Source organism: Poromitra crassiceps, assembly GCF_964638095.1.
Source record: "Poromitra crassiceps genome assembly, chromosome: 3".
Classification (NCBI taxonomy): Eukaryota; Metazoa; Chordata; class Actinopteri; order Beryciformes; family Melamphaidae; genus Poromitra; species Poromitra crassiceps.
Genome location: NC_139625.1, coordinates 55,299,414 through 55,371,502, shown reverse-complemented (window position 1 = coordinate 55,371,502; position 72,089 = coordinate 55,299,414). Strand labels below are relative to the sequence as shown.

General features: G+C 44.2%; 3 protein-coding genes across 4 annotated transcripts; 2 read left to right on the top strand and 1 right to left on the bottom strand.

Annotated features, from left to right (window-relative positions):
- Positions 1-3,074: 3,074 nt before the first annotated feature.
- LOC310773168 (voltage-gated potassium channel regulatory subunit KCNF1-like) lies at positions 3,075-29,521 on the top strand (the record flags this gene model as incomplete). Its single annotated transcript, XM_083633078.1, has 4 exons — positions 3,075-3,686; positions 4,439-5,187; positions 5,391-5,496; positions 29,453-29,521. The coding sequence occupies 4 exons, from the start codon at positions 3,075-3,077 to the stop codon at positions 29,519-29,521; spliced, it is 1,536 nt and encodes a 511-aa protein (XP_083489204.1).
- Positions 29,522-50,137: 20,616 nt separating this feature from the next.
- LOC310773167 (2-oxoglutarate receptor 1-like) lies at positions 50,138-51,145 on the top strand (the record flags this gene model as incomplete). The annotated part of the gene is made up of 1 exon (XM_083633077.1): positions 50,138-51,145. One exon carries the CDS (start codon positions 50,138-50,140, stop codon positions 51,143-51,145), a length of 1,008 nt encoding a protein of 335 aa, XP_083489203.1.
- A 3,277-nt stretch (positions 51,146-54,422) lies between these two features.
- LOC310772611 (integral membrane protein 2B-like) lies at positions 54,423-68,872 on the bottom strand. Of its 2 annotated transcripts, XM_083632454.1 has the most exons (7): positions 68,736-68,863; positions 66,792-66,830; positions 64,107-64,271; positions 59,063-59,356; positions 58,436-58,546; positions 56,304-56,451; positions 54,423-55,917 (listed from the first exon to the last, which is right to left on the bottom strand). In XM_083632454.1, exons 1-7 carry the CDS (start codon positions 68,820-68,822, stop codon positions 55,829-55,831), a joined length of 933 nt encoding a protein of 310 aa, XP_083488580.1. In that variant the 5' UTR covers positions 68,823-68,863; the 3' UTR covers positions 54,423-55,828. The 2 variants fall into 2 exon arrangements, with proteins under 2 accessions (XP_083488580.1, XP_083488581.1); XM_083632455.1 differs by lacking the exon at positions 66,792-66,830 and having other exon boundaries at positions 68,736-68,872.
- Between the last annotated feature and the right edge of the window lie 3,217 nt (positions 68,873-72,089).

Here is a 72,089-nt window from a genome sequence, read left to right as displayed (position 1 = left end):
ATATAGTGCTTGCTTTACAATGTGCCTACATTCACCCACACACATTCATACACCGAAGGTGGCAAGCTGCCACGCAGGGTGCTGGCACGGCCATCGGGAGCAATTTGGGGTTCAGTATCTTTGCCCAAGGACACTTCGACATGAGGAGCCGGGGATCGAACCACCGACCTTCTGATTAGTGTGGATGACCCGCTCTACCTCCTGAGCCACAGCCGTTCCAATTTCACTGTTGTTTTATCACAAAGTCATTATCTGGTACCTGAGCAAATAGTCATTTTGTATATTATTACTAGGCATCTCGCGCGCTAATACACACACTCGATTCCTAGGCCCTGCAGCTCGCCAAGCTGGTCCTGCAGCTTGCTTATGCAGCTCAGGCGCTGCGCGGCCTTGAGCGCCATGCAGCTCGACCGCTGTGTGGGCTCACCCGCTCTTATGACATCACTGATGATGTCACAACTTTGCATCACTGATGACATCCCAATTGTTCCTATGACATCACATCACTGATGACATCACTTATGACATCTTCAGTGATTTATGACATCACTGATGACATCAGCTCATGGTGTATGCATGGCATTCATTTAATAACTGACTGACTAGCAGTGTTGGGCAAGTTACTTACATTACTTTTACCAAAACAACAGCAGCAGCAGAATGATATCGCCTCCCCGGAACCATCCCGAAAAATAATTTAAACTGCCTAGAAGTCAGTGTAAACAATCCAAAATTCTAAATGTTATTCTTTTCGTTTGTTATTGTCTGGTTATTTGCATAAAAACACACAGTTTGATTAGGAAATGATTGTATCTTTTTGTGCTTTGATTTATTTTTTGTATTTTCTTTTTACTCAATTTGTAACTTGAGTTACTTGACAAAGTAACTGGTATAATATTAGGCTGCTGAAATGCAGTAACCAATAAATTCGTTATTTTCGCCTTCTAGTTGAATATTTCTGCATACTGGCGTCCCTAAAAAGTCTTGGAATTACATCAATTGGACATGACTGGAAAGCTGAGACTCTTGTGAATTCAATGAGCCCAATTGTATTCATGTGTGATTATGTTAGTAGCCATTTCATTGTAGTGAGACCATTTTTCGAAACTTGACCTCACTGTATAAAATTTCATTTTTTAGATATTACATTGTGTCTTACATATTTCTGTAGTGTGCTTTGAGCCTGTACCTACTTTAGCAATAAGTTCATGCAAATCTGTGGTATTTATTCCCATAGTATTTTTATTTTTACATGTAAATTGGAAGGAGGTGGACACTTTAAGTGTGGTCACCCAGGGACACCACACTGTATTTTTTTTAAATAAATAATTATGAGAGGGGTGCCCTTTTTTTCACTTGAGCACCTGCCCCCCAAAATGTCTGTGCACGCCACTGCTTTTGGGACTCAGGGGGAAGGTTTTCTTTCCAAATGCAGCTTGAATACAATAATGAGCTTGGAAAGACGGCATGTGCTTAATTAATTTGTATGTGATCTGTGTAAGTAGACTCATCATCATATGCTCTGCCATCATCATATGCTCTGCCAGGTACGGTTTACCGGTCAGTTATGAGGCTGTCCTGCTGCAGCCGGACAGAAAGCGTACAAAGAGACTGAGGGAGGAGCTCGCCTCGCTGTTTAATCATCTGGACCCCACCGCCGCTGCCAGCAAGACAGATGTAAGAGGACATCTCATGTTGGTGTGATTGTGACTGAAAAATTAGAACATCCTGTATTCATTTTTTATCTGAAACGCAAAAAACTGCAAATATGTTGCTTACTTGTGCAGTGTGTGATATTTGCAAATTAAGTCGATTTTGCAAAAGTGCTTACCATAATTGCCTTGCAAACAGATTTCAAGTAGTTTTTTTTCACATATAAGTGTGCTTCATAACATACCGTAAATACCACCACATGTAGCAATCTTAGCTCCATTCTAGAAAGAAGTCATTTTACTGGCCCGCTTATACTAAAATTGAGCTGTCAATGCTTTTATACAGCGTGACACACTGCTCTCTCTGTCGCCCCCTCTGCTAAGCAGGTGACCTGTGACATCGCAGGAATTAGCCTCTGTCAGCAGGAGTACTTTTCCTACATCTGCTTCCAAATCAGCATCAACCTGTCGGAGAGCAGCAGCGAGCGCCTTGAGCCTTGAGGCCTCACAACTTTGCATCACTGATGACATCCCAATTGTTCCTATGACATCACATCACTGATGACATCACTTATGACATCTTCAGTGATTTATGACATCACTGATGACATCAGCTCATGGTGTATGCATGGCATTCATTTAATAACTGACTGACTAGCAGTGTTGGGCAAGTTACTTACATTACTTTTACCAAAACAACAGCAGCAGCAGAATGATATCGCCTCCCCGGAACCATCCCGAAAAATAATTTAAACTGCCTAGAAGTCAGTGTAAACAATCCAAAATTCTAAATGTTATTCTTTTCGTTTGTTATTGTCTGGTTATTTGCATAAAAACACACAGTTTGATTAGGAAATGATTGTATCTTTTTGTGCTTTGATTTATTTTTTGTATTTTCTTTTTACTCAATTTGTAACTTGAGTTACTTGACAAAGTAACTGGTATAATATTAGGCTGCTGAAATGCTATAAGTAATCAGTTATATTACTGAGTTACTCCTAAAAGTAATATATTACATTTTTTTGTAATGAGTTACCGCCAACACTGCTGACTAGTAAACAAAACGAATTGTACCTTGCAGACCAGACATGGTCAGCAACAGCAAGACGCACAACACAGGTGTGTGTGTGTGTGTGTGTGTGTGTGTGTGTGTGTGTGTGTGTGTGTGTGAGAGAGTGAGAGAGAGAGAGAGAGAGAGAGAGAGAGAGAGAGATTGAGGAGAGAGGGAGAGGGAGGGAGGCTGCTATGAGCTTGCCACTCAAGCTGTACCATTTCATTTCATGGAGAGTGCGCCGTGGAGAGGATACATTTTACGCACCGCAATCATGGGCTCTTGTTTACAAACTGCTCTCTCCTATACGCCCTAGAATAAATGCATCTCGTTCCTTTAGTGTTCCTGACCACTGTGAAACATAAAGGAAAATGTGGTCGATCCCGAAGCCGAGATACAGAAGGGGTTTGTGCGCCGAGGGAGAGGCTGAGATTGCTGTGAACATTGGCGGCGTGAGAGTGGTGCTTTTCGGGGATATTTTGAACCGCTACCCGGAGAGCCGCCTGGCGGAGTTGGTAAACTGCTCAACCCAAAACGATGAAGTGTTCTCGTCGCTTTGTGACGACTTCGACCCAGGCAGAAAAGAGTTTTACTTTGACCGAGATCCGGACGCCTTCAAATGCATCATTGACGGTTACTACTTTGGCGAGATCCACATGAAACGCGGCATTTGCCCTATCTGTTTCGTCAAGGAGATGGAGTTCTGGAAAATAGACCAAAGCGTTTTAGACGAATGCTGTAAAAGTTCCCTGACCGAGAAGGAGGGCGAGCTGAAAGAGATCGCCAACAAGGTGCAGCTGATCCTGGAGGACCTCGAGGTGGAACCGTGCGTCACGCGCTCGGAGAGGGTCCAGAGGTTCCTCTGGAGGCTGATGGAGAAGCCGGGTTCCTCGCTGCCGGCGCGCGTCGTCGCCATCGCCTCCTTCCTCTCCATCCTCGTCTCCTCGGTGGTGATGTGCGTGGGCACCATCCCGGAGGTCCAGGTGAATTATTATGCATTAATTGTTGTAGTCAATTCAGTTTAGTTTCAATTAGCCTAGTTTCCAGTGTGTTTGCTCGTTTCATTTTTTTACGTTTAGTTTTAGTTTAGTTTTTATGTTTGAGTAGGGCCTATTCGTTTGTAGAAAAATAGCAGCCCGCTCCTCCCTCCTTAGTTAGCTTAGCCTTAGCACAATGAATGGTAGTCAATAGTACTGGCTAGCCTACCCCTGTTAACATGAGCAAAAAAAAACAGGCTTCCATAGTGCTCACCTAGGATAATCCAAGTCTCCATAAACCCTGAGATGCCAAGTTGACTTAACACCCTGTTTTTTTTAGCTGAAATCTTCAGTCTAGCCAGATGCAGAAGTGGCCGGTGGATATAGTAGCCTGCTACAGTGAAGATTTAAGCTAAAAACAAGGTGTAAATGATGTCTTTTCAAGTCAACTTGGCATCTCAAGGCTTGTGGAGACTTGGATTATGACAGTGAACAGTATCTATAGGGAAGCATTTATGCTTTTCTCTATTATTTTCTTTTTACGTTTTTGCTTGTATTAACAGGGGTAGGCTGCCAGTACCATTGACTACCATTCACTGTGCTAACCTAACTCGTGGGAGGGGCGGGTCACTATTTTGTCTACTACACGCGCAGAGAAGAGAAGGGCATCTATTCTCGTCTTACTATCGGGAAGATGGCAAATAGGCGAATCACCCAAAATGTTGGCGTGTTGCTTTAACTATAATAACTTGGTCCAGGTGGCGGATGACGAGGGGAAGCTGGTGGAACACCCGACCCTGGAGGCCATTGAGACGGCTTGCATCCTGTGGTTCACCACGGAGTACCTGCTGCGCCTCGCCGCCTCTCCGCACAAGCTGCGATTTGCCTTCTCCTTCATGAACATGGTGGACTTCATGGCCATCATGCCCTTCTATGTGGTCCTGACCCTCACCTACCTGGACACCAGCGCTATGATGGACCTAGGAAACGTGCAGCAGGCAGTGCAGGCTCTCCGCATCATGCGTATCGCTCGCATCTTCAAGCTGGCGCGCCACTCCTCTGGCCTGCAGACTCTGACGCATGCGCTGAAGAGGAGCCTCGAGGAGCTGGGGATGCTGCTCATGTACATGGGCGTGGGCATCTTCGTGTTCTCGGCACTGGCCTACACCATGGAGCAGAACCACCCGGAGACCCTGTTCAGCAGTATCCCACAGTCCTTCTGGTGGGCCATCATCACCATGACCACGGTGGGCTACGGAGACATCTACCCCAAAACCACACTGGGCAAGTGCAACGCCGCCGTGAGCTTCCTGTGTGGGGTGATAGCCATCGCATTGCCCATCCACCCCATCATCAACAACTTTGTGGTGTTCTACAACAAGCAGAAGGAGCTGGAGATGGCAGCCAAGCATGAGGTGGAGCTGATGGAGCTGAAGTCGGGCGAGGAGGACACGCACAGGAAAGGCAGCAGCCAAGGGGAGGCTGTGGGCACGCAGACGGAAAGACGGTGTTTACAAAGTTCACAGAGTTAAATCCAAGACTTTTCAAGACCTTTATTACCCTTAGAATGAGACGAATTTCACACGTGAAACAAATGTGAAAATGAAAACGGTCAACATGGTCTCACAAAAGTTAATGTTAGCAGTCACAAAAATGTAATCTAATGATTTGTGGACATGGACACGTTTTGTTCTTTTTGTTTCGTGACAGTCAGCACGAATTATGCAGGAAGCGACACCGGCTCTTCCTTGTTACCTCCCCTGAGCAGGGCTCTCTAAAGAGCGACCAGGAAGAGCTGCTCATCTGGTCCAGTCCTGTGACACCATTTCCTGGGAAACTGTGCCGTGTTTTCTTGTTATGTTTAGGCAAGCAAAACAACTTGGTTAAAGGGATAGTTCGGTTTGTTTGAAGTGGGGTCCTATCAGCTAGTTCGATACACTAACTGAAGTAGGTACAGTGGTCTGCAGGCTGGGCGCATTGTGGAACGAGACCCGGCACTCAGAGCAGCACCCAAACCAGCCTTTTCTCTGTAAGTACGGGGGGTCAACAAGTAAAACGTAATTTAGCCACCTAAAACACCTAAAACAACGCCCACCTAAACAAATCGATATCCGTGTACATGCACGCTCTATTTTGACAATTTTCAGCGCTTTACTTTTCCGCAAAACAGCAGTTTCATTCGGCACTGCTTTTTCTCCCAACCGTACAACTACCGTATTCCTCCGCTAAAAGCCTGCACAGAGCCGCAGCACTGGATTACTCCGCAGTTATTTGGGCGTATTTTATTTCTCTCGGTTTGTTAGTGAAGACACAACAAATAGAATACACGAACGAAAATATGAGTGATTTTGATAGTGAGGATGATATGCCATTCACCTTGGTGACAAGAGGATACAATTATGAACCAGAGAGAATACAGAAGAGGAACTTTTGCAGAGAGTGAACATGTAGAGAGATGCGCCTGCTGTCTAAATGCCTGGGTGCCCTGGCTGCAGACCTTTTTCACCATTCCCAGGATAAATTGTGGAAAACGTCCCAGACCAGAGAGGCCAGGTGACTTGTTGTCTCTAAAGTAAGTCAGTGTTTTATCTCTCTTCTAAGCCTTCCTGTTTTGTAAACCGCGGCTCTGTGCTCTGTGCTGGCTTTTAGCGGAGGAATACGGTAGTTGTACGGTTGGGAAAAAAAGCAGTGCCGAATGAAACTGCTGTTTTGCGGAAAAGTAAAGTGCGGAAAATTGTCAAAATAGAGCGTGCATGTACACGGATATCGATTTGTTTAGGTGGGCGTTGTTTTAGGTGTTTTAGGTGGCTAAATTACGTTTTAGTTGTTGACCCCCCGTACTTACAGAGAAAAGGCTGGTTTGGGTGCTGCTCTGAGTGCCGGGTCTCGTTCCACAATGCGCCCAGCCTGCAGACCACTGTACCTACTTCAGTTAGTGTATCGAACTAGCTGATAGGACCCCACTTCAAACAAACCGAACTATCCCTTTAAGGTTAGGGTTATGGTTTGGGTAGGGGTTAAAAACAGGACATGCTGGGAAAAACATGACAAACACCAGGACACGCCACGGTGAGGCAAAAATCGGCTCCCTCATGACGAGCAAGTTGCAACGACGCTACCGCACGCCCCCTACTTCAATGTAACACATGTGATGTCACTTGCAGTTGAATTACGTGGTCGTTCTGAATGACACGAAAAACATGAAATGCGTGACCGACAAAATAGAACTAAAAAACTTGTCCATGTACACAAATCAAGAGATTAAATTTTTTGTGACTGCCAAAATGAACTTTTGTGAGACCGGCTTGAAACTGTAGATCTATCAGGATATGGGTCTGGGAAGCCCTGGGTGTGTTTCTCACCCTAAAAAACAAAGCACCAAGAAACCACAACGTTTTAAGGCCTCTAAAGCTGAAGGTTGGGAATTTTGATAAAATGATTAAAGACATTTTGGTAACACTTTATTTGAAGGGGTTTGCATAAGACTGACATGACACTGTCATATGAACATGAAGGAGGCGTTATGAATGTTTATGACTGTTGTCATTAAGTGTCATTCGGTAAATTATGTCATTGTTAATGCAAAGTTGACATTGTTTGATATGTCTTTGTTATGACAACTTGGCATTATCCAAGACAGTGTAATTACACTTAATGACATCTTAATGCAAAGTTAAAATTGTACCACTGTAGTTGAGGTCAAGGAAGATAAAACAACACTTGTAAACATATTTTACAGTGTAATTGCACTTAATGACATCACAATGCCTGCTGTGTTTATTTGTTTGATATTTGTTTATTAAAAAGGATCCCCATTAGCTGCCAACTAGACGACAGCTAGTCTTCCTCGGGTCCAAGACAAAATACACATTACATGACACGCAACAATTAAAATACAACAACACAAAGTAAAAGAACAGAAGAAAGAATAAAAAGCAAATCTAAGCTAAGACAGACAATAGCATGGTCAGCTACTGTAGCCCTCTAGCTGGCCAATAATCCAAATATTAATATACTAGGCATCTCTGGATTCCTAGGCTTGCCCGCTGCATGGCCTTGCCCACCCTGCACCTCGCCGAGCTGGCCCTGCAGCTCGCATACGCAGCTTGGCCGCTGGGCGGCCTCGCCCACCCTGCAGCTTGACCGCTGTGCAGGCTCACTTGCTCCCTTGCCTGCCCTGCAGCTTGCCCGCTGAGCAGGCTCACTTGCTCTTATCACATCACTTGTAATGTCACAATTTCGCATCAGTGATGGCATCACAGTGCTCTTATGACATCACTGATGATGTCACAAGGCCTATGACATCATCAGTGCCAATTGCTCAAGTGAGATCACTGATGACATCACTTCCAGTGGAGTGACATCACTTCTGGGACAAAAATCGCAGAGCCCACTTGCTCCCTTTTAGTTATGATGATGATGATGATGATGGTCTATATTATTATATGTCGTATTTATGACATAGTATGTTTATGACAGCATGGTTATGTTGTCTTGGTTAATGCCTAGTTGGCATAACGAAGACATCTCAAACAATGTCAACTTGAATTAATTTACCCAGTGACACTTAATGACAACTGTCATAAACATTCATTCATAAAGCCTCCTTCATGCTCATGACAGGTGTCATGTCAGGGTTATGACAGTGTCATGTCAGTCTTATGCACACCCCTTCAAAGAAAGTGTTACAGACATGGTCAAACTTTTTCAGGACCTTCAGTCACCCTAAGAGAGCTTCATGCACACAGAACAGAGAGACTTGGCTACAACTGTTACCTTAACTTGGTAAAACATTGATTTGCCTCAACTTGTCAACTATCTTGTCCATGTTTGCCATTTATTGTAAAGGCTGTTATCATTATCCAATTAAAATGTGTGCATGCCATGTCTCAATTATATGATGACCTGTAGCCTAATCTGGTGACTTGTGTCTAATAATTCATCACACTGGCCAAATAATCATATCTTTTCACTCATCGCTTCACTTTGTCCGCATCAATTTACTTGATATACTTTGGTGGCAAAATTATGACTGCCATATTACCTTCATAGGGTTTAGTGAATTGACGCTGTTGTAGAGATTTAGAGCTTTGTTGATGCTGTACAATTGTTGTATAAAAGCAATATCACATGAGAGGGAGTGCTGTTGTTTTCTAATGTCATCACGGCTGTGATTATCTTCGGCACTCGGCCTGCGGCCTCGTGCCTACGACCGAATCAGAGCCGTGATGATATTAGCCAACAACAGCACTCCCTCTCATGTGATATTCCTTAATTGTCTGCATGTGTGTATGCAGCACTGTATATAACTGTTTGTCTGCATGTGTGTATGCAGCAGTGTATATAGCTGTTTGTCTACATGTGTGTATGCAGCAGTGTATATAGCTGTTTGTCTACATGTGTGTATGCAGCAGTGTATATAGCTGTTTGTCTACATGTGTGTATGCAGCAGTGTATATAGCTGTTTGTCTGCATGTGTGTATGCAGCAGTGTATATAGCTGTCTGCATGTGTGTATGCAGCAGTGTATATAGCTGTTTGTCTTCATGTGTGTATGCAGCAGTGTATATAGCTGTCTGCATGTGTGTATGCAGCAGTGTATATAACTGTTTGTCTACATGTGTGTATGCAGCAGTGTATATAGCTGTATGTCTGCATGTGTGTATGCAGCAGTGTATATAGCTGTCTGCATGTGTGTATGCAGCAGTGTATATAGCTGTTTGTCTGCATGTGTGTATGCAGCAGTGTATATAGCTGTCTGCATGTGTGTATGCAGCAGTGTATATAACTGTTTGTCTGCATGTGTGTATGCAGCAGTGTATATAGCTGTTTGTCTGCATGTGTGTATGCAGCAGTGTATATAGCTGTTTGTCTGCATGTGTGTATGCAGCAGTGTATATAGCTGTTTGTCTGCATGTGTGTATGCAGCAGTGTATATAGCTGTCTGCATGTGTGTATGCAGCAGTGTATATAGCTGTTTGTCTGCATGTGTGTATGCAGCAGTGTATATAGCTGTTTGTCTACATGTGTGTATGCAGCAGTGTATATAACTGTTTGTCTACATGTGTGTATGCAGCAGTGTATATAGCTGTTTGTCTACATGTGTGTATGCAGCAGTGTATATAACTGTTTGTCTACATGTGTGTATGCAGCAGTGTATATAGCTGTTTGTCTACATGTGTGTATGCAGCAGTGTATATAGCTGTTTGTCTACATGTGTGTATGCAGCAGTGTATATAACTGTTTGTCTGCATATGTGTATGCAGCAGTGTATATACTGTAGCTGTCTGCATGTGTGTATGCAGCAGTGTATATAGCTGTTTGTCTGCATGTGTGTATGCAGCAGTGTATATAACTGTTTGTCTGCACGTGTGTATGCAGCAGTGTATATAACTGTTTGTCTACATGTGTGTATGCAGCAGTGTATATAGCTGTGTTTCTATGTTTAACCATGCGCTCACATTGCGTGTCACACAATCTCAGGCAGTGGTCTGTGAGAAAATGGCATCCCCAGCGGGAAAACACTTCAAAGTATGGCTACACACCCACACACACACACACACACACACACACACACACACACACACACACACACACACACTGAACACTCACTCCCCTCTCCTCCTTCTCATCCCTTCATCCTGCCTCCACCTCATCCTCCATCTCGAATGAATGATACAAAAAAGATCAACTCAGTTACATAGCTGGGTAAAAGGGGAAATAACTTCAGTTTTATCCATTTGAAGATTCATTCACATTACCTGAGGAATGACGAATGGTTTGGCTGTAGTATTTTGGGGTATTAATAGCTTTAAATGTATAGCTTTAAACATACATAAAATACAGTATATTGAATTCTGAATGAATGAATGAACAGGACTAACATGGTACAAAGAATTGTGTGTGAGGACGAAAGGAAGTTTTAGACGGACATTAACTTCAACCAAATATAGAGCTTACCATATCTTATGCATCACCAAACTTTACAAATGACTCAGTCACACACCTACAGTATGTCACACACACACACACACACACACACACACACACACACACACACACACACACACACACACACACACACACACACACACACACACACACACACAGAAGATCGAAATTATACAAGTCAAGTCAGTTATATTTACTGTATAGCACCAAATCATAACAAAAGTACATAAATCTTTAGACCCGACAATTGAAACAATTCTCACACAAGCAAAAGCACATGCCGACTTTCATGGCACTTACTGGCAGGTCATGTGGCAATTCAGAAAAAAGGGAACCGGGAAGAATCGTTGAGCAGACCTGGCCATATTCCCCTTATGTAGCCCCGCCCACTTGACCCAGTTGTGTTATGACTTCCTGTTCAAAACACCATCTGTTTTACCTGGTCACTAGTACTGTACTGTCACAGGAAGTGTAAACACAATAGGAAGTAACTGGCTGACCCCTATGTAGAAACATAAGGTGAATAGGTGGGCGTTCATTTGCCACATGTGGAAAAACATGTTGCTATACAACATGTGGCAAAACATGTTATCACATGTTATAACATGTTTTCCACATGTGAAAATGTTCCAAAACCACACGCTTCCCATGGGTTTCACATGTGTTCCATATGTTTTCACATGTGCAATTTAACGTGTCCACATGTTCACCACATGTGGACACGTGGTGAAACATGTGAACCTCATGTGTTTTTTCTGTAAGGGTGGAGGTGCTCTTCCCGCTGGTCTCATGAATAATCTCCCCAATGCCACAGGGCAGAGAGAGGGACTCTGTAGTGTGAGTGAGCACCGTCCTTCGGATGAGACATTGAACCGAAGTCCTGACTCTCAGTGGTCATTAAAGATCCCATCAGCACTCTTCGCCAGAGTAGGGGTGTAACCCAGGTACCCTGGGGGGTGTAACCCCGGTGCCCTGGGGGGTGTAACCCCGGTGCCCTGGGGGATGTAACCCCGGTGCCATGGGGGATGTAACCCCGGTGCCCTGGGGGATGTAACCCCGGTGCCCTGGGGGGTGTAACCCCGGTGCCCTGGGGGATGTAACCCCGGTGCCCTGGGGGGTGTAACCCCGGTGCCCTGGGGGGTGTAACCCCAGTGCCCTGTGGGGTGTAACCCCGGTGCCCTGGGGGGTGTAACCCCGGCGCCCTGGGGGATGTAACCCCGGTGCCCTGGGGGATGTAACCCTGGTGCCCTGTGGGGTGTAACCCCGGTGCCCTGGGGGGTGTAACCCAGGTGCCCTGGCTAAATTCCCACATAGGCCTTCCTTCCATAATGGCCACCTAATCATCCCTCGTTTAATTGGCACAGTCAGTCCTCTACTCTCCAACATGATAGCTGAGCATTCTGCCGGTGGATAAGTTGAGTTCCCCTCCCCACCCTCCCCTGATATGTGAAGCAATTTGAGTATCTCGAAAGGTGCTATATAAATGCAATAAATTATTAATTATTAACAAATAAAAACATAACTAGTAATAATAATGCAGGGTGACAACAGTAATAAGGATAATAACTATAGTAATAGCAAAAATTGGACTACTACTACTACTACTACTACTACATTACATTACATTACATTACATTACATTACATTACATTACATTACGTCATTTAGCAGACGCTTTTGTCCAAAGCGACTTACAATATCACAATTTGTCAACAGTACAGAAAACCACTATGCAACACAATCAATGACAGCTAAGATATTTTGATAGACTAGCACCATGTAGGAAGTAGTTTGAGAAGGAATAAGTAGCATTAGTATTTTTTTTTCTTTTTCTTTTTTTTTATTATAGATGTTAGTTCAAGAAGGGCCCAGGTGTACTACTACTACTACTACTACTAATACAATAGTAATAATAATAACAATAGAGCTCAACGTGTCGTTGGAAAACTCCCCTTTTGATGAAAGTCTAATTACTAAAAAGGAAGAGACAAAATGATTGAACTATCAAAGATGAAAATACTCACTTTATGAACATGCTGTGTGTGAGCCAATCATGTATTTTTTGTGGCTCTTCTATTAAATTCAATCAAAGCCAACCTGTAAACAAAGACAACAAAGAGAAGACCCTTCTTGTCAATACCTGGCCTCCCTTAGCACACTTTGATGCCTCGTAGGAGGGATCTCCCACGATCCTTTGCTCCTCTCAGCCTGTCAAATGAATGACAAGCTTTGTTGCTTAGGTGTGTGTGTGTGTGTGTGTGTGTGTGTGTGTGTGTGTGTGTGTGTGTGTGTGTGTGTGTGTGTGTGTGTGTGTGTGTGTGCGCGTGTGCGTGTGTGCCGTGCACACATGCACACACAAGCATGCGCTGGGTGAAGAGATTCAGTGGTAGGCCTAAATGTTAATTGACAGTTGGTTTAAAGAATGATAACTAGTCATGTTTAATTAGATCACATTGGTCATATAAATTAATGCAGGTGAGGTAGGTTGAGTGTGTACATTATATAGTCATCATAGAGGTAGGTTGAGTGTGTACATTATATAGTCATCATAGAGGTAGGTTGAGTGTGTACATTATATAGTCATCATAGAGGCAGGTTGAGTGTATACATTATATATTCATCATAGAGGTAGGTTGAGTGTGTACATTATATAGTCATCATAGAGGTAGGTTGAGTGTGTACATTATATAGTCATCACAGATGTAGGTTGAGTGTATACATTATATAGTCATCATAGATGTAGGTTGAGTGTGTACATTATATAGTCATCATAGATGTAGGTTGAGTGTGTACATTATATAGTCATCATAGATGTAGGTTGAGTGTGTACATTATATAGTCATCATAGAGGTAGGTTGAGTGTGTATATTATATACCGTAGTCATCATAGATGTAGGTTGAGTGTGTACATTATATAGTCATCATAGAGGTAGGTTGAGTGTATACATTATATAGTCATCATAGATGTAGGTTGAGTGTGTACATTATATAGTCATCATAGATGTAGGTTGAGTGTATACATTATATAGTCATCATAGATGTAGGTGAGTGTGTACATTATATAGTCATCATAGAGGTAGGTTGAGTGTGTACATTATATAGTCATCATAGAGGTAGGTTGAGTGTGTATATATAGTCATCATAGATGTAGGTTGAGTGTATACATTATATAGTCATCATAGATGTAGGTTGATACATTATATAGTCATCATAGATGTAGGTTGAGTGTATACATTATATAGTCATCATAGCTGTAGGTTGTGTGTGTACATTATATAGTCATCATAGAGGTAGGTTGAGTGTATACATTATATAGTCATCATAGTTGTAGGTTGAGTGTGTACATTATATAGTCATCATAGAGGTAGGTTGAGTGTATACATTATATAGTCATCATAGAGGTAGGTTGAGTGTATACATTATATAGTCATCATAGAGGTAGGTTGAGTGTATACATTATATAGTCATCCTAGATGTAGGTTGAGTGTATACATTATATAGTCATCATAGAGGTAGGTTGAGTGTATACATTATATAGTCATCATAGAGGTAGGTTGAGTGTGTACATTATATAGTCATCATAGAGGTAGGTTGAGTGTGTACATTATATAGTCATCATAGAGGTAGGTTGAGTGTGTACATTATATAGTCATCATACTACAGTAGGTGTATTGACAGTGGCACCGTGTGTGTATATCTATCTGTCTTTTCTTGCAGGGTTTTGTAGGCGAGAGCATTGACTGCAGCAGCAGTGCAGCAAGCAAACAGTGTCACTTTTAAGATACCTACATACATGGTCACAGTAGACAGAAACAGCCCACGCCATATCTCATAGAGCTAGTGTTGCTTGTGACCAAGAAAAAGTGCTTAGAAATCAAATCCCAGATCAGATGGAATAGCCTAACCAAGAGCCTCTCCAGGCAATTCCTGAAATTTTTCAGATAAAATGAAATGACACCTGGATTGGAGTTTAAATGATAGGTAACACTTTACAATAAGGGTACATTAATGAAGGATTATTTAATGATTGATAACCATTTACTAATGGTGTTCATGTTAACTATAAGGTGTAGTTGGGTTGAGCCATGAAGTCAGTCAGGTCGTTAGAGCAAGCTTCTGGAAGGTCAAGGCTGTTAATTAAGGGTTAGTTAGTTAATGCTTATTAAGCTTAAGCCTCAAGAAGAGCAATATCAGTCACCAATGTTTGTATAACTAGAACTACAATTCAAACTTTTGGGCAGTGGTGGCCCAAATGGTTAGAGAAGCGAGCTTGTGACCGGAAGGTCGTCGGTTCAATCCCCGGGACCGGCAGGATAAATCTGGGTGGGGAAAGTGAAAAGGCAGCGCTTGCCCCTCCCTCATTACCACCACTGAGGTGCCCTTGAGCAAGGCCCTTATTCCCAACAGCTCCAGTGGAGCTGCTCAGTGGCCAGCAGATCAGACTGTGGTTGTACTGGTCAGCTTCCAGGTATTAATGTGTGTGTGTGAATGTGAACAGGGCACTCCTGAAAAAGAGAGCATTGCTCTCAGTGAGACTCCCCCTGTATAAATAAAAGGTAAAAAAAACAAAAAACAACAACAACAACTCCGATGTCAGATTTAGAGCGACACACTGTGATTTGAGCACGCAGCCTTCTGCAATGAAAGCAAAGCTGGCTGCTTAACACAAAATGCATTCACGGCAAATGCTACCACAAGCCTCTCCAAGTAAGACCTCCACTCATTGTGAAAGCCACGCCCACTGCCACTGCACAGCTGTGCATAACACTTGCAATATCTCCCTCGACTTGTCTTTTTCTCTGAAAAATAAAATCACAACTAATTTCCCACAGCAGCACTGCTCTTCTGTTGTCATGGTTCCAGTCTTTAAATAACAGTCCCCTTCTCATTATTCTGCCTCAACGAAGCCGTTGTTTTGTCTGTTTGCTTACAGACTGGACTCCCACATCGAATGTACTTGGCAATTCCATTCTTATGGTTTTAATAGAGAAACATGCATTTTCTCTCCAGGTAATGACAGGAGAATGAATGATAATAGATATTTTGGGGTGTTGCTGATGCTGAGTTAGACAGGAAGATGGAAAGGGGTTGTATTACTGGAAATCTGATTCCATACATATCAGTTTCGCTTTGGGGATGAATGTGACCAATGTCACAGTTGCCTGCATATTTTCATTGTATTTCAATCTGTCTACGTTCATGAGCTAGCAGAGTGAGATGGCCTGCACAGTGTGATTATCTAGTTGAGAGTAAATGGTAAATGGTAACTGGACTGCATTTATATAGCGCTTTTATCCAAAGCGCTTTACAATGTGCCTACATTCACCCATTCACACACCGAAGGCGGCCAGCTGCCACGCAGGGTGCTGGCACAGCCATCGGGTTCAGTGTCTTGCACAAGGACACTTCGACATGCGGACTGGAGGAGCTGGGGATCGAACCACCAACCTTCTGATTGGTGGACGACGCGCTCTACCTCCTGAGCCACAGCCGCCCACCGAGAGTAGAGTTCACAGGCAGCCCAAATATGATGAAAAAGGGGTCTGGAGTAATTGTTTGAGCCATGATTGTGTAATAGAGTCTATGTACAACCTTAAATTCATGGCTCAAACAATGACTCCAGATCCCTTTCTCATCATGTTTGGTATATCTGCTACAGTGGTAGCTAAAAGATCAAAAGACAGGCTTCAAAACAAACTAATGAGGGTCATCCTGCTCAGTCCAACAATGCACCATTTTAAAGAGTTGAATTGGCTCCCCGTAGAAGGTAGAGTTCAACAGTTAAAACTAATCATGGTCTATAAAATTGCATGACCGTTGTCCAAAGTACTTTACTAAGTACTTCCAGTTTGTTCGGGAGACTCATAGCCTGAACATGAGGGCTAGTTTAGCAGACTTGAAACTACCCAACATAAAAAGTAAAGTTGGGAGAAGTACATTCCTCTATTCACCTTATGTAGCCACGCCCATTTGACCCGGTCGTGTGGTCGTGTCACGACTTCCGGCAAAAAAGAAGAAAAAGAAAAAAAAAATATATATATATATATCATCTAACTCTGAATTAACTAATAATTTAGCCAATTGTATGTAACATACCAAATAAAAGCAAACGGCAATGTCTAAGAATGCAATGCCATGTTAACGTCTGCAGGTCTTATAGACGTAAGTGGCTCGTGCTGCGCTCGGAGGACAGGAAACCATCTGAAGCTTTCTTTGTTGGAGTCCAGGTAGCCTATGTTGTACAAGAAAGTGCTCATCATTGTCGACGATGACGTTATCTGACCTGGCTAACAGTGGATACTCCGCTTGCTTGCTGTGTACCGAACTCAAAGTAGTAGGCTACGTTCTTTGTTTTACCCCCTGCACTGTCCGCTACAAAAACAATGTTCTTCTTCTGACGTTCTTTTGTATTTCGCGCCGTGACCGCCGGAAGTGTTAACACAACCCGGAAGAATTTGGCCCACCCCCGCGTATGAACATAAGGTGAATACGAGGGAGGAGGAGTGGAACAAAATCCCCAATGAAATTAAAGCTGCTAATTCTCTGAATACCGGTAGTTTTATAAACCTTCTCTTCTTTAAAAAAAAGAAGAGAAGTTTCTCTTCTTCTTTTTATTCTTGATTGTTCTATTGATGTTTGTTGTGTTGCGACCACAATGGAAAGAAGTTTGACAACTTTTTTGTGTCATCCTGATGAATTATTTTGTACTTAATCCTTGTGGTGTACTGTATTTTTTGATTTATCAAATAAATTCATTCATTCATTCATTCAAATTCTAAGTCGATGTCTATCATTTATTGTATTGTCCTAAATCTCAGTTAGAATTTCCCTCCATGTATCATCATTCACACAGTGATTTTATTACTGATGCAGCGTCTGAATGGTTACTATGCGGGACCACAGAAATTGGGGGGGGGGGGGGGGGCTGTCACAAAATACTGGACTGGCAGTTTAGTCCACTGAAATGATCTAGCAAGGAACCTCATAATTGTACTCGTAAGTCATCTAACGGTGACAAAAGTCCTCAACTTAAATTAAAAACAAAGTATAAACCCAAAGTAGACCCAAGTATTGAGCCTTAAAATCATATTCGCCTCACCAGGCTCTCTGCAGACAACCGCGTACTTTTGTGACTGTGCAGACATGTCCGGTGGAGGCTGCGCAACGTGCGCATTTTCTTCTCTTTGGTTTTTCCGCGTCACGTCGCGCCTTCCCTGAAGTTGGCTCGCACCCCCAGGGGAGGCACGCCTCACACTTTGAAAACCGCTGGCCTATTGGCTACTGTAGTTTTGGGAGACATTGGAAATTTACTTATGTCATCTGTTGTTTCGGCATGAGCATGTGTTGTTTTTGGAACTGAGATAAGGAAAGACTTGATGAAGGGAGTGACAAACGCCTTGATGTCTTCGACTCAACAATCCCTCTGACAGCTAAATTATTGATCATGAGATCTAAGCTGTAAAAGCTGCTGGATGGATGGTGACCTTTCGGAGATACTGTACTTCTTTCTCCCTCCATTTTTTCTGCCCCAGGTCTGACACTCGCTCGAGCACTCAGCCTTCCCCGCTCAGTGATTGCTTTGTACTCAGCCTTCCCCGCTCAGTGATTGCTTTGTACTCCTCCTTGGCCTCCGCTCGCTCCCAGCTGGTCATTCTGTCTCTTTTTGGGGCCGAAATGTGTTTTCAAGCACTGGGGGCTGAAGCCTTTTTATCTCTTGCTTTTCTTTTTGGTTTTGCAAAGAGCTTCTTGGTCAATAATTCATGTGCTCTGCAAAGGCCACTGCTGGCAGGAGGTGAGAGGTTAGCCTTTTTCTTTTTTTCCCCACGAGGTGCAAGCGAGCACATACTGACCAATGTGTCTCGTCCATAGCCAACATAACAAAAGGCGAGACCGAGTTTAGAGTTTAAGGCCTTAGTGGCAATGCGTTAGTATATAATCTACATATCGTTGAGGACACACTCACTCACATGGTTGAGCTCGCTCCTTATTCACATTCCATTTCTCACGAATTGCTCTTTATGAATGTCACTGGCGGCAGAGCGGCTGCAACTAAGCATACAAATATCTTTCCTTGAGGGTAGGCTGGGAACATTATATTATTATGTCCTGTGTACTCCATGTTCTGGCTATGTTTTTGTTTCTGATTGATACCCTTAAATTAGACTTAATAGAAATGCCAGTGAGGCAAAGATCTGGTGTGTTGGCTTTATACAATAGTACCGCAGGGATGACATATTTCTGTAGCCAGGCTTAGCCTACCTAGAAATTGCTGCCATGTTGGTTCGTAAGGGGAAAAGTCTATGGGATTTTATACTGCATTCATGACAACTCAGAACGCAGGAAAAGATGGGCTCCGACCTGGAATTACAGGTCGGAAATTCAGGTATCATTTCGTGCTCCGGTTTGTCCGAGTTGACGTCATCAAAGTGTTTGTTGACCTATTTGAGGTGTAATTATGCAATATGTGTTTATATGGTTTAAATTTCGCTCTAGCAATATGTTGAATTAAACAGGTATTTTACCAATGACATTACATAACTGTGTATGTTTTTGTGACTCTGAGTTAAAAACAGTGTGAACGCAACGGAGGCGGGAAGATCCGAGTTAAAAGTTCCACGGTCCGAGTTGTCTTGAATGCGGAATGGGGGATTTTGCTTAAATGCATGAAATAAGGTCTGTGGTTAACACAGTTTATGGGAGTGGACATTTGTGTCTCACAAACGAGGACCTTTTTTATGACTTTTGAAACATTTTCTGAAAACAAAAACGTGTTTACATTTCATATACGTTTTAAATATACAGTAATGGTTTATTCATATACCACTAAACTTTATATATATATAAATATATATTTATATATATTATATATATTATAATATATATATATATATATATATATATATATATATATATATATATATATATAAACACACACACATACATATAGGTTAACTCTTCATTTCATTAACTCTCCCCCCCTGATTTTTTATCCCATTTTTATCCCCCATTAGTGCTAATTTAATTTATTTATCCTGGTTGCTACTCCACCCTCTGCCGATCTGGGGAGAGCCGAAACTGGCTCCATGCTTCCTCCGAGACATGGGCAGTTAGCCAGCCGCTTCTTTTCACCTGACAGAGGAAGCTTCACCGGTAGGACATAGCACATGGGAGGTTCACGCTATTCCAACCAGGCTGTTCCCCTCCCTCTGAACAGGCACCCTTAACGACCAGAGGAGGAACCACATTAGCAACCAGGATATTGCATGTTTTGGTGAAGGGGGTTCCTATATGAAGGAAACCCCCGGGAGGCACGGGGAGAACATGCAAACTCCACACAGAAAGGCCCTATTGACGACCCCACCCGGGCGGTGGGCACTCGAGGACATGCGGACGGGCACGCATTCCTTCAGCGTTCACAGCGTCCCAGGTGGGAATCGAACCCAGGACCTTCGAGCTGTGAGGCGACAGCGCTTGCCACTGCACCACCGTACCCCCCCCCCCATTTCATTAACTCTTAACTCTTCACTTCATTATCGTTTTCTGTTTTTAAAATCATGTCAGTAACTTGACAACAATTATATAGTAACCACATATATCTATGGAGTAACTTGTGCTCTTATAAACTAGTAAGTCCTGATTTTACTTCCTATTACAAAATGGGAATCTGTCACTTTGTACCAATCACATCACCCTTCTTAAACAGTCTCCCAAACAAGTTCCCAGATCGTTCTGTGAAAGAAACCATTTGGCAGCATCGTAAGGGTTACCTATATATTCACCCACCCTCGTGCCAGTTGAAAACACAGGTGAAGTTTGCTCCCAGCACAATAGACCCTTTTCACATTGGCCATTTTGTGTCGAAAAGGCAGGACCAACACAGGTGCAATCAGAACACTAATGAGAGTTTCCAAGGTCCATGATTGGAAGTTGGAACCCTCATTAGTGTTCTGCTTGCACCTGTGTCGGCCCTGCCTTTTCAACACAAAATGGCCACCGTGAAAAGGGTCTGTTCGAGAAAGAACCAGTTACCAGTTCAGTTGTACTGTACTGAAGTCAACAATGGGAACTGTTCTCTCTTGAGTTGTGCTGCTGGCAGCCTCACTGTGTGTTACATTATGAACTGTTCTCTCTTGAGTTGTGCTGCTGGCAGCCTCCCTGTGTGTTACATTATGAACTGTTCTCTCTTGAGTTGTGCTGCTGGCAGCCTCCCTGTGTGTTACATTATGCTGGCAGCCTCACTGTGTGTTACATTATGATGGCAGCCTCACTGTGTGTTACATGGACAAAGTGGTTCAGGGGAGTAGTTGATGATAGAAGTTTGATTTCTGAGGAGACTTCAAGTGAAAGGGAAGAACGCATGGGGTTAAGCTGTCTAGAGTTCAGTGATGAATGAAGAGGACAAATCTAAATTATTCACATGCTCACTACCTTTTCATTAATCTATGAGGAACTAGGAAGTGCTTCACCTCTGCGGTTAAGAATAGACCCTTTAAGAAGCAAAAGAGCAACGAGCATTCAAGATGGTGAGGCTCAGAGGCAATAGACCCTTTTCACGGGCCATTTTGTGTTGAAAAGGCAGGGTAAACACAGGTGTAAGCAAAACACTAATGAGGGTTTCCGACTCATGTTGGAAACCCTCATTAGTGTTTTACTTGCACCTGTGTTTACCCTGCCTTTTCAACACAAAATGGCCCCTGTGAAAAGGGTGTATATGAGCCAGTGATTCTATCTGGATCTTAAGGCGCTGGACTACACCTTGCCAGAATCTGTAGACTATGTGGTGGGGTATTCTTTTATTTAAATTTCTCACACACACACACACACACACACACACACACACACACACACACACACACACACACACACACACACACACACAATTTTGTATAAAAGCGCAAAATATTATTCACCTTATTCAGAAGAGACCGCCTGGAATGAGAGACTAACGGGAAGTGTAAATACAATCGGAAGTTCTGATTGTATTTAAACTTCCTGTTACTCATAAACCTAGTCTGACTCATAATCCTAGTCTGACTCATGTGAGTCAAACTATGTTTGACCAAGTGAATCAGACTAGTTTGAGCAGGTAAAACAGCCAGTGTTTTGAACAGGAAGTTGTGATACAATGGGTCAAGTGGGCGGGGCTGCATAAGGTGAATATGCTGATGTCATTCAAAGGCAATTTTATGGTCAGTCATATTCCTGTGCCTTTAGTTAACATTTTTATTTTTAGATGTTTAATATACAGTGTAAGCGCATGGAATGAATATTGCATGAATATTGCTTCTTTTCAACCATCTCATGATATGCAATTCATGTTGTGGGATTGCATTTCCCTTGATCTTCAGAGCTCATAGCTCCAAAACCCAAAGTGTGTGTGTGTGGGTGGGGTCTTGCTAACACGTGATCACACTGATCTCTCCTGTGTGAAAGATCATTAGAGAATCAATGGATACAATCGATGATGTTACCAAAGCCCTTCCTCCCAAACCACTGAGGTCTCCCCTATCATTTGATGTTCAAAGTCATTTCACCGCTGTCCTCCCACCGTTCCTATCGGCATCGCTTTGTCCCGCCATTTTCTGCATGGTCGGCTAACACGCTAACACCCACTCTGGCAGAGAATTGATAACAGCTCAAGGATGAACTTCAGAGCTGCGCTGAGCACACTGGGAGTCCCCGTTTGCCCAAACATGAAGTCGGCAAAGAACAACGGCTTGTCAAGTCTCACTGGATGTCAAAGAACCTTGAAGCCGCTGGAGGATACTAATTATCAATAGTGTTTTTATCTTAGGTGGATAGTGATTACTTAGAGCTGTCACTATCCTGCCCGCATTCATAAGCCTAAACTAAACATTCATTCTCATGTTTGCAGCACCAAATGGCAGTGAGAGGTTTGTAAAATGTTAACTTCAATACCCCTAGATTCTAGGGTATATGTCTAGGACCTAGACATACAGAGAAGAGTCCGTACCAAACACCAGTCCAGAAGTCTGGGCGAGGCTGAAATTACACACAAAAACTAAAACCACTAGTACACAAGACGCCATGTTCTTGTCTAGCCTGGTTTATTATTATTCTTGTAAAGTGCAGTTCTTTGGACGTTTCTATGTCAAGACCAGCTGGCCTGGAATTTCATCATTTTAGGGGCAAGGCCACTTGGCCTTTGTTGCCATAAAATAAAATAATGATTTTAATCCACTGAAATAAAGAATTCAACTTCAGGGTTAAGGACTTGCTTGCAGTAGCTATTGGCTGCTCAGAAAGTCTCTAGAAGTAGCCAAATTACATGTGATAGAGAATAAAATCTATTCTTTCCGCTAAATGTATATGTAAATGTATATCACAGCTTATCTAATACCAAATTAATTGAGCCTTGAGTCCAGGACTGTTTAACATAAAAGTATATTTAATACCAGATATTCTCTGCAATATGCATATTGACAGAGGGCATGAATCTCAATGTACACATTCTGATATGTCATACAGAGTCAATTATTCAGCCGCGATGTCACAATTTGACATACGCTTTATACTGTAAAGAGGAGAGGAGGAGGAAAAGGCAGAGAGGAGGGGGTGATGACTTGACTTGGAGCCTACAGGGCTGCCTGTCTGACTGAGAGACTGTTATCAATTGTTATTGGACACGATGCACTGCCCAAGGTTTCAGCAAAGAGGAGAAGTCCTCTCCATGGGGCTATTCTATATGTGTGAAATGTCAGTGTGAGTCTATGTGTCAAATGGCATGGAACTTATAGCATAATTATGCAAATAGGCCTATAGCTTATTGATTAATGTGTCAGATGTCATGTTAACTTATATTTTTCTCCAACAACATGATACGATAATTTGCATATCAATATGTAATGCTGCAGTTGTCTTGCACACAATGGCGTAGCCCATTTTAATACAAGTGGACCCACACAGTCCTTGCTCTCAGCGGAGGGAGGGGGCTACGCTGTGTGTGAGAAGCACTGTGATCAGTGGCACATCAGGATGAGTTTATTTAAGGGTGTTTTCTCACTGGGGACCCCGGAGCGGAATCGAGCACACTTGTCCCCAAATTGACCCCAGGTGCGGTTCGTTTCATGAGTGTGAACGTTGCGTTCCAGGGCGCGGAACAGCGTACCGGGACAGAGTCCACTTGAAAAAGTGGTCTGGGGAACGCTTGGGCGTGCCCGGGGATGGAACACTTGCGAATGTGAACGCCAACCGTACCGAACCACATAGACAACACACAGGCGAGGATACACTCCAGGCATAGTTGATGACACAAGTGTACTCTGCAAGTATTCTGTTCCATTCCCGAGCACGGAAGACATTTTGTAATATGAAAGCTGACCAGTGGGGGGGGGGGGGGGGGGGGGGGGGGGCAATCGTACTTGGGCACAGAACGGAACGGAACAAAAACAATCAGTGAGAAAGCAACCTGACTCTCCTCTCCTGGTTGGCCAGTGCTAGATTTGTTAAATTATCATCATAAATAGCCTGGTTTTGCAGCGGTTCATACCAGGCTCAATAGGAAGGCCAATAGGAATTCAGAATCTCAACACACACAAAAAACATCTACAAACCATATTGACAGGAAAGGAGCAGATGAGAAAATGGCAAAATCAGCTGGGGCATTGCCGGCAGGGCATCAAGACCACTGTGACCTTGCAGGACCTATACTTTTTTGAGGGGCATAAAGCCAAACTGAGGGGACACAGTGGCCATGGCCGTCAGGGCTCTCCCCTGTAGAATTCCTGCCCTGGTAGAGACCTTACCAGAGTCCGTACCTGGAATCCAATCTACAGCAGTGCAGGGTGGATTCCTAACACCATCATGTCTTTATCTGGGCTGCATAGCTCCTGGTGGGAATAAACATGAAAGTCACCTTCTAGCAAAGAACACAGCGATAAATCATTGGATAATCATTTGTATCAGGTCATTTGCCACAGTGATTATAGTTGCAATTTCTCTGCTCATAGGCCTATTCAGCAGCTCCTGTATGATGCTGCCCCAGGGCTAGAGGTCTCAGTGCCCTTGGCGTTTATAAATCAGGTGGGGGGGGGGGGCTCTGTTGGTCACAGGACTGTGGCACAAACATGGTTGTAGCAGTAGCACAGTACTCTCATACGCTAATATGCAAAATAAAATGGCACATTTAATGTCTTCTATCTGAGATGTGTGAAATGTGTTTCTTAGACAAATATAGTGAGGTTGATGCCAATATGAATTTCTTTCTAAAGCATTTGCCTTTCCATCAAGGCAAAGGCTTTAGAAAGACAGTTTTGAGCTTTCTTTCGTCACTGCATAATTCTGTTGTTATTTAAGTTTGATGTCTTTACTGTTCTTCTAAAATGTGGAAATAAAGATGTGGTGAGGAACGCAGGAGCTTGTTGAAAACAACCTCTGTACAAAATGAATGTCAGGGGCAATCTTTCAGTCTGGCCTGCCGACAAACAAATCCACAGAAACAAAAGTCACTGCTTCCTCACAGTGCAATAAGATAGTGTTTTTTTGCCTCCATGGTCAGACAAAAACTATCATGCCTGGAGTGAGAAGGGGCTGGTTTTCATCAGAGACCTATAGATAGATGGTCATTTTGGATCTTTTGAGCTACTGAGGTTTGAGTTGCCTGGCACGAACTGGCTCAGACCTGCAAACCAGAAATTATGATTGATCCAAGATTCATACCTTTGAAGCGCTCCCAAATGAGCATGCTTTTTTTCCCGATGTATTGCTGAGCCCTCCTCACTCCAAGCATCTTATCTCTAGATCTGTTTGACAACCGCAATACAGCCTCTACTGAGAGAACCAGAGAAGCGTGGCAGGGAGAACTTGGTATTGATTTACGGTATCTGACATATGGAAAGGAGTCAGTCTGTGGTCAGAAATGGGAAGTAACGAAGTACAAATACTTCGTTACTGTACTTAAGTAGATTTTTCGAGTATCTGTACTTTACTTGAGTATTTAATTTTCTGACGACTTTTTACTTTTACTCGTTACATTTTAACACAAGTATCTGTACTTTTACTTGTGTACATTTTCAAAACAGGTTCGTTACTTTTGTTTAAATGCACGAGAATGTAATTTAAAAACGAGTAGAAACGGGAGAACGGAGCAGAAGTAATAGACGAGTTTCCCAGCGCTGCTGATAAAAGCTCATTCCAGCTCCGCCAATAGTATGACTTGGCACTCCTCCGGGGCGTGGACAAAGAAGAGAAACACGGATTTTCTCTGAGGGGAGACACACGCAGACATTAGGAGCCGTGCAGACAGCCAGCACTTATTAGCGCTCCTCTTTTTGCAATTAATTCTCTATAAGTACGCGCTTAGCGCGCATCTCTTTCAAGAAGCATTTCATCGCGTTTAAAAGCTGGTGGTGTTTTTTTTAGCGCAGCGCTCTGGGCGCTGAAAGCTGAGGAAAGTTTAACAGAAAAAGCGCCCTGCTCCTCTTCACTCCTCCCACCTCGAGTCTTCTCCCAGGAGAAGAGGATTTTCATCTCGCTGCTTCCAGAGTTGCCAATAATCTGGCTTTTCCAAGCGTTCTTTTTTAAATAACCGCATGGCCCCTTATGGTGTTGTTCTAACACATACATTCAGTTTGTGCACTGTCAACATTCAGCTAATATGGAATATGGTGGTGTTCTAACACCAGAGACAGTTCTGTCTTAATAATAAACCTTGAATTTGTGAATGTGATCAACCTGTGGACATTCAGTTCCTTATCCATTAGGTATCAGTATCATATCAGTCTCGAGTATTGTGATTCTGCACTTTGTAAGGGACACCTTGTATCCAGCACAGTTAAACTTGTCTAACTATTTGCACATTCATATATCATGGAAATATTAATGAGGGAGGACTAGATATGATTTTAATGGGTTTTTTTTGTGTGGAAAAACCATAGCACACTATTTAAAGTAGAGTTTTAAGATGTGTAAAACATTTGTAGGGGATCTTTTATCCTCAAATTATATTCTATGATGTGAGGTTCAGTCATTCAGAAAGATACGGTAAAAATACTTTTACTTTTACTCGTTGGGTACATTTCAGAGCCTGTACTTTTTTACTTTTACTTGAGTAAAATAATTGAATCAGTACTTCTACTTTTACCGGAGTAGTTTTTTACACAAGTAACTGTACTTCTACTCAAGTACAGAATGTCAGTACTTTTCCCATCTCTGTCTGTGGTACAACTCTGCTCAGTTAATAGCAGACACCAGCTGATCCAATTTAAAGTCGCTCACCGTCTTCACTGCTCCAAGCATAAATTACACAAGATCTTCCCTTCTGTCTCACCACTGTGTGACAGGTGTCAAAAGGGCACACTATCTCATGCCTTCTGGTTTTGCCCTTCACTAACGGGATTCTGTGCCAAAATATTTGACTGGTACTCTAAGGCCTATAAAACACTGCAGAACTCACCATCTTCGGCTGCTCGGAGTCCTCTCTGAACTTCCCTACAGCTGTGCAGCAATCTCTGGCACTAGGGACAACTGTCGCCAAATGACTCCTTTTGGAATGGAAGTCCTCTTCACCTTCTTTTCAGGTGTGGCTGATGGACATGTTATACAGATGGAGACTCAGGTTCCTGAGAACCATCTCGTTTAGAAGGTTCTCACCTATCTGGGACCCGTTTCTGGCCTACTTTGACGAGGTTAAGTATATATATAGGTTAATGGGATAAAGGCACCAAGAAAATAGGATTAAGAAGGGGGGAGTTACAACAAATGGACCCAAACCAAACTAAAAAATGATGTCTCTCCAATCTTGGGGGCCAAGCTTATGGACAGAGACTCAGGAGCAGTTATGTCCCCTTTGCAGTAAGCCACTGTGGCCAAATATGTTCTCCACCTAAACACCGGTCAGTTGCGAGACTTCCGCGGAAGGGATAGGTTTTATGCTGGCCGCTAGTGTGCGGTGTTTAGGGAGTACGTCCGTCTCGCCATACATTACACTGCTCCCCATCTTCAATTCTGGTCAAGCCTGCAGATGACAACTGGAGGCCAGTCAAACGTCTTTCACCAAATACATTACTGTCATCAATGTGACAGAAAACAAACACCGGTCTATTTAAAGACTTACACGGAAGGGAGAGGTTTTACTCTCCCACTGCTAGCCGCTAGTGTGCAGTGTTTGGAGCTCGACCTGGTCCCTCTCGCACTCTGCCTGGTTGCCGGGATGGTGGTGCCACTGCTGCTCTTCGTGTTGTGGTTCTCAGCTTCCCAGTCACTATCTCCCTTTTTCCTGTGTGGAATGGCTTTTATACTCCTCCACAATCAGTGAGATCCTTCCTCTGGGCCCAGCTGATTGGCCCATTCGGCTCTGGCTTCCCCCCTGATAGGCCACCTTAACAGTCAGTCTCTCTAGCCACTTAGCCACAGGTGTGCTCCCAATATTAGTCAATTAGCACCAGATTGGAAACAGGTGTGGGGCCAAAGTCAAGTCAGCAACAATAAAACACATCCAGTTCTACAAAATAAAAGCATGCAAAAGTCGAATCACAGCAACTACTACAAAATACTTACACATGCTAGTAAGTTAAAAGGCACTGCACAACTAAAATCACACAAGTTAAAATTAATATATTCATTGCAAACAAAACGATAAATATGGAAGTACAATAAAAGTGCGCGGTCTCGTTCCACAATGCGCCCAGCCTCCAGAACACTGTACCTAATTAAGTTAGTGTATCGAACTAGCTGATAGGACCCCACTTCAAACAAACCGAACTATCCCTTTAATGTGGACACTGGAAACATATGCATTTGTAAATGAAATCAGGTTCATGTGGTCAAGCACTATCCGATTGCAATCTGATCACAGAAAACGCATCTTATTTGCCAGGTCTAAATGGCCTCATACTGTAGATGCCCATGTCTGATTCTAACTCTTCGTGTTTCGTCTGGTTACTTTTTGTTAGCCTGGTAAACCAGCCGGTCACGTGAACTCACATTTCATTTTGTTTTACGAGACCATCTGGCCTCCAGCCTTGGAGGGTGTTTTCAGAAATTACAAATTGCTCTAGCGGCTAGAGCACTTGATTGGCAGTCTAGCCAATCAGTGACCTGCCTCGTAGTTGACATCGTAACCGGCCAATCAGGAATGCCGTTGGCAAAACAGTAACAGCTTCCTCCGTGGCTCTGTTCGTCGAGTTTAAACAGCCATAAAGTGCAGTTATTGCAGAAATAGACTCAATAACAACAATTAAACAAGTACAGGAGTTTGCAACAGCAGAGTTTCTCAGCGGTAAAGATGTTTTCGCCGTTCCCCCAAGTTCATTTGGATTTGACTGGATCCAACGCTGATTGGTTGAAGGAGTTGTCTGTCAAGGCAAGTACACCCGCCCAACTGCAAACACTGCAAACACTGGGTGAAAGCTGGAGGCCAGACGGTCTGGTAGAACTAAATGAAATGTGAGTTCACGTGACCGGCTGGTTTACCAGGCTAACTTTTTGTGAGATAAAAGGAGTAGCATAGCATAGAATAGAATAGAATGTCACTACAATTGCCTGTAGAAAACACAACTAGTCCCTTTAATCATAAAAAGCTTAAAGCAAAAAACAAAAACAAAAACAAAAACACAGGAGACATGGGGGGGACATCTCCAGAGGGAAATTAAAGTGTTTTCTGATTACTGTCAAATGGAAGGACTTGCAGCATCACTCAGCACTCGCCAAACAAACCCACAGACGTCACAACACCACAATGATCATAATTACAGCGAGCTTGGCCTGCTACAGTGTGACACCTCTTGGCCTGCTACAGTGTGACACCTCTTGGTGCTTGGTATGCCATATGCAAATTCATGTTCCCTCCCTTTCAATCGACAGGACCTGCCCCCGCAGGAGATGAGCGAGGGCCGCCGGACGAGCCGAGTGGGAAGCGAGCCTATCATTTGAGGATCATTCTCCAGAGAGACGCCGCCGCAGCTTTAAATACCGCCATTTAATTGCTGTGTCATGACAAGATAATTACCGCTGCCATTCTAACCATTCAAGGAGACTAATGGGCCTGCATCACCCGCCTGCTTGGTGTAGCACTGCAGGGGACTGGGTCAAAATGAACATCAGAGTCCGTGTCTAAATTCTTTGATTTCAAGAGGCTTTTCCACTAATGTATTCACTTTAATGGGTCAATCCGATAGAACACAAACATTACAACCAAGGCTATATAACTTTAGGGGAGACTGTGGGCAATTGTACACATTTTTGGTTTTGATGTCATTACTCAAAAACCCTTGTTACAATTTGCCCTGGTCTCCCCTAATATATTCTCCATTAGTCGTTAGCCATTAATTCATCCTCCATTTTTCTATATTTTGTCCTCCGCTTTAGGTTAGGTCTTCTTCACCAGTGATGAAGTCTTTGTGGAACACAGCATGTCACATTTGCATTTGAAAACGGGTTGGTGAGGCAGATCCAGCATGAGCCATCTCCGGTGTCCAGGCAGTGAGACACAGAGGCCGGCTGCAAGAGGGGGCTTCCAGAAGACAAGATAATTTACATTCAGGTCAAGGCCAGCGGGTGTCTGGTTTCAAAGAGACATGGCAAAAAGAGAGTGACAGAGAGAGGGGGGGGAGTGAGAGTGATGGAGGGAGAAAGGGGGAGAGAGGGAAGGAGGGAGAGAGAGGGGGTGAGAGAGGGGGAGTGAGGGAGGGAGAGAGAGGGGGACTGAGGGAGGGAGAGAGATGGGGGAGAGAGAGAGGGAGGGAGAGGGGAGGGAGAGAGAGGGGGACTGAGGGAGGAGAGATATGGGGGAGAGAGAGAGGGAGGGAGAGGGGGGAGTGAGTGAGGCAGAGAGAGAGAGGGGAGGGAGAGTTTTGAGTTTGAACAAAACCTTGATTAAAAACACTACCTAATGTATACAACATGTAATCCCTCAATCAATCAAGTCAAGTCAAGTTTATTTGTATAGCCCTAATTCACAAGCATGTCTCAGAGGACTTCACAGAGAATATGTCTAGCTAAATCTAGCTAGCTAAATCTAGAGCACGAAACAAAACAAAAAAGCAAACAATCGGGACAAACCAAAAAAGTCGGCAAAACAAACAAAACAATCGCAGACAATCATACACGCTGTCATCCACTCCTCATCTCAACTCTGTATGTAAACGTACTGTGTTAAAAACGAGCTCTCCTCCCTGCAGCCTGCCCACAGCTTCCTCAAGACAAACAAGATCAAACTCCTACTTTGACCTCTGCGTCTACTTTCCTTTTCAGATACACAGCCATGTTTGCCTGCCTCAGCAATAAATGAACAATATAGGTTGGAACCAAGCTAACCCGTGACCTACTGAACCATGAGTGACCATAAAACATTTCAGTTGGAGCAAAAATAAAAATAAACAAGGGGGGGATACAATTTTAGATTTTTTTTTATTAGAAAATGAATTGGGAACTCACTTAAGAAACGTCATGAAAAGTCACATGACTGTTGAGCTCTATATAAAATTGAGTAAGTGGGTTCCGCATCCTGTCTGTCAGTCACAATTTTTTTTAAGCGATGCAGCCCCACATGTGTGTCCGTTTGTAGCATATGAACTGCACCGCTTACTTCAGCACCTGGGTGTGATTTTTGAGTATAGTTTTGCTTCTCTTCAAATTATTTTAATTTAATTTGCACCAAATATTTATTATGGTTGTTACGTTGTACTGATGTTTTGTTTATGTTTGTACTCCATACCACGATGTGCGTAGTCTATAGTAAATACATCTAAATCTGAATCTAAACTTTATGATCAATAAAGGGAAAGAAAAAGCAGCCAACATTGTGTTTTTTCTTTGATGATCATAATCAATGTCAAGTGTGTCAGTGTTACCAATATTCTATAATAATGTCCTCTTGTACTGGACAGCTTATTATAGCTAGGATGAATACCGTTTTAGAGCATCTTGAGTGAGCCTTGGTGACTCTTTGCTATTGCATATTGATTTCATCATGCAGAACAATTATCCGCTTCAGCACAACAGGTAAATTAAGTATCTCATGATCGCTATCACCAACCACATTATCACCATCGAAGAAGGGAAGAACAAACAAGCCTGAGAGAGGGATTGCAACAAGCAACGAGAAGCAGAAGTGATTTGATCATATTCACCCAAAGGTGTAGAATTGTATCCTTACCTTAAATGAATAATAAGAGACAAATTAGTGATACTTTATTTAGTGGTGACCGGAGCCATGTCTGCCGGTTTCCCCCCAATTTAGTCTGTCTGTCTGTCTCTCTGTCTGTCAGCAGGATATCTCCAAAGGTGATGTAGGTGAGTAATATAATAAAGATGATGTGTGTGTGTGTGTGTGTGTGTGTGTGTGTGTGTGTGTGTGTGTGTGTGTGTGTGTGTGTGTGTGTGTGTGTGTGTGTGTGTGTGTGTGTGTGTGGGTTTGTGTGTGTGCGTGCGTGTGTGTGTGTGTGTGTGTGTGTGTGTGTGTTTATGTGTGTGTGTGTGTGTGTGTGTGTGTGTGTGAGTGTGAGTGTGTATCCTTCTGTCTGTGTATCTTTAATGCACTCCCACCCAGGTCGGATCGGGCTGAAAATGTGCATGGCAGTGGGTTCTGATCCGGGGAAGGTCATGGGCAGGTCATCAAGTCCTGGAACCACCTGGAAACTGTCTGGAAACCACCTGATGCCCAGACCCCATTGGATTGGGCTGAAAAATTGCATGGCGGTGGGTTATGATCTGGGCAGGTTATCAAGTCCTGGAACCACCTGGGATGTCCTGGAAACCACCTGCACACCACCATCATTTCCGGCTAAGAAAAAGGTGCAGTTGTATTGCTTTATGCCTACCGCATTGAAACCTGGCAACGCCGGGTAGATTTGAGATATTATGTATTTTTTTGTGTTTTATTTGAAGCACGTGTATGTTATTTCAGGCACAAACTGAAGTCTCCATAACATTGCCATGTTTTACTTATGAAATTATTTTATTCTGAGTAACACTTTCCAATACAGCCCAGTACTGAAAAAGACAGCAGCCTCTGGAGCTGCTGCCATTCACTTGTAGTGTCCCATTTCACAGTGCAGTGAACAGCCAACATCTCCCAACCAGTGAGCCAGTGTTCTTGTCAAGTATCAATAATGTAGATATGCAAAAGTAGACATGGTAGGAATGAATGTAGATGCTGTAGTAGGTAAAATCAGCAGTCAGTGTTGATCATATTACATGACCCTAGACCTTCATAGAGACAGATTAGACACTTGACTCTCCTGTCTTTTTAGCTTTGGGAGAGTTTTCATTTTCACAAATATGGATTGATCTTGAAAATATAGGGACTAGGGAGATCATTTGAAATAGGTGTCTTTTGGCATTTTCATCAAAAATGTCTTTTGTGCCATTTTTTTAATTACTTGAACAAAAATAAAAAATATTGAATGCTAGTCGGGTTGTCTGATGGACTGTCTTAAATCCCATTTTCATTCCATTTATAAATGCAAAATTGTCTTGCAGTGTCACTAAACCAAAATCAAGAAAGCAGCACCATCTAGTGGCGGCAAAGCGACATCCCACACGAACACAGTCCATCAACTAATGTCTGTCATACCCCATTGATGATGTCATCTGTCATGCGGCATGCCCCACAATCGTCGAAGGATGTCCTACGCACTGATGATGTTATGCCCCACAATCGTCAAGAGTGGTGGCCAGACTGAATTGTGGTGTGGCTAGTGGTGAGCACTGGTGACTGAAAATGTCATAGCCAGTGATGTCGTCATACCCACCATGACTGGTATGTCCTTCAAGATAAAAGCGCAACATCAGATAGTCTTAGAACTTTCCCCAGAACTTTTTCTATTTCTCACACATCCCAAACCATGACCCGCTTAAAATGCCCCCCCCCCCCACCAGTTGTGAACCACTAATCTTGCCTGCTTCACTTATAAACTGCTCAAACTCAAATATATAATTTTGACAAAAACAACAAAAAACAATCTGATGAATGGAGGTGAAATTAAATCCATCCCATCTGTAGAACATTACTAAATTGAATAAAACATGAACAGATTTGAGATAACAGAAGAAAACTGAATAAAGAAAAGCCAGGGTGGTAGGTCAGGGTCGACGGTGAAATTCCCTCTTCCCCCCCGTCTTGCTGACCAGCTGTACATCCATAATGCTGATGTCATGGCTCACCGCCTTGCACATGTCATAGAGGGTCAGCGCTGCCACGGTGACGGCGGTCAGGGCCTCCATCTCCACACCCGTCCTGCCCGTGGAGCAGCAGGCGGCTGTGATCACGGCGGCATTGTGCGGCTCGTCGAGGTGGACGGTGCCGGAGGCGTGGTCTAGGGGAGCGGGTGGCATAGTGGGATGAGGGTGGCGGTCTGCTATTGGGACTTCCCAGGCCCAATTCTCTCAAATTCAAGGACCCCACACTCATGTAATCTGTCAGACGTATGCGGGATCCGACAAAAATAGAACAGGTGCGTAATTTTTCTGTCCCGCATGTATCGATCATCAATTAACATGGGCGAGAGTCGATCCAGCAGTTTTGCCGCATCTGCAACGCAGCCGTAATGCAACTGGTGTACACTTCCTGTAAGGCCCTGATCAGACAGAGTGCTTTTAGCAGCTAGGGAATATTGTGCCCGGGTACAGTTGCACCACGGACTGTTTTAGCTGATGCACTACCTGATTCAGTTCCTGTTTGAGTCCTGTCAACAACCTGTCTGATTATTGCGTATCCTAATAAACAGGTGAAGCAAATAGAACTGCGTTCTTATTTATAATCAGACAGCCTCTCCTCTTCCTCAATGACGACCATACATGTGGACTGTCCCGCCGAGGGATGCACGTATGTGGCCGCGCACACGGAGGCTACGATTGTAGCAGCTATGCTCAACATACATGCTACCACGCACAGAGCAGCCTCGGGAGCGTCGGAAAAACTCAGGCGCCCTTCCGTAGGACTGGCCGGGACTGCCGAAGCCTGGTCGTACTTCGTGACCCGCTGGAGCGAGTACAAGGTAGGCACCAAGCTTGCCGGACACAGCGTGGCTACACAATTACTAGAGTGCTGCGAGGAAGATTTGAGGAAGGACCTCACCCGCGCGGCGGGGAAGAGTCTGATAGACAGTGATGAAAAGAGCATCCTCGCTGCTATGAAAGCGCTCGCTGTCCGTGCAGAGAACACCATGGTGGCTCGTGTGGCTCTGGCCAATATGTGCCAAGGACACGAGGAGCCCATCCGATCATTCCATGCCCGCATCAAGGGACAGGCAGACATTTGCAAATACAGTATGGAATGTACCAGAACGGGATGTGACCAAATCAATGACTTCACTGAGGAGATACTACGGGATGTAATTGCGCGCAGGATCGCAGACCAGGAGATACAGCTCGACCTGCTCGGTGAAAAGAATCAGGACATGCCACTGAAGGACATGATAGAGTACATTGAGGCCAAAGAGTCCGGCAAACGCTCAGCATCACACCTGCTCGATCCGCAGAGCACAGGCGCAATTGGCAGCTCATACCGACGGGGAAGACAGCAGGACGTCCACACCAGGGGAGGAGCCAGACCGAAGACCAAGCCCGGTGAGATATGCATCTACTGCGGCGAGGCAGGCCACGGTAAGGCTCCCCAGTGGCACACCAGATGCTCCGAATGCCCCGGATACGGTAAGAGATGTCATAAGTGTGGCCGCCAAAATCACCTCGACAGGGCCTGCCTGGGCGGCCGGCCGGTCAAGCCCCCGTCCGCGGACGCTGATGAGGCGCGTGATGAACAGGCGACGGCCCCCGTCGAGCTATGCACACTCACCGTGTCCAGCGCAGGCAACGAACTACGCACACTCCCCCTCACTCACCACCTGTACGATGACATGTGTGACAAGTGGATGAAACAGCCCTCAGCCGTACATCAACCTCACACTCACCAATGTGTGCGAGGACTACGAGGCGCTGGGATTCGACCTCCTGAGGCGCACCCGCGCAGTGACTCTGCCCGCCATGGCCGACACAGGGTGCCAGAGCTGCCTGATCGGCGTCAAAGTCACCCAACAGATGGGCCTGCGTACAGAGGACCTCATACCAGTATCCATGACCATGAGGGCTGCGAACAACGAGGGGATCCGGATCCTCGGGGCCGCGGTGGTCAGGTTCACCGGCATCGGCGACAATGCCCGGAGATTGGAGACATGCCAAATTGCGTACGTGACGGACGCCTCTGACCGCATATTCCTCTCCCGCGCAGCCTGCGTGGACCTGGGCGTGATCTCGAGCAGATTCCCGACGCTCGGGGAGGCGAACCTGGCAACCTCAGAGCCATGCGACTGCCCATGGTGCGCGGAACCCCCGGCCAACCACACTTCCCATGCCGGCGACCGAGGCCAACGTGGGGGCGCTACGGAAGCACTTGCTCGAGATGTACGCTCAGAGCACATTCAACACATGCCCCCACCAGCTCCTGCCGAAAATGACTGGCCCGCCGCTCCGCCTCATGCTCACAGAGGATGCAACACCCGTCGCCTATCACACCCTCATCCCCGTGGCCGTGCACTGGCAAGATGAAGTGAAGGCGGGCCTCGACCAGGACGTCCGCCTTGGCGTTTTGGAGGAGGGACCCATCGGCACGCCGGTGACGTGGTGCCACCGCATGGTGATCTGTGCGAAGAAGAACGGCAAGCCACGGCGCACCGTCGACTTTCAAGCCTTGAACAAACATGCGTCCCGTGAGACCCACCACACGCTGTCCCCGTCCAGGCGAGGCGCGTACCCCATGGGAAACGCAAGACCGTGTTCGACGCATGGAACAGTTACCACAGCGTCCCGCTGCACGAGGACGACCGCCACAAGACGACCTTCATCACCCCATGGGGGCGCTACCGGTACCTCGTGGCCCCGCAGGGCTACACGGCGTCGGGGGATGGCTACTCACGGCGGTATGACGGTGTCGTCGCAGGCGTCTGCAACAAGACCAAGTGCATAGACGACACTCTGCTGTGGTCTGACACAATCGAGGAGAGCTACTTCCAGGCGGCCCAATGGCTGGACATCTGCGGCCGGAACGGGATCATCCTCAACCCGGAGAAGTTTGTCTTCAACGCGTCCACGGTGGACTTCGTGGGCTTCACGATCACCATGACCGACGTGCAACCGTGCAGCCGCTTCCTGGAGGCGATTCACAGCTTCCCGCGGCCGCGCAACGTGACTGACGTCAGGTCGTGGTTCGGGCTGGTCAACCAAGTGGCCTACGCTTTCAGCATGGCTGAACGAATGCTGCCATTCCGGGGGCTCCTGAGGAGTGGGGCACGCTTTGAGTGGTCCACGGAGCTGGAGGACATCTTCTGCGAGTCAAAGAGCGTGATCGTCCGGGAGATCGAGCGCGGTGTTCGCATCTTCGATAAGTCCAAGCCGACATGCCTCGCCACGGACTGGTCGAAACAGGGCATTGGTTTCTGGCTGTTCCAGAAACACTGCCGATGCACGCCTGTGAGGCCCTTCTGCTGCACCGATGGGTGGAAGGTGACCCTGGTTGGCAGCAGGTTCACACATGCGGCGGAATCCAGGTACGCACCCGTGGAGGGCGAGGCCCTCGCCGTCGCAGACGCCTTGGACAAGGTGCGCTACTTCGTGTTGGGCTGTGAGGACCTGATCGTCGCGGTTGACCACAAGCCGCTGCTGAAACTCCTGGCGGACAGAGCGCTCGACGATATCCCCAACCCCTGCCTCAGAAACCTCAAGGAGAAGACCCTGCGCTACCGCTTCCGCATCGTGCACGTCCCGGGCATGAGGAACAAGGCAGCGGATGCCATGTCACGCAGGCCGGTAGGCACCACACGGCCGTCACTCATGGACCTCCCCGATGACAGGGCCGCTGCAATGAACCACCTCCCGCCCAGCACACACGCCGATATCCTGGCCCTAATCCGGCAGAGCGAACCGGAGGGCGACGACGATGCTGAGGAGGATGACCTGGCCTGGTGCGCTGCGGGCCTCGAGTCGCTACGGTCCGTAACCTGGGATCGCGTCAGGGAGGCCACCAGCGAGATGGCGGCGGACGGCTTGCCCGACTCAAGGATGGGGATGCCGGGGGCCATTCGTGACTTCCACCAGTACCGCGAGTACATCACATCGACGGACGGAGTGGTCCTCTACAAGGACAGGGTCGTCATTCCACCTAAGCTCCGCGGCGAGGTGTTGGGCGCCCTGCACGCCGCCCACCAAGGCGTTTCGATGATGACCGCTCGTGCTGAGTCCTCTGTGTTCTGGCCCGGCATGTCAGCTGACATCTCCGCTGCTCGGAATAACTGCGAGCACTGTCACCGGATGGCGCCCTCTCAGCCCGGTGCGTCACCGACCCCCCCCATCCCGGCCGTTTATCCCTTCCAGGCGGTGTGCTCTGACTTTTTCATGCACAGAGGTGTCCACTACCTCGTGACGGTGGACCGATACTCGAACTGGCCGATCATCTCGAGGACGACAGGTGGCGCCACTAGCCTCATAGATCATCTGCGTCGTACCTTCGCGACGTACGGAACGCCTGAGGAGCTCACGTCGGACGGGGGACCGGAGTACACCTCCACCGAGACCAGATCCTTCCTGCGCAGATGGGGCGTGCACCACCGCCTCTCATCGGTGGCCTTCCCTCACAGCAACTGCCGCGCAGAGATTGGGGTGAAGACGATGAAGCGGCTCATTGCCGACAACACCGGCCCGAAGGGTGAGCTGGACAAGGATGCTGTACAGAGGGCGGTACTGCAGTACCGTAACACGCCCGACCCTGACACAAAGATATCCCCGGCGATGTGTGTCTTTGGGCACCCGATACGCGACTTCATCCCGATCGTCCCCGGGAAGTACAGGCCGCACGAGACTTGGCGTGAGCCGCTGATGGCGAGGGAGGAGGCCCTCCGTAAGCGCCACATCCGCACGGCTGAAGTCTGGGCGGAGCACACTCGGCGCCTCCCGCTGCTCGTGGTAGGGGATTTGGTCCGTGTTCAGAACCAGACGGGGCACCACCCCAACAAATGGGACAGAACTGGTAGTGTCGTGGAGGTGCGCCAACACGACCAGTGCGTGGTCAAGATTGACGGCTCGGGCAGAGTTACGCTCCGGAACAGGAGGTTCCTGCGCAGGTTCAGCCCGGTTCGCAACGACCAGCCGCTGCCCTGATCGATCTGTGACGACCTGGCACTGCGCGCCGCCATGCCGGCACCTGCCGCGGTGCCACGGCCACGGGACGTTGATCCCCCGCTCCTGACGCCGGCGCCAACGAGCCCTCCCCGGCATATGCCTCGGCCCGCCCCCGCTACACAACCAGCGTCATCGCCTGTCGGGCCCGTCACCCCTGAGGCCCCGTTGCCCCCCCCCCCCCCCCCTGCTGGTGCCCGCCATCCCCGGGGCCCCGGTGGCCTCTCCCCTGCCGGTGCGGCGTTCCACCAGGGCGGCCAGCGTGCCTGTCTGGGGCAAGGATTATTCCATGGATTAGCCCTGTGCATCACTCCACACTCCACACTCCACACCCCGCACTTTACATTCCACACCTTACGCCTTCGCTTTTCCTGTGGATTACTTTTCCTGTGGACTATTTTTTGTGGATTAATTTTTCTGTGGACTGTTTTTCTATGGATTACTTTTTCTGCTTTGAGGGGACTCATCCGTGTTGATGTTTATTTGTTATAGCACTGATATTGTGTCGCACTGTTCTGCTCTTTATTGACAGCCTTTACCCTTATCTTGATAAAGACTCGAGAGATGCAACGCGGGAGATATTGTGCCCGGGTACATGTGAGCCGGGCGGTGAGACAATGTTTTTGTATTTCTTTATTCTTTCTTTTGCAGTGTTTAATTATTTTTTGGGTTGTTGTGTTTCCTTTTGAATTGATGCATGCTTTTATTTTCTAGACGTGGTTTTTGTTAATTGTCTCGAGCTTGATCACAGCTGCACACCTGTTGTCTATTGGCACCAATCTGTGCTGGATGGAGCACACCTGTGATGAGAAAGACAGGCAGTGCGGGGGGCCTATTAGAAAATAGATGGAGCTGAGCCGACCAATTGAACAGCACCAGAGGATGGACTTAACCTGTTTGGGGGAAGTATATAAACTGTCGATACAGGAAGGCACGAGGAACATGCAGTGACTGACAGTGGGGCGCAGCAGCAGCAGACCAGAAGCAGTAGCAGCAGCAGCAGCAGACCTGAAGCAGCAGACCTGAAGCAGCAGACCTGAAGCAGCAGACCTAACAGCATCAGCAGCAGCAGACCAGAAGCAGCAGACCTAACAGCAGCAACAGCAGCAGACCAGAAGGAGCAGTGGGCCGGACCGAAACTCAACCCAAACCCAGCCTTGGAGCACCGCTCGCTAGCGGCCAGCAGAGAGAGAGTGTAAACTCTCCCTTCCGCGTAAGTCTTTGACCTTCTCGGTGTTCCATGTGCCTGTGGTGTAAACGTGTAATAAGGAGGATATAAGCAAAGGACGGTTGACTCCCCTACAGTTTGTGTCTGTAGGTCTGACCGAAGAGGAGAGGAGGCCCCCCTGCACGGTGGACTCCGGATTCCCCCAGTCATCCAGCACGAGCACTTTATGGGCTTGGCCCAGAGTTTTAGCTGGACCGTTTTAGTTGCTGTATTTTAACAAAGACATTTTAGCTGCTGCAGTTTTAACCCCCTGTCTTTTATTTTTAGACTTAGGTGATCACTGTTGTTGCATTTTATATTTTAGACATTAAAACTGTTATTCCTTACACTGTGTCCTTGTTCACCTTTTTTGATACACCACTGGTTTTAACTACTCTCCACCCGATGGAACGAACCTGTTTTTAGATCCCCATTTGTATTATTTAAAAGAGTCCTAGGCTCTTCAAACCTAGGTGGCGTTGTCGGTTTTAAATTGAGTGCACGCCTACAAGCCCACCACGGGCGTCACATACAGTTGCACCACGGACTGTTTTAGCTGATGCACTACCTGATTCAGTTCCTGTTTGAGTCCTGTCAACAACCTGTCTGATTATTGCGTATCCTAATAAACAGGTGAAGCAAATAGAACTGCGTTCTTATTTAGCAGCCTTTTGTAATTATTTTCAATGAGAGTGAAACAATTTGCTCACTGCTTTTGCGTTGTTGAGCGCATCACGTTTTCCCAGTCTATACACCTTCTTTGCAGGAGCGCCCTGGCCTGAACACGTCCTCCAGTTGAAATAACTTAAACCCAGAGCAGAAAAGTGCCCCATGTTACAGAAAAGGGCCGATGTCATTTACATTTTTCCAGCCGACCAATTGCATCACAGAGCAACAAGAAATATGGAGAAAGTGCCAGTGGAGAAATTTGAATTTGAATTTCCTTTACCGCAACAGCTAGTGATCTTAAAGGCAGCATCCATACTGTAGGGATTATACAGGACAGACATGTATTGGAAATATCTGGTAAGTCTTCGCTTGTTGAACAATACTGTAGGCCAAGGGCGTCGTTTTGGTCTCAAAGTTGGTAGGGTCGAGGACAGCATGAGGGGAGGTTGTTTCGGTGGCGCCCGCAAGGGCGAAAAAATTGGAGGTTTTTGTTTGACCTTTTTTAGCCATATTTAGACGAATATCTCATTTTAAATCAACATTAGGATTATACTGTTGTGATGTCATTATTCAGTATCTTCTCCTTTTCTCAATAACTTTGATGTCACCACCTGCTCAGCTCTCCTGTCAGCATAATTGTAACTAACAAACACAAACTGTAGGTTTAGCCATCTAATCATGTTCTTTCACAAACAGCCGGTTTGGAAAGAAAATTGCCAATGAATCCCACACATCATACATCCTACATTTCTTCCTCCTAAGAGTTGCACGATCTTCAGTCAGATGTCAATCGCCACCATTTGACATCCCAATACACTGTTGTCATCGCGCAAGCACATGGCTACTTAATATGGACGTTAACATCCATATTATAGCCATGTGCTTCAGCTGCACGCTGTACTTTGCTAAATTAGCATCGATGCTAGCGGGACTTGCCTGCTTGCTGCTGCTTGCACTGCTGTACTGCTGCGTCACTGCTGCTTGCTGGTAATGTTAATCCCATGTCAGAAAGTCTCCAGATTTGTCGCTAACTTTAGTCTCTTCTGAGAAAGATTGTCTCCAGGAGGGTCTGTCTGCTGCAGGGGAACCGGAAAACTGTGTGTGGGTGGGCGTTTGTTTGGTCATCAGCCAAATGAGCCAATCAAACGTGAGTTTGGAGGGAAAAAATTGGACTGGCCCATTCAGTTGTGAAAAACAGGGGTAAATGTAACTTTGAACATATATGCAAACTAATTTCACTCAATAATGGTCGGGTCAATTCTATCCTTGCAAAATATGGGAAGACAATCTAAAATTTAAATGACCTATATAACTGCACTCCAAAGATAATGCAAATAAGGTTGCTTAAAAGTTGGTAGGGACAATTGGACATCCTGAAATATTGGTTGTGACAAGTCACCACCAACCCCACCCAAATCGACGCGCTGTAGGCTACTGTCTGCTCGAAGTTCTAACTAGCTGGTTATACCACTTTCATACTAACACAACCAGGGTTGGACCAGGGTTACTTGATCCATGTTCAACCCTTCTTTTGTCCATTCACACCAATCAACACTGGTTAATTCCTGGTCAAGACAATTCAGATACGACCTGGGTCACAACTTGGGAGAGAGGCATAACAATTAGCATAGGCTATTAGCAACAAATAGCAACCCGGGTGGTGCCATTCACAGTGAAATGATTAATGAACCTGGTCCAACCCACCTCTCGAGGTGGGTCGCCAACCCGGGTTCAAAAGAGATACTTCCTGGACTCAAAATCAAACAATCCTCCACACTTCCCACTGAACTTTGCCCCACTTCACCTCATCATCTCAATCACACACCTACACCTCAGCACTACCTGCACACAATCAGGACTAATTACCTCACCTTCACCACTGCCCTTTAAAAATGCTCTCATTTCATTCTTGGTTTGAGAGTTGGCCCACCCACATCCCTTCAATCAATCGATCAAATTTGTATTTATATAGCGCCAAATGATAAGAGTTATCCCAAGGCGCTTTACAAATAGAGCAGGTAGAAGACCAGGATCTGCTTTACAAATAGAGCAGGTTAAGACCAGGCTCTGTTTTACAAATAGAGCAGGTTAAGACAGGCTCTGCTTTACAAATAGAGCAGGTAGAAGACCAGGCTCTGCTTTACAAATAGAGCAGGTTAAGACCAGGCTCTGCTTTACAAATAGAGCAGGTCAAGACCAGGCTCTGCTTTACAAATAGAGCAGGTAGAAGACCAGGATCTGCTTTACAAATAGAGCCGGTTAAGACCAGGCTCTGCTTTACAAATAGAGCAGGTCAAGACCAGGCTCTGCTTTACAAATAGAGCAGGTCAAGACCAGGCTCTGCTTTACAAATAGAGCAGGTCAAGACCAGGCTCTGCTTTACAAATAGAGCAGGTCAAGACCAGGCTCTGCTTTACAAATAGAGCAGGTCAAGACCAGGCTCTGCTTTACAAATAGAGCAGGTCAAGACCAGGCTCTGCTTTACAAATAGAGCAGGTAGAAGACCAGGCTCTGCTTTACAAATAGAGCAGGTAGAAGACCAGGCTCTGCTTTACAAATAGAGTAGGTGGGAGACCAGGCTCTTGATTTTAGACCCAACAATTGAAACAATTCTCACGTGCACTGGCGATTTGAATGCGAGGTCATGTGGCAATTGCAACAATTACCCAACAAGAGCAGCACTTGGCGATGGCGGCAAGGGAAAAAAACTCTTAATGGGGAAGAAAACCTTGAGCAGACCTGGCTCTTGGTGGGCGTTCATCTGCCATGAGGGGTAGAGTTGAGAGAGAGAGAGAGAGAGATCAGAGAGAGGCACAGTAATGGCAGTAATAATGATGCCATTAACAACTATAATAAGTAAGAGCATAAGTAGTAATAGTAATCCACAGTTATGACAGTAATACAGTAGCAGCTGTGATAAGAACAGAGCTAATAATATTGGTAGGTCTCTTCTCACATAGGTCCTGCAGGAAATGGGAGACACAAAGACTCTGGGAAGAAGTCAAGTTAGTAAGATGCATGAATGGGACATGAATGTGAAACAGATATGGCTCAGTGTGTCTTCGCTTTAACAGGAAGAAAAAACCTAACCTAAGCCTATAGCAGCATAACTAGGCCTAACTATAAGCTTTATCAAAGAGCTTTAAGTCTACTCTTAAATGTGAAGAGGGTGTCTGCCTCCCGGACCAAAAATGGAAGATGGTTCCGAAGAAGAGGAGCCTGATAGATGAAAGCTCTGCCTCCCATTCTACTTTTTGAAATTCTAGGAACCACGAGTAGACCTGCATTCTGGGAGCGCAGTGCTCAGACCTCATGCTGTTTGAGTAATTTGTCATGGTCACCGCCTCAAGATGGTAGGCTGACCTGTTCAATACCACATGTAACAAAGAGATGTGATGCAGGTAGATGACATCCAGGTAGGTGACAATAACATCGTCATTAATCTCAGTTTGAGGGTGTATGGTGACCGTTAGTTTGTCACCCTCAGACAGCTTCTTCAGTTTGCCCATGAAGCCTGTGCTGTCGGAGAAGTTGGTGTTAATACTGCCCTCTAGGATAGGGATGCCGTTCTTGTTCAGTCTGTGCTGCATTCCCGGACGAGAGCGTTCCGTTTCCAGCGTCACCTGAAGACACAGGAAGTAGGATCCATCCTTTTGTATGCTGAGAGTTTCATCTGTTGCACAGATCAGCAGGTCTTCACTGTTCAATTTATTCCATGTAATCTTCTTGTGGTCGTCTGTGGTTGGAATAGGCAAAGTCAGCATTAGCTAACAACTTGAAAAGCCTTCCTACAGCCTTCATTCTATCACAGTTCTATAAGTGATTATGGAGCTACTTCTAATAGCACAGTAGCCTACCTTGACTGGCCTTGAAGTTGAGTATTAGGCCGAGTATTGAAGCCAAGATCAGGCTTCGTCTGGATGGAAGAAAGAGAAAGAAAGAGATTATTTGTGTTCTTCTTGATTCCTTTAACAATAAATGCACTGTCAACATGGCTCCCTGCAGTGACACACAGCTGTGTGAAAGTGAAATATTTCTATTTCATGGTCACACCTGCACCTCCATCCAAAAGTTAGAAGATAAGAAAGACAGAGAGAGAAAAGACGCGCCGCTGGCTTCAGAAAGAACATAAAGAGAGACCACAACAGTTAAGAAATTTAACAGTTTAGTGGCATTTCCTTGAACGTGGCAATTGTGCTTCCTCCAAGAGGTGAGGATGGTGGTTAGACTGACACACAAGAGTGGTGAATACAGAGAGTATAGGACTAATGTGACGTATGTGCATGATTTGTGTATTTGGGTGTGATTATTTTCCATTGCAGACCGCTATACAAAACCACGAATAACATCATGACATTCACATGACAAACATGTACTCTGACACTGATGAGCCATGGGACATTTAAAAAATCGATGGGAGTAGAAACTGTGGTCAGCGTAGCCCTTGATGATTGTTGCGTGGTGTTGTGGATTCTGGTGCTACATCACCCTGAGACTGGACAATGAATGAGAAAAACATAGTAGCTCACATTAGTGTTAGCAGAAGGGTTCAAAAAGCCATTGGTGTATTTTTGAAGAAATCTGATTAATTATTACGTAGTTCAAAGAACAGAGAGAGACAGGAAAGATGAGGAGATGACATCATGCAACAAAGATTCCGGACCTTGCATTTGAACCCAGGATTGCTGTGTTCACATGGCATGCGGTTTAGCCTGAGTTACCAAGGCAACCACTACCATGATTGGTTTTTGAAAGTAATAATATTGTAACCAATAGCTGGTGATTGAAAGTAAACCCAACTGTATACTGTAGGTGCACTGAAACACAACGGTTAAAGATACCATTCAAGTTCTCCAAGTGACCGAACTAAATCTAAATGTGATTTCAAAGCATAGTTCATAGATACTTAACAATGTTTTCTTTGCTCGATTACTTGTTACATTGACCACATCATAGCTATGTTCATCAGTACGGGGTGGATCTAAAACAGGTATTTCTAAACATTAGACAGAGCTCTTATCGGGGGCCATGACAGGGGGTCTGTGCTGTAACCAGCTGGAGACCACAGACACAGGAGTCTCTCATACCAGCTGGCAGCTGTGCTACTAAAACCACAAGAAAGGAGCATATGCACTAGCTGCACAGGTGTTCCCACACCACATTTACCTAGCATGGTTGATACAGCAGTCAAATCCTAAGACTTGGCACAAAGAAAATACATGTTCTATAGGCTATTCTGTTGAGTTCTATTCATGGATGCAACAGGCATGCACATTTCAAGATCCCAATGTCTACTAAAAATGTGCAGTGGATGTGTGTGATCCTTGATGACTTAGATATTTTAAGAATCAATTAATTTAATGGGAACTCACAGAGCTACGTTGTCCAACAGTGAAGTAATAGGCGACGAAGCCCAACTGGCAAAGGGTGAGGATGCTGACCCACAGCAGGATGAGGCGGCTGAGCAGGCGAGGCTCCTGTGGCATGGTGCTTAGAGCAGCCTGAGCTCGGCCAGCGCAGGGAGACAGGTGCTGAGAGGTGATGATGGCTGTCTGGCCCTGCTGGTTTCCTCTGCTCTGTGTTGGCTTCCTGCATGTGATGAGCACGACTCACGAGCTGGTGTCTGACTGAGCTCTGCTGTGCTTTGAGTCAGAGGGCTGGTACTTTCCTTCCTGTGTGTTACTGATGGAAAATACAGCAGCAGGCAGCTGAGCATGATCTGCACACAGGGGAGAGGCCATCTCCTCCTCCTCCTCCTGAGTCTTGTTCCTCCTTTCTCTACAACTTGTAAACATATGGTACAAGTTGTTGTAGACTACAAATGAGGAACAAGACTCACTACCAGGGAGAAAAGGGAGTGAGACATTTGAGAAGTTTCCTTCTTTATAATGTTTTTCAGAGTGACATTAGAGAGGCATCTATTGTTAAACACTGAAAATCCTTGCCTTGCTCTTATGTTTTTTCCATTTCCATTCCAAATGTGCTGATGTAAAAAAAAAAAAAAAGGAAATAGCCTATCGTGGATGTATGCCTCCACCAACAAGTGAGCAGTCTACATTCATGTCTGTCCAGACTCAGAAGCACAAATTTATTGAAGCCCACAGCACAGTGGTGTGGTCATTCAGCCTTATGCCACTTTAGGCAATGTTTGGGAGTACCTCAACAACACGGCTAATCGTTTTCAACATGGAAAATGGTCCTGCAAAACCACCGACATCCCCCCAACCACTCCCCCTTACCCACCCCTCGAACTCTGACTCTCTACGACCTTCCTATCCATAGCTACGGCCCATTTTCCCTAGCCCCACCCCCTTCCCTCACCACAGCCCTCCCACCACCCACATCCCCCGTAGACATTCCCCTAACCCACCCCTCGAATCCCGACTCTCTAGGACCTTCAGATTCCAAGCTATTCAGCCCCTTTTCACCACGCATGATTTGTTAAGTTAAGTTATCCTGCACTCAATGGCATTTATCCCCATGGGGAAATTCTGCATTTGACCCATCCTCTACCAGGAACCTTCCTAGAACTAGGAGCATGGGCAGCCACAGTGCACCATGAAGCATCAAAGAATGTGATGAAGTTTGATCACACTTTGACTTCCAATCTGTTATGGTGACGATGACATGTTTTTAATGTGCACATAGCTAACTGACAGCGTTTTTGGCAACTCATACATATTTTGGATCTGAAAATGTACGACAATGTGCTAATTGCAATGCTCCCCCCGGGTTTGTTTAATCAGCAACCAAGCTCCATGCCTGAGCCACAGTCATAGTTTGACCAGCCTCTCCCAATGACTCATGGAATAACAAAAATGTCTAAAGAGCATATTCTCCAGAAAAAATAATGGTAAAATAATAAAGGTGCACATGTGAGTTTGACGGAAGAGAAATGATTTCAGCAAGTTTCCTGGATTTGCTTTAACCAATCCTGGGAGAATTGATCTGAGACCTAATCTGTATGCTATTAAAGTGACCCTGGCTCTATGCCAGCTCAATCATGCTACCAGGAACTTAGTGCACATGGTGGAAGATGAAAGCACACACACACACGCACGCACGCACGCACGCACACACACACACACACACACACACACACACACACACACACACACACACACACACACACACACACACACACACACACACACACACACACACACACACCTGGCCTTTCACACTGGGAAATGTTATTTCACCACGAAGGGGAGAGTGGGAGGAGTGACAAAGGAATGGCTGTGAGAAGAGAGATGAAATAATCTGATGAGACACTAAGGTGTTGGAGTGGACACTGACGAGGTGAGAAGACAGATGAGACAATCTGATGAGACACTAAGGTGTTGGAGTGGACACTGACGAGGTGAGAAGACAGATGAGACAATCTGATGAGACACTAAGGTGTTGGAGTGGACACTGACGAGGTGAGAAGACAGATGAGACAATCTGATGAGACACTAAGGTGTTGGAGTGGACACTGACGAGGTGAGAAGACAGATGAGACAATCTGATGAGACACTAAGGTGTTGGAGTGGACACTGACGAGGTGAGAAGACAGATGAGACAATCTGATGAGACACTAAGGTGTTGGAGTGGACACTGACGAGGTGAGAAGACAGATGAGACAATCTGATGAGACACTAAGGTGTTGGAGTGGTCACTGACGAGGTGAGAAGACAAATGAGACAATCTGATGAGACACTAAGGTGTTGGAGTGGACCCTGACGAGGAGGCTGTAACTAGAAAAATACTGCATTTATGAGTCAACTTCTGAGTTTTTATATACAGTAATTGAACATTGAGTAGGATATTAAGAAATTAGCTTTTACATAGATTTTTTAAAAACTAAATGTATGATTCATTTAATAATGAGCCCCTAAAGCCACATGCTGGACACATGTTTTTAAATCTTTAGCTTTCTTGTTAGTACGAGAAAGTATTGCGTGCGCACGTGAAAGTATTGTGTGCGCACGCTAAACTATCTCGTGAGTACGAGATATGGCCGGCCGAGTTGTAATATATTGTCATGTCATGGTGTCTTTGTGTTATAGAGACCCGCAGGAATGAGTCCGGAAAACACTCTTCACTGTTTTCGCCTATGGGATTTTTGAATGGGTTTTTGGCGCGATGCTTCAAATAAGGTCTGTGGTTAACGCAAGGTTATTCAAATGCGAACCAGTGTTCAGCAGGATAATCTTCACACATGAGGACCACTTTTATGAGTTTTTAAGCTTTTACGTGCCGTTAAAAGGGTGGCTAGCTAGCAAACGGCTAAATGAGACTACACTGTTGAGTCGACGGGGATATTATACGTCAATATACTTAGTTGGTTTACTCTTGGTGACTTTAATTTCCTCGTATGTGATACCATTATGACTAGATTAGTTCTGTTGGCCAAAGCCAAGTTGTCTCACTTGGTGGGGACTTAGTTCCCCCACACACCTCTGGGGACATGAGTTAATTTCTCTGTGCTGTTGGAACCAAACTCTGTGTATTGTCCATTGTTGATGTTTGTGTATCTGTGTTACTGACACTATATGTAAGCAGGTGGTCCTCATGTGTGAAGATTATCCAGCTGAACACTGGTTCGCGTTTGATTAAGCTTGCGTTGCCCAGAGACCTTATTTGAAGCGCCAAAAGCCCATTCAAAAATCCCATAAGCAGAAACAGTGAAGAACCATGAAGTCTGGGACTTCCGCGTTCGACTACAAAAATACGTCATCCCTGCAGCTCTATTTATAAACTGGAGTAAGTGAAGTCAACAGCAAGTGGCTTGTGATTTCCCCCTAAAGGGGGCGGGGCCATGTTACCATTATGATGTATAGAGTGAAATGACGTAGGAGTAGGAGTAATGAAAGAAGTGATGATTTCTCTTGGTTTTTGTTGTCACATTTTTGCACATTTATTCACTTGAATCAGAAATTGGAAAAATAAAGTGATGGACAAACCATCCAGGTCTAAATTGAAGGGAACCTAACCTACGCATGGTGTGAAGATTTGTGAGTGTGTCTTCACATGTCTGTCTTTGTTTAGGTTTGTCTGCCTTGGACAAGATTAGAATTCCACACAGTTTTTCATTTAGTTTGTAAAATTGTTTTTCGTACCCAGAGATGGGGACTTGGACTTGCAGAAGTTGGACTCGAGTCGCACAGACAGTGATTTGAGACTTGACTTGAGACTCCTCAAAAGACTTGAGACTCGACTTGGACTCTGGATTTGCCATTAACATTAAGAAAATGTCTATTAATAATAATGTCAACAAATCAATGCCTATACTGTATGCTAATAGATAAAGGAGTAAGGATAAAACTGTACATGCTTTTGAATTCCTTAGTTTTAGCTACGTGGTCTAAGCAGACCGGATGGTATCCAGCAGATGATAGAACACTCATCCATAAGAGACTTGACTTTTACTTGTGACCAAAGACTTGAGACTTGATTTGGACTTACAAACTTACTTTGAGTGAGCGTCTCTGTTCATATATACCCCACCACAGAACTCCGCGATGGCCAGCACCCTCTACTATGGCAACGATCACAACTGCACCACCGTGGACCGTCTGATGAAACGCTACTACCTGCCTGTGGCCTACAGCGTCATCTTCGTCGTGGGGTTGATAGGCAACGTGACGTCTCTCTGCATTTACCTGACGAAGCTGCGCCCCTGGAAGAGCAGCAGCGTCATCATGGTCAACCTGGCGCTGACTGACCTCCTCTACATCCTCAGCATGCCCTTCTTTGTCTACTACTACACCAACGGCGACTCCTGGACGCTCGGCGACTTCATGTGCCGCTTCGTGCGCTTCGGCTTTCATTTCAACCTTTACGGGAGCATTCTGTTCCTGACCTGCATGGCCGTTTTCCGCTACGTGGTCGTGGTCAAGCCGCTGTGGGCACCGCAGGTGGAGCGGAAGAGCTGGGGCATTGCGGCGTGCGCGGCCGTCTGGGTGATCGCCACTGCCGAGATCACGCCCATGTTGACCATGATCACCTTGGACAAAGTCGACAACAAGACATACTGCCTCGACTTTGCCAGCACCACGCCCTCCCACGTGGTGTGGTGGTATGGCTGGCTGCTCACCGCGCTCGGGTTTCTGCTGCCCCTAGTGGTGGTGTTCCTGTGTTACATCGGCATCATGAGGCAGCTGGCGAAAGGACCATACACAAACAGTCCCAGCCGGACCCGGGCACGCCGCGTGACCGTGCTGATCCTCGTGGTGTTTGTGGTGTGTTTCCTGCCGTATCACATCCTGCGCGTGTTGCGGATAAACACGCGGATGAAGCCGGAGACTCCGTGCATGCTGGAGCGCGGAGTGCACGCGGCATACATAATCTCCAGGCCGCTGGCCGGACTCAACACCTTCTTTAACCTGGCTCTGTACACTCTGTCGGGGGACAAATTTCGGCAGGCTTTCCTCAGCACCTTCTACTTGGAAGGCTGGCTGTCCAAGGCCAGGTCGCTCCTCAACCTGGTCATCATAAGCAAGGCTGGCAGTGACATGGCCTCACAATAAGTGACCAGATTTCTGAATTGAAAATCGTGAACATTTCCAGCTGATATAAATGTTGTAGGCTACTGTATGAAACTATGGTGCAGGCCGACTGAGCCCACTAGAGCCTCTGAAAGACAGTAATGTCAGCCACCACAGACGAGGAGTAGAAAAGCGGGGACATTTTCGGTCATTTTCGGAGCTGCCACCAAAAATGACAGGTCACCAAAAATGGGGACTGTCTCTGGACATCTGGTCACCTTATCTCACAATAAATCTATAATAATAATCCGAGGACTGAGAATAACCAGTTAATTGGCAGTAATCTGATTTACGTGTTTACATTTAGTAAATAGCGGGAACTCACCTCAAAGTCCATGAGTGGACATTGAGATTGGGCCATGCACCATCCACTGAATAAAACGGATGATTCAGCAAAAAAAAAACACTAGGTGTGTTTATCAGATTTCTCATAATCCGATAATGGCCTTTTTAGCATACATGGGCAAAATGCGGCCCCAGGGCCGGACCCGGCCCATGGACCATCTCAATCTGGCCCCCAACGTCCTCATAGGAAAACAAACTAACCCACAAAAGGTCAATAAAAGACAGCATTACATCAACTAGTGCAGTGTCCAGTGTTTTACTCTGGGAACCCTACTTACACAGGATGCGGGTTCCCGGAAGTGGTGTTGCCCTAGGCCTAGAGGATATTATTTATTATGGTTACATGCTGCCACTCCGACGTGCTGCCACTCCGACGTTCTGCCACTCCGAAATTTCGGCACTCAGAAAGGGATCATGTCTCTGTTCCCCGGGTTCTATATTCCCCGTTTTTCACGCCAAACCTAACCTCCCCCCATGCCTAAACCTAACCTCCCCCAGACCCTAACCCAAAACCTAACCTCTCCCACCCCCACGCCTAAACCTAAGGTCGGCATTGTGGCTTCTAAGGTGAACGACCGCCAGTCCGAATAATGGAAGTTAACGTTCGGAGTGGCAGGGCTTCGGAAAGGCAGTCAGTAGCCATTTATTATTTATAGAGGATATATATATTATTTACTCATTATAGCCTACCATTATAGCCACATAAAAATCTCTTGATCTAAAATCTCACTTAACTAAGATCACTGATTATTTCTCCTTGATTTTATTCATGACTGACTCGAATATTAATGCTGCTTATTCAGCTTACAAATACATGTTCTCTCCACCTTTCATACGGCCCTCTCTCTCGTGTTTACTTAACACCCCCCCCCATTCAATCTCAAGGACTCGATGTTGACTTAGTTAACGACCCTGTGTTTACTTTCTCACCTCCTGTCAACAACCCTACACCCAGATCAGTTGGAGCTTGAAGGAGCGCAGAACTGAACACAAATGCTCAAATATCGAACGTGTTTCGCATCCGAATCGCACAGAAACAGGGCACTGCACTCCGTCAGGTCGCCATCAGCGCACTCCCCGAGATTCAAGTCGATCCAACCAACAGTTCTCGAGATACGCGAAGGACAGAGAGAGAGACAGAGAGACAGACAGACAGACCCTATCGTCATTATAGTATAGATAGATAGATGTCTAGTCCTTTTCACGACTGTACTAGAGCATAGTGACAACACAGTCGTGAAAATGACTAGATTTTGTCCAGATTCCATGATTGTCTGTATTGCAGGGAGACAGATAAACTATGATCACAACAGTCGTACTTCTACACTCTATTTGTGTTAACTTCATGTAAAGGAAATAATGCTGAAGTTTAACAATTCACTGTTTTGCTGACATCTGTTGGTCCCTGGACCCCATGTTCAGAAAAAAATTGCTTTTCCTTTTTAATACAAAGTTTAGGTTTTGAAGTATCCATTCCACATCAAATACAGACGTTTTTGGATCAGTAAATACTGTAGGTGTGTTTTGTGAAATAAAAATGCTCCTCTAAAGTGTGTTTTCGAGCGGCTAGTAGCCTATTCATTTGCATGCTGCCGTACATATACAGCAGCGCCAGCGCACTAAGAGCAGTACCAGAGGATTTGGATTTGATACTAGCCTACATAACACAGAATTTACTAGCTACATTTTTCACGGTTCAGTTTATGCTCATATAACACTCCCGGAACAAATTGTGCCTGTCAACAGAGAGACATCCTCTAAGGAAGCTGTAATGTTTTTAGTCATACTCAGAAGGCTGCAAACTGGACACCATATGTTGTTTTACTGCTTCTTTGCCTTACATTTCCTGGTTCATGGTTGAGCTCACATTTCAAAACAATTACTCAGTGGTGTCACATCACAAGGGTTTGAACTTCACCTTTGAGTACATCAACATAGGCCATTTTAGTGGTTGCTGTTAGCCAAAGCACTATATGCACCAAAATCACCTGCGTCAGATGTTATCACTCGATTGAGTGGCCGTTATCTGTTATCATCCTCATATGGGTTAGAAGGGGCCTGCTACAGCTGTAGATTCTGTAGAAAAGTTACATAAAGGACTCAATCTCCCACAATCCTCCACCCACTTGACCTTGCTTCCCCTCATTCAAAGACACTTTGGCTGGATTGGTTTCCAATCCAGTCCCTTGATTGTTTCAACCCAGCTCAGCAAGTTGTATGACAAGGCACTCCCCAGTTTGACTGAAGCAAGGATAACAAGGCTAATGTTAGGCTTCCAAAGCAACACAGAAATACTGTGAGAGCTAGCTCCAACTAATGCTAATGCAAATGGAATTACTTATAGAGGCAGTAATCAGCCTAAATCAGAGGTTTTCAAAGTGGGAGGCAGGCCTCCAAACAACATATTTGTTGTTTTGAAGAAGAAGAAAAGTCTTCAGTTAGGAACTTCACTATCCACTTCACTAGACCCGGGTTCAATTCCCGGTAGCAGTATATACTTCCAGCTTGGTCAGATGTTCCTACAGACACAATTGGCCATGTCTGCGGGTGGGAAGCCGGTGGTGTAGGAGTCCTGGTCACTGCACTAGCACCTCCTTTGGTCGGGGTGCCTGTTCAGGGGGAGGGGAACTGGTCGTGGGAATAGCATGATCCTCCTACGCTACGTCCTGCTGGTGAAACCCATGGGAAAAGAAGTGGCTGGTGACTGCACATGTATTGGAGGAAGCATGTGCTAGTCTACAACTCTCCCCAAATCGGCAGAGGGGGTGGAGCAATGACCGGGACAGAAGGGGAAATTGGCCAAGTACAATTGGGGAAATACTTTTTCTTTGGTACAAATTCTGGTGTTATATGGTTATAGTCATGTTATGTAGGCTATGTTGAAAATGTATAAAAAAAATAAACAAATAAAATCCCAAATTAAAACTTTATTTACAAAACATTACAAATGCCACATCTACAAAACTCTAATAAACAACTGTGTCAGTAGCAACATAATGATTGATTTTATTTATGGATATAGCAGAACAAAATCCAAGGGATAGACATGTAAAAGCGTGAACACTTATTTCCAACATTGTCCCTCATAATGTCAAAATCAATTATCAAATAAAATAGAGTATAACATTTGTGAACAAATCACTACACAAATTCCAATAAAAACAAAATGGTGTCTGTGGCATGATATGTGGGGCAAGAAACCTGAGAATTAAGCTTTTAAACTAAAACTGTTATTCCATAAAAACACTCGAACGACAATGCTAAAATGAAACAAAAATAAAAGGTCCTTTCCTTGGTCCTCAGGATTCACGGTTCCCTGGAATCAACGTTGTGTTTAACAGTCCATAATTTGTTGCACTGTGTTGCACAGTTACAAGTTTAATTGCATAAGTATCATATTTGTAAAATCGAGAACAAATACAATACAATTATTAAGATTTATTGGTGCCGTATTCTGTTGGTCCTATACTGTATATTGGAGCTGCATACAAGTTCCTGTGCTGGAACTGAAATATGGCTTGCAGTGCATGAGTTATAACAGATACAAAACAATAATAATAATAATAAAAAATCCTATACTAAGAATGCATATCCTCACTTGCGCACAGAACATTGCAACTATATGTAATACATCGAAACACAGTGTAATTTTCTAGGCTTCAGTGGTAAAATACTTGAAGGTGTTTATAGCAGTAGGCTACACCCCAGATAGAAAATATCCAGGCAGAGATAGTTCTTGGTTTGACAGAAGCCTGTCTGATGTACTGTATCATCAACTGCTGAATCTTTTCAGTCCATCTATATTTATAGATGTTGAAAGTAAAAAATTATTAATTAAAATAATTTGCTCGTTTCCAGGAATATGGAAACTGCTCAAAAAGTGCAAAAGTAATACATTACAAAATGACAGTAACACTCACTTTACTAACTGTTGCGAGGAATAAGACTTAATAAGCTACTAAGTGATACAGAACACTAAACCAAGACAAGAACAATACAAATCCAGTCAAATAAATTTGTTTAAGGGAAAAAAAGTATTGCATTTATAAATGGAATATGTGTAGGAACCCTGTTATTAGCTGTGCCAGTGCATTTCAACAGTGCCCCTCTCAAACAGTTTTTAACAAATTTTTGTCCCATTGATCTGCCAGCTTCACCTTCCAAAACCCCAATCACACAAATGATTTCCCGATGATGAAAAGCCTCCCAGTCAGTCATAAATCAGGCTTACTGAAGACTTGAATTATTTCTTTCAAAAAATGTTACACATTGAAATGTGTAAATCACCTCTGATTTAAAAGGAAAGTCCGATCCACCCGTTTAAGGCTTGCAGATCTGAGTCTCCACCATAAACTTGTTCTCGAAGTGACGGATCTTGCGGCAGTTGAGGGCCTCGCGCTTCTGTATGCCTGGAAAGCAGAGAGTTACTGTGATTAAGATGGATAAATAAACTTCTAAGACCCATTACTGTCAGGGTTGAGACCTTGAAATCAGTGTCAGATGATAGTGTTTTCAGTAGGCTAACATGACACTAACAGTATTATACATTTTATATACTTGCACACTTTACATTTCTGAGAAAAAGCACACTTTTTTAAATATTATTACATTATCCGTCAAAATTATTACATCATCAGTAAGGGTTCGATAGATAAAGGTAAAAATTTTAGACTCAAACATGGTATTATATCTAAAGAAGAATACAAATTTGGAGGGATAATTTGGGGATATTTTATGGCCAACTGATGCAACCTAGACATAAAACAAACAGCAGGCCTTGAGCCTCAGTACTGACCGAAATCATGGGCCCTGCGCTCCAGCATGTAGGCATCGCGGCCGCGGCACAGGTTGGTGATGAAGTTACCGAGCTGCTCCACGTCGTCGACGTCGACCTGCTCGCCCACAATCATCTGCTCATGGACCTGAGCCAAGTAGGTGCTCACCTGCAGAGGGAGAGGGAAAAGACATAACGATTAGCCAATCAGCGTCAATAAACAGCGCAATGGGCGGGACTAATGGTGTTGTCAAGCAGTTGTCAAGTGTGCCGAGGAGTAATAACAATGGCAGCCACAGCCATAGATGAGATAGATGCTGCTATCCAGGCTGTTTAAAATCCATTTAAAAGTACCCTCTTACTTTGAAATCCAAACAGCAGTCTGCTTTGAAGGCATTTATCCAAAGGGGAGATTTTTTGTGTGTGAGTGTTCTCCCGCCTGGATTAACTAATGTTAGATTCAGGCGGATACATTGGTCTCTTGTGATTGGTTAAGGAAATGGGGGAAACCTCAAGACTAGAAGATGGAAATGGAGTGTAACAAGTTGACAATTCAGTCTGATATCAGGCTAGCCACATTATGAAACAATAAATGAAAACGCATTCATTGACAATGTGCAACAGAACTACAAGGTAGCATCATCATCAGCCTAATAAACCAATCAATACTTCAATAAATGCACATAGAAATCGGGAAATAAATACACTAACAAATAATCCTCTGTGAAAATGTTGGTACACGAGTTGCCGACTTGAATCGGTTGCCAAACGACTCATATATGCAGAAACATGGCGGACAAGAGTGGATCTTTTGTTGACGGTAAGAAACCTTTTGTGTAATTGGTGTATTTTGCATCAACTATTTGTTCACATGTCTGTAATATGTGGTGTAATATGTAGTGAAATATGGTATTACCATTAGTTGCTGTCCTCGTAGAGTGACCTAGATTAGTTACAAAAGTTATCTATTACGTGATGATGTCCATGTTTTGGCGCTGGTTGCTATGGTTTCCATATTCTGATCATTGCAACACTACAAGCACATGAACACCTGGACGTCGGAAGAACGACTGGCCAACTCGGAAAATCTAACTATCCGAGCAGCACATGAACGCACGATTATAGTCCATGTCTTGTTTTGGATGTGCATACTCTACACCCTGTATTTACATAGACACATTTCCACTAAAAAGGGGGGAGGTCACCCGACACTGGACAAACAATTTTGGAGGCGATCGGAGCAACGGTGCATCTTGCAACTCCGGACAGACAGAAAGACAGAGAGACAGACACCCAGACAGACAGACACGCCTCCAATTATAGTAGTGGGATTCGACAAATTTAGAATGTTTTAAGATGTATGAGGACTATACTTTGAATAATTTGTGTGATTTTTCCCACAAAAAAGGTGCACATAATGCATGAAGGCTGGGAGAGCGATAGACAAGAGAGACAGACGTTACATCATTTTTGTCGTGCATTAAAACTAAAGTAAGTTGCCTGCTTTGAAAATATAAGGAGTAGAAAATATATTTGTGTTAAAATGTAGGGAGTAAAAGTAAAATGAAAAATAAATACTCAGTAAAGTACAGATACCTGAAAATCCTACTTAAGTACAGTAATAGAATATTTGTAGTTAGGTTAGTTACTTCCCATCTCTGCCTAACGGCTAGCAGCCAGCCAAAAACAATACAGTTGATTGTTTTCTGTAAATGTTCACATGCTACACAGCTATGCTACAGACAACAAAGTTTGGTCTTCCACATTCAGTTGGCGGGGCTGCACTGTAAATTAAAATTAAATTAAAAGTGTTACTTTGTGATGTCACAAAATCACGTTAGTCAAAACGGCTCGTTTGGAGGCACTTTTTCCTTACATGGCTGGTGTGACTTTATTTGGGGACCATGTGTTTTGAGACTTCCATGATGTTTCTATAGCACGCCCACATCCTTTATAATCAAAGAAGCAAATACATCTTGTTTTACACAGGATGGGACCTTTAATAGGTGTAAATCGCTTGACAATTCTTGCATATAGTACCTGTAAGTGTTTCTGTAACTTGTAAGTTATTGTTAATGTAGTTTTCCCATCCAAGCTTTGACCTTGGTGCTCTGACTGTTCAACTGACGGGTCTGGAAGGAGGATTACAGTACCTTGATGTTCATGAGCATGTCCTGCAGCTCTGTGGGCGGCATGGTGATGGAGGTGTTGAGTGGGCTGATGTAGCATTGGTCCAGGGTTAAATCCAGGTAGGCAGTCAGGCTCTGGGGTTAAAAACACAAGTGAAGTTAAAAACATCTCGATTTGTTATTTATTTGCACACAATAAAAACAGAAACGGATCAAAATAAATGCAAACGGGAAAATAATGTGCAGGTAGTGACAGTAAACGTATTCAGGGTCTCTACCTCAGAAAACCAAATAATAGCAATAATCTGTACAAAAAGCATAGAATACAACAGAAACAAGAAGGAAAGAAGAGAACAAATAGACTAGAAAAGAAAATCAACAGTACTTGGGTTTGAATATTTCACTCAGTATGAGCAGCTGTAGTGTTGGAACAGATTATGGATTATTATGGCAGCTACAGATTATGGATGTAAGGCTGTCATACTGAATGAAAAAAAAGAAACAAGTCCCCCCCCCCCCCCCCCCCCACACACACACACTTGACCTCCATGGCCTCTGCACCTGCCATCCTGCATTTGGTCATTTCCAGGTGCTAGGGGTTAATGAGGGCATCCCAACATGGAGCCAGTCAGTGGCGTCTGCTCCCCTCACCATGGTAAAGTCGTGGACGATGTTGGCGGGATCGCTGTCGGAGAGCTTGGACACGTTGATGAACTCCACCTCCTCCTCCTCCAGCACCCGGACGCTCTCCTGGATGTGGCCGAGCCGCGCCGCCGCACCGCCCCCGTGGAGGTAGTCGTCCGGGTAGACGACGTCCTCCGCCTCCTCCAGCGAGTAGTCGTCATAGCTAATGAAGCATTCCCATTCATACCACCGTGGCCCGTCATCCTCGGAGGGGGAGACTGTTACAGGGGACAGAACGGCACTCTGCATCCTCCACTGGATCTGGGTTGAAAAACATTGGATTAGTTGATCAAACCCGTTGACCTAACCCTAAACCAGTGGGCAAGCCCACCCCCTTTCCCCTGAAGATGCGGAGGTCTTTGTTTAAGCTGTAATTCCTCGAATGGCCACTTGAGGCAGGACTCAGAATCCCATCGTTCCTGTTAAAATGCCCCACTTTGTAACAGTAATTAAACATCTTTACAGCCTGGCCCTTAACACGATTTTGGTCTATACAGCTAATTTAATATTTTCATAACAACTGTATATAACTTGGCCGTTTGGAGTAAAATAGATGATAGAAAAGGGGGTGATTGACAGATCGCCTGTCTAGTGATCGGGCAGCTTGCCGATCATGGACCAATAGCAGGCGGAGCTGCGGCTCTGGGAAACTCCCATCTCACATGAGGTGCGGAAGGACTCAACCCATTTCCTCCCACTCTTCTGACAAAAAATAAAGATGGTGACGGCCAATGTTTCAACTCCAAACGGGAGACCAAGATACCTCTGTCCATATTATTTAGGTCAGTACCCTAAACCCTAATAATCGGTGAATCGTTTACTCATTATAGCATAAAAATAACATTTGCTCATTCTAACTTCAGAGTTTTCAGATTTTCTATCATTATATAATGAACGTTTTTGGGTTTTTTGGCTGCTGGTCAGACTAAGTAAGACATTGTAAGACTCACTTTGGGCTCTGTCTTTACATTTTCCAATACTTTATAGACTAATTGATTAATCAATGGATCAAAGAAAAAATAAGAATAATCGCTAGTTGACAATAGACAGGGACATAATTATGGTTTTGGCAAGGATGTATACTGTATGTCGTGATAAGAGATAGATGGTAAATGGTAAATTGAGTGTATTTATAGAGCCCATTTTATATAGTCTATCGACTACCCAAAGCGCTTTTACATGAATAACTCACATTCACCCATTCACACACCGACGGCATCTGCAGCCATGCAAGCCGCTAACTGCTCGTCGTTTAATCTAACTTTGAAGCGGAAAGTCAAAGTCGAAGTGTGCAATAAAGTCATTAAATTTCTAATTCTACTAGCAGCAGCTTTAAATACAGGTTTGCTCTGACATTTTCAATCCATTACAAATTTCAAGATATGGATAAAAGAAATTCATATGCCAATAGAGTTGGTCGATATGGTTGAAAAATCAATCCATTAATTTTTTATTATATCAATATGCATCACAATATAATATATATATAATATTGCTCACCTCATATATGCAAAATCACATGTTAAATAATATAATTAAAGTTAATCTCATTGAACCAAATGGTAATGTTAGGTGTGATGTCAAACACAACTGAAATTTTTAAATAACTACGCACGCTTGATGCCTACGGCCTGTGGGTAAAACGGCATAGCTGTGGCCGAACACAGAACTTGAAACAGACAAACAAAGTCCACATACCCAATTGTATAATAATGTATAGATTTTCCTTAAAGGGGGACTGACCCCCCCCAGATTTCTTGCAAAACGGTATTCTACTTGATTTGAAAATTCTGCAGGCAAGATGGCCGCCTATACTCCCTTCTTTAGCTGGCAGAATTCCTCCCCGATAAACTAACATATCTTGGCCAATAAGTATGTAACATACAAAATAAAACAACCCGTAATGTCGTCATTTGATATAGAATGCAGAGGACATGTAACTGTTTAGTTAAACTTACATTCCAGGAATATTGCTATAAAGATAACGTAAATGGCTCGAGACTGTTTCGTCCTGAAACCCACTCGCTTTGCGCCAGAACACAATCGATTTGGGGGTGCAACATGCCAGGATTGGCCAACGCCAACACCAGTGCCCAGAACTGTCAAATCTGGGAGGCCCGCCTCCCAGTATTCTCAGTGTATCCGAGATAGATATCATAGAAAACGTTATGAATATAGCCACTAACGCTGGTGATCCGTATGGAAACAGTGTTACTCGAAATGGTTAAAAGTTCTATCAATTTGGTCATTCAGTGGTGTTTTACTGCCATGTAACATAACTAACTAGCGGCTAATATTAGCCACAGTAGGCGATTACCCATGCATTACCATTGCATGGGGGGAAAAAAACAATTTTTCACATGAGTAGGGCATGCGCAAATACCACCGAGACGTCACGATGTACCAAATCTCCCATTCATTTGAGGGCACAAAGAAAAGGAGGTTTGAACCCATAGAGGGAACTTATGCTGCTGAAAATGATACAAATGGTACAATGGTAACAGTTTGGTCTCAAATGTGGAAATTTTGACCAGAATTCTTCACACAAAGTCATATATAGGTTAAAAGCTGAAAAAAAGTGTTTTGGGGTAAGTTACACTTTAAAATGTTTCAAACCTATTGCAACTATTTTGATAATTGATTAATCGGTTTGAGTTTTTTTTAAATCTCTGATTCCAGCTTCTTGAATGTGAATATTTTCTGGTTTATTTACTCCTCTATAACAACCTCTATGTCAAACTGAATATCTTTGGGTTGTCGACTAATCAATACATTTGAGGACGTCATCTTTGGCTTTGGGAAACACTGATCATCATTTTTCACCATTTCTGAAATTCTATAGATCAAACAACTAATCAATCGAGAAAATAATCACTAGCCCTACTTGTTATCAGTTGAGACAGTAGAATTGTGTGTCACAATCCTATAATATAATTGCCTAGGTGGACGGGCGGGCGGCGGGTGAATTCACTGTACATCCTTGTATTTATTATATTAATCTGTGGTGATAAGCCATTTACCGATACCCCAGAAAATCTCCCTCTTTTACGGCAGGTTCACACACACGCCTAGAGCGACGCTTTAAGCTATGCCTAGGCATATAGGCATTGCTTCATGCACGCTAGGCGCCTATTTGCATTCACACAGGACGCCACACTGAAGCCCCGCTCTGCGCTACGCTGATCACATGAGCAGCGGTTTTTTACACTTTTCAGATCTGATTTATAGCATGGGTGAGTCCTCTTTTTTATTGCAATGTGCAAGTGACGATGTCTGTCTATTTCCTGGCCGGCTGTAATTGTTATTTTCCCTCGGGTAATCATGTGACTATGAGTCATCAACACCATGAGTGATACATGCATTGAGACAGGGGGGGTATATATACATCTGACAGAAAAGACGTTAACTCATTGAGTGCCAGCCACTTTTGGAGAACGGACGCTCCCAGTGCCAGAGTTTCAGAGCGTTTTCAGTGATTTCTCGAGGCCCACAGAATATTGTGTGATATTACACCGAATATCACTGATGTAAACACCGAACACGCACAAAGAACGATGACACTCTCTTCTATCATCTGCAAAAAAAAGTTTATTGATCCCATTTTCCGTTCTTTAGTTATGAGCCGGAGAAGATAGGCTGTTTTGAGCAAAAAGACACTTTTCAAATTAGAAGCTGAGTTATTCCGCCTTTTGTGAAATGCAGCATTTCAAGCACATTCACTGAGTCTGAAGATAATATTTTCTGATGTAGTGACGTGGTGTAGTTGTGTGGTGCCTGCGTGCCCCACCCCCCTCTCCCCCCCTCAGCTGCAAACTCCTCCCCACACTAACACACAGCCTACACACGCACCCAGTCTGCTCCGTTTTTTTGCGCCGGCTCCCAGCGCGACACGGAAATGCCAAACCGGACTGCAGGGAAAGGTTTGGCCCTTTGGCGTCGGGGGCTGCCTTTCTGGCAGCTAATCGTGTGAAGAAACTATGCAGACAGACAGACAGAGGCAGAGGAGCTCAGTTGTGTGCGCGGATTGACTGCTGTTCGCAGCCAACATAAGCTGCAGTCAGAGCCATCTATATGGCTCTGGCTGCAGCATGAGCGGTTTCTCTTTGATCACGGGGTTTTTCCTGCTGTTTTCCAGACCTTCCTCTAATCTGGAGAGCACTGTCGCCACCTAATGGATCTGTAAAATAGGTTATAGACCTCCAATAGCTACAATATTTGTACAGGAGATGTATCGGGCATTGATCCACGTCCCACCGTCAAAAAACGCAATTGACGACAATCGTCGTCATTGGCACTCTACGTTACTAAAGCAATTGACGACGATTGTCGTCATTGGCACTCAATGAGTTAATAGAGGAACACATGAAGGACAGCTCTCCTACTATGCACTCGTTAATTCGCGCTCCACCCTCCCTTTTGGGCAAACTCGGTAGAAAATATGGCCCAAGTCCGTCAGAAACAACAGCCAGCTTGACAGTTCAGCGCGCCTAGACGCTGAAAAATAGAACAGACGCCTAAACGATAAATGCAGCGCAGCGCGAGCGTGGCTTCAGCGCAGCGTGGCAGCGGCATGTGTGAACGCTCTCATCTGTTAACAAGGACGCCTAAATTTTATGCGCTGCTTAGGCGCTGCTTAAAGCGTCGCTCAAGGCGTGTGTGTGAATACGCCGTTACACAGCCCAATGTTGGCAGGTATGACTTCAAACTCGGGGAGTGCGCTTAGTGAGACCTGACGGAGCTCACTGCCGAATTTCATGGAATTCGGAATAGTGCCACCTACTGGCAACACACAAAGCGGTTTATCTCGAGAACCATTCCTCCAATAGACTTCAAACTGGGGCAGTTCACTGCTGGGAACCGCTCAGAAGACACACAGACCTGAGACCTTACACACAGTCCCAGCAAACTAGATTTGAAGGCAGCGTAGTGGCCTGAGAATCTAGTATCACAAAACCACCATGTCATGACAATATGAGTCCACTGAAAGACGATAAATGGTAATATTGAATACCCCATCCCCGACCGCATGATCATCAATCATGGGTAGGGTATTGTAGTTGTAGATATAGGCTCCGCCCAAAATGGCCAGCAGTATCAGGATGGAGAGCCCCAGACACACACATCGACATGGAACCCTGGACTGCCCCCGCAGAGCCTGCTGCCCGACCTCCACATCCTGCAACACACACACCCACACACGTCAAAACATACATTTAAAGTGCTTCTAAATGACTTGGAAGCAAGCTTATCTGGCTGTAGATGTTTTGATTGTTGATTGTTACATTTCTGATTCTGTAATTTGTCATGTGTTTTTGTTTTTAAATTGTTCTATGTCTGCAACTGTATAATTGTGCTGCTGCCTGTCTTGGGCAGGACACTCTTTTAAAAGAGATTTTTAATCTCAATGAATGAGTCTCATTTCCTGCTTAAATAAAGGTAAAAAAAAGAACACGCAAAAATCTCTAAAGTCAAACGAATGATGATTTAGACAAAAAGTTGATTAGCATTTAACACTCACATGTATGCTAAAAATAAACAGTTTTAATTCTGGCTAAACACATTGGCTAAGAGCCCCCTGCATCCTTTCTCTCTGTCTCTTGTCAGGTTTGACCTTTCACCTTGGACTCCTAACGAGCTCATCCTGTTTTTACACTGCTGCTTTTCAGACGCAGCAAAAAATAACTGGAAGTGAAACTGCTGCCACTGCCTTAACTGCCACCCCCCCCTCCTTTCAACTTAAACTGCAATATTGACAAAATCATCAAATATCACAATGTTTTAGATTGAATACCTCGATGTTGATAATGTGATGATATTTTAGGATGAGTATTGGTGTTCATAAGATACTTGAAAATTAGTAATGGTCATGAGCAGAGGCGGGGACCAGAGACTCGAGTCACATGACTTGTAGTCGGACTGGAGTGGAGACAGAGACCTCACTCCAGTCTGAATGCATGAGAATGTCATTTAGCACGCTCAGAACAGTCAGTGCTACGCTGCCTGCTGCCCAAAAGCAGAGAACTGAAAATCTATACTCAAGAAAAAGTACAATTACTCCCATAAAAGATGCTTCAAGTAAAAGTGAAAATATTAGTACAACTAAAAAAAAATAACTTTGTTAAAAAATTACTCAAAGTAGAAGTTACTTTCTATCTTAATATTTTTAGAGAGTGCAAAAATAAATGAAAGGAAAAAACAGCACTTTTTAAAAAATGACGTAGAGCAGGTAGGCTAATAAAACAAATAAGCATAGCCTATATACAATTGAGATATGACAATATCCCACTCTCTCCTTCTATTCCTCTCTAGCTCACCTAGCCTTATCTTTCTCCATTTCTGGTCATGTAATGTAGTGAAGTAAAAAGTAAAAAGTAGATTCCTGGCTCAAAATCTTTAAAAATAGTAAAAGTACAGCTTAAAAAGGAACATGGAAGTACTGAAAACTTTAGCACCCACACTATTATACATCTAAGTTTTGACCTGAGACCAATTTTTCTCAAATCTTGGAAATAAGAAGAGAGAGTCTCACTCTGAAATTATTGCAGTTTGTTGGATCAAGGCCTGGTTTCCTAAGAAGAGGCTGAACACATGCTAACTAAATTAAAATGGTCAGGGACACAACCGGAAAGAAGTGATTCATTCATTATTGCCAGGAAGACAGGAACCAACAGTTCCTAGGAACTATTACCCAACAGTTACATGTAACTGCATGCAACACAACTGTTAAGACCTTCAGGGAGACTGGTGTATAAAATACCCCAAAGCCATAATTGAGTAAAAGTACAGATATCTTCCCAGAAAAAGACTTTGGTTAAAGTCAAAGTCACCTGTTTTACTTGAGCAAAAGTAGCTCATATTTTCTGCACTTAAGTATCAAAAGTAATTTTCTGATATTAAATGTACTCAAGTATTGAAAGTAAAAGTACAAATGCTGTTAATAAAAAGCAAGTAAAAGACATTCCTGGGCTTGAGTGGAAATCTTCTTCCTCTTCTTGAGTTTTATAGCAGGTGCCAAACAATGTTACAGCCACCAACTAGAATGGAGTGTGGATTGTGATTAACATAACTTGCAAAATAGGAGCACTGATTGGCCAAACCTGCTTGCTTGCAGGCTACCAAATTTCTTATGATTTCAGTATAGAGCAGAAGAGCGAAGGCGCTGCATGGATCTGACGGCTCATCCGACAGGTGCTCATTAGTGGTGCAGGTAATGGTATTAAACAAACACAATCCAGGAGGTCTTGCTTGATGTCAGTCCCCAGGTTTTGATGCAGACTACCATGGAATAAAACTAAGGCAGTCTGTCTTCAAGTGAAAAAAGATATATTTAATTATTTATTGGGCACAAGGCAAATAAACAGACCAACGCGTATAGACCTACTAGGTCTTCATCGGGGTCTGGTCAACTCAACACATAATCAGTTTGGAATATACCAGCTGTTGTGGCCCTCCACCCAGCATGAAGCCTTAAGGCCAAAAGATGGCGCCAAAGAGCATGGGTTATAGGTTACATGGGTTTTTCCATGGTAGTCTGCATCAAAACCTGGGGACTGACATCAAGCAAGACCTCCTGGATTCTGTTTGTTTTCTTATTATTTTACTTTGTAACTAAGATGCTTGGGGGAAATGAAGTAAAAGTGTCAATTTTATAGCCTATGGGAAATGTAGTGGAGTAAAAGTGAAACTTGTGACCTACCCCTTCCACCCCCTTACTTCTTTGGTAAGAGCAAGGAACCTATAAAAGAAGGAAGAGTCATTAAATCATATACCAACGTTTAATGCTCTGCTTGGGCCCAGACTTGAAGCCTATGGGAGATGCATGGAGAAGCACACTAAAAGCCAAAAATACCTACGTCGTATGAGCTTTGATGAGGAAATGTCTCTACCAAATGAAAGAACACATCTCAGAGAATAGGCTACTGACTGTTTTCCCCTGAAGCAAAATTTCTGGTCGGGCATTGTTATGCCTGATGACGTTTAGTTATTGTCATTTAGTTATTATATTATATTTGTAAAGGTATTTTGGTGATATTCGTTTGGTACTCTGGTATTCTGTTGGGCAGTGTGGATAGTTCTTCCTGTTTGGGCTGCGGTGCAATGTTTTGCTAGGGCATTTCCGCATTGGGGCTTCCTTATCTTGGCACATTGGAGCATGCTCTCATTGCTAGGCTGGCTGTGATTGGTTCGTGGAGAGCAAAGTGATTCTACATTGTATGGGGGCTGTTGCTGATGGTGGCTGAGTGGAGATCAAGCCACTGGTCTACAGTGGCAATAGAGTGGAGGCAACAGGGGCTCCACGCTCATCCGCATGTCTGCTCATTCAACAACTCTTACGTTTGATGTAGTTTCTGTTTGGTTTTGTGTTAAGGTCATTGTAATGTGTGTCTTTATGTGTTAAGTGTCACATATTGTTAAGAACAAAGAAAGGACTTTGTAAAAAAAAATATTTTGTTTTTTAAATCACAAAGTAAACTATTTTTGTACATTTCATCTTGGTTTCCATGTAAATTCCTTGTTGCTTCCTAAACCCTAGACTTGGGTCATAACAGGCATCAAAGCCCTCGCCGTACACGGGGTAGGGCTACACCATGGCTGGCAGCGTGCACCTCCCTCCTCATCAAAGCTCATACCATAGTGTTTTAGTGTGCTTCTCCACAATCTGAGAACCCAGAAGCCTCCCATGGGCCCTTTTCACAGCAGGCATTTTGAGGTGTAAAGTAGGAAGTAAAAAGCAGGTGTAACCAATAACATTAACGAGGGCCCTGGCACTGGAACACCGAAAAGGAAAGGACTTTACTTGACATCTTGTATAGACTTGTATGGACACTTGTATGGACTTTACATTGTGATTTTACATAGACATTATCCCACGGACACAACCCACCTCCCCCCGGCCATTATACATCACTTAAGGACTTAATGGACATATTACATGGACATTTACATGGACTACTCCACTATATGTCACTTTAAAAATTACACTTTATAATTTATATTTTATCATTTGAAGATTGTCTTTCTGTCTGCTCCATAGTTTTGCTATTGCTGTGATCGCTGCGCTGCATAGCCTACTGCTCCACAAAGACAAATTCCTTGTTTGTAACATGTTTACTCACTATGGCTATTAAAAATAATCTTGAATCTTGAATGGAACCATCATTAATGGTACTGGTTACACCTGAGCATTATGACTCTTCCTTCTTGTATAGGTTCCTTGGGGCATCGAGTTTGATTTTATAAGTTTAATCTTCAATACATTCAATCATTCCACACATAATTCAAAAACAATTTAAATTTAGTCGTCTGCTGCTGCAAGAGATATCATCAGGTTCAATTACACAAACACAACATCTCAAGTCAAGACTTTACCTTTTCAAGTCAACAAAGTACAAGTCAAAGTCAAGTCTGAACTTGTCACCAGAAGAACCCAGTCAAGTCTCAATTCTCTCTTCATGCATCAAGTCTCAAGCATTTAAAATTGTAACTCGAGTCTGTCATTTGATCATTTTCATGCCAAAACATGACACGACAAAAACAAGACATGCAAAAAATGTTTCGTCTCTCTCTCTCTCTCTTACTCGTTTCTCTCTCTCTTACTCGTTTATTATTAAATCATAAGTACAAGTTTTAATGAACTCACCGTCTCTTCTGAAATCAAAGCCTCATCTGGATGGGGTTTGTTGGGCTCTTTTTGCGCCAAAGCAGAGGTGTATGTGATTTTAACCATGCTGACGGCTGGAAATCGTTAATATTTCCTTTTGTCTCTGATTCCAGCGGTGACGCAGATGATATAAACACAAACCAGACCACGTGGGGGGATCACGTGATCACGTCGAAGACTGGTGCTGCTTTCACGAGCTGTAGGAAATGTAATAATTTTCGACTACTAAATGTGATCTAACAGGCTATGATCAGCATGGTGATCAGCCTGAACCAGAGCCATGTGGGCCTACAGTATATAGAATCTCTAAATTCTCTGGCCTGAACAAGAGTAGTGCTACCTTCACGTGCATTTGGAAATAAATAGCAGAAGTTTGAGTTGTTCTTACGTGAACACGAAGTTGTGAATGAGATGATCTTGAACAGTATCCTACAGCTGCTTTTGTGTAGGCCTACTGTTGGAAATATTGAGATTACAATTTGAGTTGGAGCCACTGACCTAAAAATTGTAGCTAAATATGATTAGCCTGAAGAAGAGTAATGTTGGCTTCAAGCGCTGTAGGAAATTTCGGAAATATGAGTTGAGCGCACATGAACGGCTCAACAAAGTACTATGATCTGATAAGCAGTAATACTATGATGCCTTCAAGTGCAGTCTGAAATATCTCGCATGGCTCAACAAAGGAGTCAGTTGCAGGTGTAGCCCTACTCAGCCGGCTCAGCTCAGGTCGGTGGGTTGGTTTGGGGTCCTGAGAAAACAAATTGAGGGCAAGTCATCTTCTCCCTGCATTAATGTGCTATTGGATATTGGAAAAACAAAGCTTCTGCACACGCAGGCTTATTACATGTTTGTGCTCAGCCATTTGTACACTGCTGCTGCACAACTTGCCCTGACTGCATGCACCTTATATGACAAGTGGTGCTATTTTATTTATTCTATTCTATTTCTATTCTAGTGTGTTTTTCACGATTTGACTTATGCCTTATTTACTGTGATTTACTGTAGCCTACTTGCACTGACCTGTAATGGAGCCCCCTAGCTTAAAGTGTAACTAAGCCCCAAAACACTTTTTTTCAGCTTTTAACCAATATGACTTTAATTGGGATGGTGTGTGTGGTCTCATGATGAACCAAAGACTATGGGATTTCAAGATAACTCCCCTACTCCCCCTGTACCCTTTGCCGGCTCCTCTCAACTTCAAGCCTATAAAAGCCATTATAATCATTAATAGAAATAAAAGGAAGGAAATGGCATTGTGTTGCTGTAAATCCAGGGCAATTTTACGACTAAACTAAACCGGGAGAGGGTCAGCGACTGTTTCTATTCAATCCATTTCTAGTCCTGACTCAGCGGGTGGTTTGCGTATTGAAAAACTAGTGAGCAAGTGAAGTAGCTGGCCACCTAGCTTGTGCTGCCTGTCACTGAGGTAAATAACGCTAGTAGGAGAAGGGGGCAGGGGTTGTCTATGTACAGTGCGGAACCAAATCTGGACAGTAGACACGCTTTGCAAATACAGAGTAATGTCTTTATTAATATACACAAAGTTAACTTTATTTTAAGGGGGCATTTAAAAGCCCCCATCATCCCAATTCCAAAGACAATTTTAGATTTTTTACGGGCAATTTGCCCGGCCGAGCCCCTGCTAATTTCCTACCCTGCCATACCACCAGCCTCATCCAAATAAACTGTTACTGTGATTGAGAGCAGCCATCATTATGTCAGTGATAAAAAATAATAATTGTGTCTGTAAGTTAGTTGTGAAACTCAGTGATGGAAATAAGTGGTTCTCAATGTAGTGAGAGTGGGTGCCTGGGAAATTGTGTTGTCTGGGTCACCAATAAAATTTGTTTGTTGAATATGTATCTGAAAATTATAAAAAAAGAAATCCCAAATCTGACAACTTTATTTAAAAACCATTACAAATGGCACGTCTACAAAATTTGAATAAACAAAATAGTGTCTGTACCAAAATAATACAGTAGCCTAGCACCAAAATAAATTTTTAAATCAAACAGAGTTGAGTACATCTAGGCCTAACACTTATCTAAAAGAGTACACAGATTCAAATAAATCAAAGTGGTGTCTGTAGCACCATATCTGTGGGCCAAGAAACCAGAGAATTAAGATTTGAAACTCTTATTCCATAAAAAAACACTCGTTGACCACCAAAATCTAATCAGCTCATCATGACGAGACTTGGTGACCGAGATCACGAATGAGGTAATTTGATCCCTGGGAGACTCCAGTCAACAGCCCGGGGGGAAATATCAGTCTGGTGGTTGTTGAGGGATGAGATTATGACATATGTGGCGAAAACGGGAATAAAACTGGCTATTTAGATGCAGGAAAGACAGGCTGCCACTTGGCCCCCACGGAGCTCTATTTTACGACTGGATTGGAGAGGATTGATCTCAAAACAACGCGTAGGACGGCCAGAAACGCTGCGGAGATCCCTGGGTGAGTCGTCAGATCATAACTAATGTGAGGAGAGGGGTCCAGGTTAAAAAAAAACGAAATTCTCCTTTAATGTTTTGAATGGGTCAATTGGGTTCTGGAAGTGTGTGGTTACAGCAATTGTGCAGTTTTTTTCCCAGTTTTTATAGAATAATACATGAACAAGAAAAACAAACTCAGACACAGGAAAGAAAAGAAAAACAAAACAAACAAAAATACATAAATCACATTACAACGTGGTGTTACCAGCCACATAAGGTGCTTTGTAAAATACATTGTGCATGGGATCCCACGCAAGGGGTCCATGAGAGACCAGATGGGTGAGCCATCCGTCACCTCTATCCTCAGTCACTTGTCATTCTTAACCTCATCAAAGTAGGCCAAAAACAGGCCCCAGATAGTTGAGAACCTTTTAAGCAAGTTGGCTCTCAGGGACCTGAGTCTCTCCATCTGTATAACAGAGATCATGTCCATCAGCCACACCTGAAAAGAAGGTGAAGAGGAGGACTTCCATTCCTTCAGAATGAGTTTTTTTGCATTTGTGCAGGGTTGGCATGGTCTGTGGGGGTGGGGCCCAATGTGATAGATTTTCATGGGGCCCAAAAGTAATACTCACTCATTTTGCAAATTGCAAATAACTGTTGTGAGGAATAATTTAGACTTCCAGTCAGTCATAATTCAGGATTACTGAAAACTTGAAATTATGTCTTTAATATTTTTTTGTGAAACATGTGTGCACCTCTGGCATATCTGGCTCAAGAGGATTTTAACATTACTGTGACGTTTTCTCAGCAATAGATGGACAGGATGAAACAGACTGTAGAAAGTCTGATCTGTCTGTTTAAAGGTCCTTACACATCGGGTGCATACTGCATACTG

What these genes read in the sequence shown, in the direction of transcription:
- LOC310772611 (XM_083632454.1), bottom strand. Translation starts at nt 68,822, where the DNA reads ATGGTTAAAATCACATACACCTCTGCTTTGGCGCAAAAAGAGCCCAAC. An exon ending in CTTTGATTTCAGAAGAGACG is followed by an intron (nt 66,831 to 68,735) that starts GTGAGTTCATTA and finishes CTTCTTTTATAG; the next exon opens with GTTCCTTGCTCTTACCAAAG. An exon ending in TCGTCCACGACTTTACCATG is followed by an intron (nt 58,547 to 59,062) that starts GTGAGGGGAGCA and finishes TTTTAACCCCAG; the next exon opens with AGCCTGACTGCCTACCTGGA.